This window comes from Pelobates fuscus, chromosome 3 (genome assembly GCF_036172605.1).
Source record: "Pelobates fuscus isolate aPelFus1 chromosome 3, aPelFus1.pri, whole genome shotgun sequence".
Taxonomy (NCBI): domain Eukaryota; kingdom Metazoa; phylum Chordata; class Amphibia; order Anura; family Pelobatidae; genus Pelobates; species Pelobates fuscus.
In genome coordinates this window covers 261,575,003-261,647,091 of record NC_086319.1, presented here as the reverse complement: position 1 = coordinate 261,647,091, position 72,089 = coordinate 261,575,003, and the positions used below count along the sequence as shown (strand labels likewise).

General features: G+C 41.3%; 2 protein-coding genes and 1 pseudogene across 3 annotated transcripts; 1 reads left to right on the top strand and 2 right to left on the bottom strand.

Moving 5' to 3' along the window:
• Positions 1-7,658: 7,658 nt before the first annotated feature.
• VDAC3 (voltage dependent anion channel 3) lies at positions 7,659-24,147 on the top strand. 2 transcript variants are annotated; one of them, XM_063448434.1, is made up of 9 exons: positions 7,659-7,746; positions 15,534-15,605; positions 16,351-16,400; positions 17,204-17,356; positions 17,445-17,497; positions 19,788-20,015; positions 20,399-20,549; positions 22,008-22,065; positions 23,152-24,147. In XM_063448434.1, exons 2-9 carry the CDS (start codon positions 15,539-15,541, stop codon positions 23,241-23,243), a joined length of 852 nt encoding a protein of 283 aa, XP_063304504.1. In that variant the 5' UTR covers positions 7,659-7,746; positions 15,534-15,538; the 3' UTR covers positions 23,244-24,147. The 2 variants fall into 2 exon arrangements, with proteins under 2 accessions (XP_063304504.1, XP_063304505.1); XM_063448435.1 differs by having other exon boundaries at positions 7,671-7,746; positions 15,537-15,605.
• Positions 24,148-37,343: 13,196 nt separating this feature from the next.
• POLB (DNA polymerase beta) lies at positions 37,344-54,786 on the bottom strand. The gene is made up of 14 exons (XM_063448433.1): positions 54,601-54,786; positions 53,184-53,241; positions 52,832-52,898; positions 51,525-51,599; positions 49,489-49,547; positions 48,718-48,767; positions 47,869-47,920; positions 47,623-47,677; positions 45,647-45,719; positions 44,245-44,315; positions 41,943-42,029; positions 41,780-41,841; positions 39,535-39,674; positions 37,344-38,987 (listed from the first exon to the last, which is right to left on the bottom strand). Exons 1-14 carry the CDS (start codon positions 54,659-54,661, stop codon positions 38,893-38,895), a joined length of 1,005 nt encoding a protein of 334 aa, XP_063304503.1. The 5' UTR covers positions 54,662-54,786; the 3' UTR covers positions 37,344-38,892.
• A 4,037-nt stretch (positions 54,787-58,823) lies between these two features.
• LOC134601746 (zinc finger protein 436-like) lies at positions 58,824-66,088 on the bottom strand (annotated as a pseudogene).
• Positions 66,089-72,089: the final 6,001 nt, after the last annotated feature.

Sequence of the window (72,089 nt, the reverse complement as noted above, 5' to 3'; positions counted from 1 at the left end):
ATTTAGAGACTGTAAACACCTTAAATCCAGCTACCCTTTTGCCACAACCTACTGAAAGTCAACATGATTGTTTGGAAGTAATGGATGAAGTATTTTCAAGTAGACCAGATCTTCGTGATTTTCCCATCCAGAACCCCGATGTTCAATATTACACCGACGGCAGTAGTTATGTGAAAGAAGGGATCCGCTATGCAGGATATGCAGTAACAACAATTGACAAGGTGATAGAAGCTCGGCCACTGGCGAAAGGAACATCAGCACAAAAGGCAGAATTGATAGCACTGACACGAGCGTTACAATTGGCTGAAGGTTTAAGAGTGAACATCTACACGGACTCCAAGTATGCGTTTTTAACCACTCATGCCCACGGAGCTTTGTATAAAGAAAGAGGACTATTGAATTCATAAGGCAAAGAAATCAAGTATGCAGCTGAAATCCTACAACTATTGGAAGCAGTGTGGGAGCCGAAAGAAGTCGGTATCATACATTGTCGAGCGCATCTGAGAGGAGATGGTGATGTAACCAAGGGAAATCGGATGGCAGACAGTACAGCTAAGCGTGCCGCTGAATCGGGAAGACAGGAATATGTGGGGCATATAGCTGCTCTTATACCAACTCCACTGTCTCAATGGACTCCAGTTTATACAGCTCAAGAAGAGGAGTGGTTAAAGACTGAACCTGGAAAGTATTTGGAGAACAAATGGTATCAGTTAGAAGATGGAAGAATAGTCATTCCAGCATCACTAGCGGTAGAAATTGTCCAAAACTATCACAACGGGACACATTCTGGGAGAGACAGCACAGAAGAATCTCTCAGAAAACATTTCTACATACCAAGATTGTCCAACTTGACTCAGGCCATTGTACGAAGATGTGTAACGTGTGCTAAAAATAATGCAAGGCAAGGACCAGTAAAGCCACCAGGAGTCCAGTTTATGGGGGGACTCCCCATGTCCGATTTACAAATTGACTATACAGTGATGCCTAAATCGGGTGGACATCGTTACCTGCTGGTAATTGTGTGCACCTATTCAGGCTGGGTAGAAGCATGTCCTACTCGTACAGAGAAAGCAGGAGAAGTTGTGAGATTCCTGCTACGAGAAATAATACCCCGATATGGACTACCCTGCTCTATAGGATCGGACAATGGTCCAGCTTTTGTTCATCAGTGCCTACAACAACTGACTCATATGCTTGGTATAAAGTGGAGGCTTCATACGGCATATAGACCCCAGAGTTCTGGTAAGGTAGAGAGAATGAATAGAACTATTAAGAATCAGTTGGCTAAAATGTGTCAGGAAACCCAACTTAAGTGGAACGTTCTCTTACCCATAGCTCTATTGCGAATCCGCAGTACCCCTACCAGAAGGATGGGCCTCTCTCCTTTTGAAATCATGTATGGGCGACCACCTCCCGTACTTGGTAACTTAAGGGGGGATTTGAGTCAGTTGGGAGAAGGAATTACCCGGCAGCAGGTTGTAGAGTTGGGAAGACTATGGAGGAGGTACAGAAATGGGTACAAGATAAATTACCTGTGAATATTTATCCCCCAGTTCATAGTTACCACCCAGGAGATCAAGTGTGGATTAAAGAGTGGAATAATGTACCGTTAGGGCCCAAGTGGAGAGGTCCTTATGTTGTTCTTTTGTCTACCCCTACAGCGATAAAAGTAGCCGAAGTGACTCCGTGGATACATCACTCCAGGGTTAAACTAGCAGCAGTCGATTCTTGGCAAGTTACAGCAGATCCAGAGAATCCCTGCAAGATCCGGTTAAAACGCACGACTCAGTCGGAGTAACGAGGAACTTTGTGGATTACAAATTTTATTGTTACAGAGATTTGGTGAAGTGAGTGTTTAGACGGCCATAATAAAGCCTGTCCGCTCACCGACGTATAGTGTATAAGCCAGGGAAAGTCTCGAAGGGACTCCTGTGAAGACGAGCAGAACTCCATTCCCTGCAGCCCTTACATCCTGGAAGCTGAGGTGCCTTCGCACGGACGAAGACTGAGGATGACGACGAAAGAAGTGCTTATAATAATGTTTATTTATGTGTATTTTTATATTCAGGAAGGTAGAGGTACCGACACTCCTAGCTGTGAGGTATGCATTAAGACTACAAGAACAGGTAACCATATTTCCCAAACCCTAATTTGGCATTCACAATACGAGTGTAAAGGAGATGTATCAAGATGTAGATACCTAAATATAGAATATAGTGTGTGCCATTTAGGAGTAGGAGAACCTAAGTGCTTCAGTCCGGAGTATCAACCTCGTACAGTTTGGTTGACTCTCAGGAATGGAGATCCTCAGGGGACCCTAATTAACAAGACGGTGTTAGAATCCGTACATTCTTCGGGTGTTCTGCTATTTGATGCATGTAAGGCGATATCAAGTGGTAGAAAGCCATGGAATGTATGTGGGGATCTTAGATGGGAGAGGACGTATGGGTCTAATGATAAATATATTTGTCCCAGTAGTAAAAATAAATATGTGAGTCCTAGATGCCCAAATAGAGATTATAACTTTTGCCCATATTGGTCTTGTGTGGGGTGGGCAACTTGGGGACAGACAGTAGACAAGGACATAATAGTGACTAAGTTGCCTACCAGCCCATATTGTAAGTCTATGGAATGCAACCCAGTCCATATACTTATAAATAACCCCGACAAGTTCTTAGACAAGTATGGTCATTTATTTGGGTTTCAAATATATGGGACGGGTTTAGATCCTGGGACAGTATTGCTTATAGGGATAGAGACTGATACGGTATCCTCCCAAACTCATCAAGTATACCATTCCTTTTATGAAGAGATGAGTATAGATAATAAGATCCCCCATAATGCTAAAAACCTGTTCATTGATTTAGCCGAAAGTATTGCCGGTAGTCTTAATGTTACCAACTGCTATGTGTGTGGAGGTACTAACATGGGAGACCAATGGCCTTGGGAAGCAAAGGAGGTAATGTCCGGTTCTGAGGCAGTTGACCAATTAATATCTACACAAGCCGATTATCATATGAGTGTTAGAGGTAAATCTGAGTGGAGATTAAAGACCTCCATCATAGGTTATGTTTGCATAGCAAGGAAAGGAATGATGTATAATACTTCTGTAGGAGAATTAACTTGTCTAGGGCAAAAAGCTTATGATGATGATACAAAGAATACAACTTGGTGGTCGGCTTCAAATGTCTCAGAACCATCTAACCCGTTTGCTAGATACGCCAATTTAAAGGATGTGTGGTTTGACCTATCCATCACATCTACCTGGAGAGCCCCAGCAAATTTGTACTGGATCTGTGGTAAGAAAGCCTATTCGGAGTTGCCACAGGACTGGGAAGGGGCATGTGTGTTGGGTATGCTCAAACCATCCTTCTTCTTGTTACCTATTGAAACAGGTGAGACTTTAGGTGTTAAAGTGTATGATGTGAATCATAGGAAGAAAAGGGGACCCATAGAGATAGGCGCCTGGGAAGATAATGAATGGCCTCCCCAGCGTATTATAGATTATTATGGGCCAGCCACGTGGGCAGAAGATGGTACCTTTGGTTATAGAACCCCTATTTATATGCTCAACCGTATTATAAGATTACAGGCGGTGGTTGAGATCATTACTAACGAGACATCACAAGCGCTCAATCTTCTAGCGAAGCATAATACCAGGATGAGGACAGCAGTCTACCAGAATAGATTAACCTTGGATTACCTTTTGGCAGTAGAGGGAGGTGTATGTGGGAAGTTTAACCTGAGCAATTGCTGTCTTCAAATAGATGACGAAGGGCAAGCAATAGCTGAGCTTACTAGCCATATGGTTAAACTAGCGCATGTGCCTACTCAGGTATGGAAAGGGTATAATCCAAGTAGTTGGTTTGGTAGCTGGTATGAGTGGTTTGGAGGGCTTAAGGCAGTGGTAGGTGGAGTCCTACTGATTTTAATGTTGTGTCTACTCCTGCCGTGTCTTATACCCTTAGTAGTTAGGTCTGTGCAAAGCCTGATAGAAAATATAGCAGAGAGGAAGGCTGCTGCACAGATAATGGCAATTTATAAATATGAGGCTCTAGATCAGGGAGAACCAATGCAGGAAGATGAGTGTTGAAGATTCACATCATAAGATAAGTCTGGTCTGGTTCAAGGTAACTTGCGGTGTATGCAAACTAAGGTTAAGTGATGCCTCAAGTAATTGTGAAATATCAAGAGGCATCAAAGGGGGGAATGTGGTGGAATCTTGGTAAAAATAAATTTAGTAGGCCGAGATTACCACGTGGCATGTGTACGTGCATATGCTGACGTATCGATCAGTTGGTTGCACGAGGCAAGATACGATCAGTAGTGTACGGAGCATGTGCAAGAATACAGGATATAGTATTCCCCTCCTCCATTGTGCTGGACAAGCCATGCGGTCAAGCAGGAAGTTAATTCTTATTTGTGTTGATTGGTTAAGAGAATGTGCGGGTGGAGCTTAATATGGGAGGAGTTATATGCCTATATAAGGAGCCTGCACTATTGTCCGGGGCTCAGAACTTATTGTATTTTTGGTGACGTTAGTCCCTCTGAGTCCCGATCGGTGATCCAATAAAGAATCTCTTCCTTCCTGAAGAAACCTGTGTCCATCTCTCTGTGCTTCGCTTCCGTCAGTTTCTCCGGTATCACTAACTCTGCCCATAGTGTGTTGTTATTATCAGTACTTCCTGTGATATATGCAGCTGCCTCCCTGGGAGGCTTACCTTTTTTTTTTTTTCCTTGCATAGCAACCTCTCACCTAGATACTCATGCACCACTGGCATACGCTCCCAGAGGCTGCCAGTGATATATTTTTTGTTTTTTATTTAAGTTTAGTTTACTTGGTTTACTTTTTATTTTTTCACATCGAAAATGCAGACATAAGATTCCAGCAAATATGCTTTATTATGAAGGTTAATCAAAATATGCTATCACTTACTAACTTAGCGTACTAAAGCATTAACTGGTACCATCAGATTGTATAAGCATTAACATTACTTTATTAAACCGGACACATAGAGCCTTTATAACTAATACTTAGGCGTATTTAGGCTTAGCTCAAGAATGATGGTAATTGCTACCTGCCCTTAATATTATTGCAGAAACCGGAAAAGTGTCCCTGCACACACATAATTAGTTTTCTTATTATAACCACCATCTTAGACACAGGCACATGCCTCATCTGTGAGAATACCATGTAGAATGTTAGTTATGTATTACGATTATCTTGTCCCACTGTACTTAACTGTAAGCACCTATCATTGACCATTCCTTATTGTCTGTGGACATGTCTGAATTGCGCCTTATGAGACTACATACACCATGTTCTGAATAACGTATTGTAACATTCCTGTTATTGAAAAAAAAACAAAAAAAAACGCTTGAATGAAGAAAAAAAAAAAAAAGAACTGAGTCTTGAGGCTGGAGGATGCAAGTGTGCTGACTGTGGAGTTCCAAATCGCAGGGTCAGACTGGGTAACTGAAATACATACTAAGATTCTAGAACGGTTTAACCCCTAAATTTCCTCCAGCGCAGTTCTCAGCTCCCCAGAGCTCTGCATCTGGCTTCTAAAAAAAATTTTCAGGAAGTGTGGAGTGCCGCCGGACAGGGGCGCTGATGATTGGCTTATCGTGGCTAGCTGACGTTCTCAGCCAATCAGTGACTCCACATTGACAAAACTGGCTTGAATAAGGTTTCTTTGCAAGCCAATTTTGTGAATGGGGAGTCACTGATTGGCTGAGAGCGTCGGCTGACCACTCTCAGACAATTATCACCACCCCTGCCTGGCGGCACGCTTTGCTTTCTGTAACGGACCGTTTCAGCATAAAAGGGGAAAAAATCCGTTTAGGCGATAATCCCCTTTTCTAGAGACAGGCACAGCTACTGCAGAACACCAAACTCCCGATCTGGATACGAAATAACACTCCGAACTGGAACAGCTGAACAAGAAAAGCATACAATCCGCTTACACTCTTGGCAGTCAGCTTACAATCCAATTCCCCCCAAGAACGAGACGACACTTCATTTTGAGGGTTAAGCAGGAACTCAGGACTGGGACGCCCAGTCTGGCTTTTATTACAAACAGGTACATACAGGACACTCCCAGGGGGAGGATGAAATTAACCAATCACAGGGATGTACCTCCCACACATTTCCTCCCCTTAGATTAGCACTTAATATATTTATACCGTACACCCTTTTCCCCTATTCCTGGATGTACCCCAAATACATGTGCTACACCTCCAAAACAGGTATCCCCTGATAGCCCTTATTCAGGGGGACAACATATGCAAGAATCAGGTCATTCGGATGAATGGTTCGGGAGATATGAGGTTCCAAAGATTTGACCGACCGCATGGGTAAAGTATCCGAAAACAGTTCCATGCATTTTGGCCCTGCGGTCGGTCACAAACAAGTGAATGAAACAGACGAATTACTGGTGTTATAGAGACTAAGGGGGATTCGCATGAATCCCCTAGTTCGTACGTTTCTTTCTACCGAACGGCGGGCCGTTCGGTAGTTTCCCCACGAAATCCTGGAAGTCTGGAGGTCTCAGCGGTGTTTGCCTAGTCGAGTGTCCGATTTCAGTTCCAGACACTCGACGGCAAAACACCGCTGTTCGGTAGTTTAAGATGGCCGCCGCCACGTGTTTGTTTCCCGAATGGCGGCCACCCAGAGGACAAAGACCACACTACACTGATTGCCAATTACCCGTTTGCAACATTGTTGCAAACGGTAATTGGAGGCACACTTAGTCCTGGGTGGTCTGGTTGTTCGGTAGTTTCCTCAATACAATGAATGGAGTGATTCTACCGAACAATCAGATGAATGCTGCATATATATATAACCCAGGTTAACTGCATACAAAAATACATACATGACATTAAAGTATTAAAGGCAGGATTACTGTACTACGCTCCACAGTCTTAAAGGTACAGTATCCCAAAAGTCCCCATAGATCCACGGATGGCCCTTAAAGGCCCAGTAGCAGTAATATACATTATTACATGCCCCAATATAGTTTTTCCAGTACAATATGTCCAGGGGCCATAGTCGCAGGGCAGGAGGCTAGCAACCAGGCTTCTCCAGTTCACAGTGGCGAAGTTGGTTTCGCCACACTTTCTAAAACTAAAATTTCAGTTGTCGAATTCTGCGCTGCGGGGAGCTGAGATCGGCACTGGGGCAACCTCACAGATAAACCGGTTTAACCCCTTCAGGAAATAGTGCGCACTGGGCCTCCTGGCACCATAACAACTTCATTATTACCAAAGTAGCAAATTGGGAAACATTCCCCAACTCTGTTACAGCCTAAATTCTGACATTCTGCTAGGAATTCTCCACAATTCAGAGTTTAGTGAATGAACCCCAGCTTTTTTTTTTCCCGCTGTTCTTATGTAATAAAGTTGTGGATATTTAAAAAAAAAAAAAAAGGACCCACAAACGGACATTCCCGTGTAAAGGCAGGATTTACGCGCACCATAGAGATTACGTTGAAGAGCCGCTCTAGGAGACCAGTGACTCTATGGTACAGTCTGATGTATATGTCAGACTAGGACGCGACCCTTCAGTAAAGAATGAGCCAATCGGAAGAGAGAACACATTCCTGAATCGGAGAGGTGGTCGGGGATTGGTCGTGAGAAGGCAATAGGCTGCGCGTGACGGGATGGTGACATGAAGTAGGCGGCTTAGTGGAGCAGCTGCGCATGCGCGGAGTGGTGTGAGACGCAGAGACCTTCAGCTGGGGACAGGTGATAAAGGGGCAAATGGATCGGGGGTCCGGGGATTGCTGGCAGTGCATGGGGGACACACTGGGCAATGATACTGCGCTAGGTGCATGCTGGGAGTAACTATATCGCTATCAGTATACACACACACCTTGTATTTTATGGTTAATGTTATTAATGGGGAGTGCATGATCCAGGGCTTCATTATTAATGTATGTCTGCCAATACCCGGCTACCGTGTATACAGTAATACAGCTACAGCGCTCCCCGGGTACTCTGTGCTATTCAGTGATATCAGTATGGGTGTGGTGGGCATTTATAAATTATCATCTATTCACTAAAAATCGAATTACAGCGACCAGAAAGGAGACCTTCAATATTTAGGCTAAAATAGCCCAGCTGTGACTGCAGCTGACAGAGAGAGAGTTGTTCCAGGTTTGCAATTCTGATTTTTAATTCACTACAATTTTTAGAATGCAGGGAATACATTCTCTAATTTTAGCATTTTTCCTTTGATTTGAGAGAATAGTGTTCTGACACCATAACTAATAGCCTGAATCCTAACTAAAAATAAACAGAGATTGACGAATCTACATATCTTACATGCCTGTTAACAAAGAATATGTTAATATGTACTGTAATTGTTTCAAATACCTTTTTGTTAGAGGTTAGACTTGCATAGCATAGTGACCATAAGATAGTGGTGTGATCCTTATTTATGAGAATCGGTAGGGGGTGATGTTTTACTGTTTGATATGCCATAGGGTTGTGTTACATTAAAGGCAATCAGAGGGGGGTAGTTATGTGGTGTCAGCTGTAGCATTCTGTTTCCAACAATACATGTTTTAGTATATAAACCCCTCTGTCTCAAGTGCAAAGCATTGTGGTTCCAATCACAATCAGTTCCTTTTGATTATCCCTGGAACCAGATTTTTGGTTATGGTAGAATTCCTTTTAAGAATGTGACTCCAACAGGAGTTGGTACGTGCAAGTTTGACTTTTAATAAATAGACACAGTAACCCATTACCTACCAAGATGCAGTTGTAAAGAAGCATGACTAGTTGCATGTCAAAAGTCTAGCAAGGGCCAAAAAAAACAAGGTTTAAAGGGACACTATAGTCACCTGAACAACTTTAGCTTAATGAAGCAGTTTTGGTGTATAGAACATGCCCCTGCAGTCTCACTGCTCAATCCTATGCCATTTAGGAGTTAAATCCCTTTATTTATGAACCCTAGTCACACCTCCCTGCATGTGACTTGCAAAGCCTTCCATAAACACTTCCTGCCCTATTTAGGCTTTCTTTATTGAAAGTTCTGTTTAATTAAGATTTTTTTTTATCCCCTGCTATGTTAATAGCTTGCTAGACCCTGCAAGAGCCTCTTGTGTGTGATTAAAGTTCAATTTAGAGATTGAGATACAATTATTTAAGGTAAATTACATCTGTTTGAAAGTGAAACCAGTTTTATTTTTCATGCAGGCTCTGTCAATCATAGCCAGGGGAGGTGTGGCTAGGGCTGCATAAACAGAAACAAAGTGATTTAACTCCTAAATGACAGTGAATTGAGCAGTGAAATTGTAGGGGAATGGTCTATACACTAAAACTGCTTTATTTAGCTAAAGTAATTTAGGTGACTATAGTGTTCCTTTAAGTTTATGTGGGCCACAAAAATACAAAAATTTTCATAGAAACGTAGGTTTATTTTGAAAAGTACAGTATAAAAAAAAAAACAGCACCCCCCCTCTACTATATCCCAGTCCCCCCCCCCCCCATATACTAAATCCCAGAACCCCCTCTAGCCAACAAGCAGACTCTACTCACATTACTGCTGCCAATATGTGACTCCGGAGTCTGGCCTCAGGTATACCCCCAAATGGCGCCGTCCGCACCCTGTGCCAAAGTGGATCCAACCGCTACTTCTTGAACCCCTGTGAAGGTGGAGCACGTCAACATCACGTTGGAATGTGACGTGACAGAGCGTTGCGTGCCTCCGTGCACCTCCAGGTCCTTCACTGTCCAGCTGCGGCCATCGCAACACTGGAAAAATACTTCCCTATTATCTGCTTCTTACTTGCACTTTCCATGCCCATTTCTAGGGTGACACTGATCTAGCCAGTCAGTGTCCTCCTTCTAGCAATCGTGGGAAAACTGCACAATTGAAACATCTTGCACTAATAACATTCTGGTACATGCACCAGACGTGGATGCGAGTTATGTGTTCACAGATTTCACTTCCGTTGCCATCAGCTTACCTGCTTTATCACTGTGCTACTTCTCGGCAAGACACTGTAGCAGCATATTTCTTATTGGAAATGCAACAGCACATGTAGCTGTTTTACAATGTATTGTTGACATGTAAGAGCATGTCTGACTTAACCCTTTAAGACCGGAGGGCGTACTATTACGCCCTGTTTTAAGCGGCTCTAAACGGCGCCGGGCGTAATAGTACGCCCTCTGGTCTTTTGTTACTTACCCGGTTGCCGGCGATCGCGGTTGGGGGGACTCCCAGGGAGCCCCCCGCAGCACGTCCATCCTCCTTCAACCCCCCCGGGGCCTTGCGAGGACCTCACAATCACATGGCCGGGTTAGCTGCCTGCTGCACTGCCAGCAGGAGGACTAACTGTAATGACAGTTAGTCCCCTTGTTGGCTGGAAATAAAATAAAATAAAATTAATAATTGAAAAAAAAAAATACTCAGAAGACTTCGCTGAACACAAATATTAGTGTTTCAAAACAGTAAAATGGATTACAACGATATCGCCAGTAAAAGTGATGTTTTTTGCATTTTTCACGCACAAACAGCACTTGCACGGACGATATTATTGCTGCAATACTTTTTACTGTTTTGAAACACAAATATTTGTGTTCAGCAAAGTCTCCCGAGTACAACAGTACCCCTCATGTACAGGTTTTATGGTGTTTTCAAAAGTTACAGCGTCAAATATAAGGCTTGTGTTTCATTTTTTCCACATTAAAATTCCCCAGATTGGTTACGTTGCCTTTGAGACCCTATGGTAGCCCAAGAATGAAAATTACCCCTATGATGGCATACCATTTGCAATAGTAGACAACCCAAGGTATTGCAAATGGGGTATGTCCAGTCTTTTTTAGTAGCCACTTAGTCACAAACACTAGGCAAAATTGGCGTTTTTTTGCATTTTTCACACACAAACAAATACTAACGCTAACTTTGGCCAGTGTTTGTGACCAAATGGCTACTAAAAAAGACTGGACATACCCTATTTGCAATACCTTGGGTTGTCTACTATTACAAATGGTATGCCATTATGGGTGTAAATTTTATTCCTGGGCTACTATACAGTCTCAAAGGCAACGTAACCAATCTGGCGAATTTCAATTCCAAATGTAACGTGCTATATTTGACCCTGTAACTTCCCAAAACACCATAAAACCTGTACATAGGGGGTACTGTTTTACACGTGAGACTTTGCTGAATACAAATATGTGTGTTTTATTGCAGTAAAAGCAAACAGTATTATGACATTGACAGTTAAAATGTCATGTAGAACGAAAAAAATGTCAATTTCTTATTTTCTGCCATTTTTTCCATATTAAATGATGTTCCATAGCTAAATATTTGATATTAAATGTAAGCCCTGTTTCCCCTGAATAAAATGATATATAATAAGGGGGGTGCATTTAATATGAAAGGTGAATTACGGTTGGACAGACATATAGCGCAAATGCCAGGTTTTGTTTACGTTTGGTTTTGTTCACAACGTGTACATTTGGCTCAGTCCTTAAGGGGTTATATGTAATATTCACTGAAATGATATACATTCCCAATAGTTGTCGTCATGTAGGTAGTGACTGTAAAGGAATGGTTTCTGTGCAAACAAACCTCATATGTATTTAAATTTACAACCGTTGATCATCCTCTCCTTATGGCTTTGGGGTTGATTCATGTCAATGATGAGAATGTTAGACAGACCAGTGGGCTGATGTCTTAAATGTCTGTCAGTCTAGTGTGCAGTTACCAGGTTTGTAAGAGTTGGCTAACTACAACCTGTAGCAGGTGGATTGTAACATATTTGCTTTGCAAGATACCCTAATTTGGTAAACAGGAGCATTTACCACAGTGCTGTCCAACTTGTTTAGTGTTTGCTTATCAGAGTGGGGATGATATGTTAGGACCAAAATACTGGAGGAAGGGTCTGATAATAAAGTCCTAAATATTTATGATTATTTTTTCAGCTTCTGTCCTCTTTCTAAAATTACTTGTGAGCTTTGATTTCATTACCCTTCATATTCCACCTCCCATTCAATTCCTCCTCTGGCATTCCTGGTATCTGGTTGGGCAGTACCATGGTCTGTATCCATGATGCCTATCACTGCTCCGTCATGCCTTCTGACAGGGAGCTGCAACACAACTACTGAAAAACTGTAACGATGACACTAAAACATTGTGGATTACTCTGGGCTGCACATAGGAGTTTTCATGCAGCTGCCAATTGGGAAGAGCTGGAATACCAACTTACTTTAACTGATCAATGCAGTGTTGCTACAGTACACAGTACATTGTTGACAGTTGCTTGGGGCTAGATTAAAGGGAACTGATATTTCCAAAAGTAACAATAGGTATCCTTCTAAGAGATTATTTACCTCCTTTCCTGCACCAGTACTCCTCTGCAGCAGCCACCAGCTCTGGTGATGTTAGCATCCAAGCTGACATCACCTGCGATATCCTCGAATCCATTGCTTCTTATAGAGATGCGTGTAGCGGCTGGAGTAGGAAGCATCTTTAGCGCTTGTCAGGCAGACATCCACTAAAGGTGTATTTAACCCTGCAATGTAAACATAGCCGTTTCTAAAACAAACAAAAACAGACAAAAGTAAAGTGACAGAATCACTGCACCCAGACCACTTAATTGCAATGAAGTGGTCTCAGTGAGTTTAGTGATGTACATGATCTTATGGGTTTGACAATCAATCACATTACCTCCATTACTTGCAGATTTGTTGTGCTTGAGAATCCATCAGGATTATTTACCAATATCTGAGTTGACAAAATTAACAAAGTATTGTAAATTGTAGGAAAAAACAGACAGAATGGAAATATTATTCCTCTCTCTCTCTCTCTCTCTCTCTCTCTCTCTCTCTCTCTCTCTCTCTCTCTCTCTCTCTCTCTCTCTCTCTCTCTCTCTCTCTCTCTCTCTCTCTCTCTCTCTCTCTCTCTCTCTCTCTCTCTCTCTCTCTCTCTCTCTCTCTCTCTCTCTCTCTCTCTCTCTCTCTCTCTCTCTCTCTCTCTCTCTCCTCTTGTTATTTTGCCTAAAATACAGTCAGTTCTCAGTATAGTGAATACCATTGTATGCGTTCCAATTAATGTCCTCTCCATTATCCTATTAATGTATTTCCGTCCAACTATTACTTACTTGCAGTCACATGTTCTATTCTATGTACCGTGTTCAGCAATTAAGAGGAGAGAGGAACAGATGGACTGATCACAAACTGAATACAATGTTTTCATGTTATTAATGACTATTTCAAGAAAAAAAGCATCCAGTGTAATGTACTGCATTCTAAATGCATGAAGCTTTTTTTTTTTTTTTTTTTTAAATCAATTTATCTCTGCAATACAACACCGAATGCAGAGAATTAAATAGGTTCACAAGAGGGTTTTATGGAGCAATATAAAGATGTTATATTGTGCTATAATGTATATTACTCCTGTAACTACACACATAAACATGTTATATGGAGCAGACTGCTCTGAGCAGGAGTAAAAGTTACAGATAACATGGATCTGTAGTTTTGAACTATAGGAGGTTATATAGGACTGTTGTAAAAGGTCAAGGCGTGTATGGGGCAGTTATTTAGAATATAAAAAAAAATTACCGGTGTGTATATACAAGCAAAAAGAAGGCGCTATATACTATCAGTGACCGTGAACATAAAATATATTACCATTTATAAGTGAAGCAATATTATAGATACTAAAGCTGCACCTTAGAGTGTAGAATAGCTCAAAACACCACTAAGTATACAGTAGGTGCGCTACAACTTTAAAATACTTATGTGTCAAGCAAAAAATATAATAATTAATAATATATTATAAAGTGCATGTGCAATGTGCAATACGTGAAAATCCAAAAGGGAGAAGTGTACACTCACAATTTATAACTGGAATATGCAACAATGGCGTTGGTTACCCCTCAGGGTGACATAAATATGTAAAACAAACACAAAAAAAAGGATCATAGGATAGTATGACTAAATATAGAAAAAAAAAAAAAAGGGGAATGAATCTCACTCACAATGGAAGAGCAGTAAAAGTCTGCTCTAACTGTATAGGCAGAAGTCCTCTTTCCTCAGGAAAAAAAAAAGAGTGCACATCCTCTCAGATACAGGCTCAATCTGTAAGCCGGCGGATTTCAGCTTTATTTATTGCGACCGTTGTTTGTATGGAGATATCTTCTGGACGGGTGACAAGAGCTTTATCACTTTTTAAATGTGTATTTACGAATAAAGTGTCTTAGAAGGATCCAGCTGCTGTCCTGATTTCTAAAGGTCTCTAAGACACTTTATTCGTAAATACACATTTAAAAAGTGATAAAGCTCTTGTCACCCGTCCAGAAGATATCTCCATACAAACAACGGTCGCAATAAATAAAGCTGAAATCCGCCGGCTTACAGATTGAGCCTGTATCTGAGAGGATGTGCACTCTTTTTTTTTTTCCCTGAGGAAAGAGGACTTCTGCCTATACAGTTAGAGCAGACTTTTACTGCTCTTCCATTGTGAGTGAAATTCATTCCCCTTTTTTTTTTTTTCTATATTTAGTCATACTATCCTATGATCCTTTTTTTGTGTTTGTTTTACATATTTATGTCACCCTGAGGGGTAACCAACACCATTGTTGCATATTCCAGTTATAAATTGTGAGTGTACACTTCTCCCTTTTGGATTTTCACGTATTGCACATTGCACATGCACTTTATAATATATTATTAATTATTATATTTTATGCTTGACATATAAGTATTTTAAAGTTGTAGCGCACCTTATTCTTTTGGACAGTTATTTAGAATGTATATTGATCAGCAGTAGGACTTAACGGGATGGTTTATTATTATTATTATTATTGCTGCCATTTATTTCATGGGGTTACATGGGGAGTGATAACAGATGGAAATGTGTGTAAGGTTATAGATGGTAATCTGGAGGGGTTTTAGGAAAACCTATTTAGTTTAGAAAAACGTCGCCTGAGAGGGGATATGATAACATTATACAAATATATTCGGGGCCAATACAAACCATTGTGTGGAAATCTATTCACAAACCGGACTTTACATAGGACACGAGGCCATGCGTTTAGACTGGAAGAAAGAAGATTTCGTCTAAGGCAAAGGAAAGGTTTTTTTACTGTAAGAACAATCAGGATGTGGAATTCTCTGCCTGAAGAAGTGGTTTTATCAGAGTCCATACAGATGTTCAAACAGCTACTAGATGCATACTTGCAAAGACAGAATATTCAAGGATATAATCTTTCAATGTAGGGTAATAACTGCTTGATTCAAGGATAAATCTGACTGCCATTCTGGGGTCAATAAGGAATTTTTTGTCCTAGCTTGTTGCAAAATTGTGCTTCAAACTGGGGTTTTTTTTTTTTGTTTTTTTTTCTCTTTTGGATCAACAGCAAAAAACAGGTGTGAGGAAGGCTGAACTTGATGGACGCAAGTCTCTTTTCAGCTATCTAACTATGTAACTATGTAACTATGTGAAGTGGATAAGTTAGCTTTGGATGACAAGCTCTGTTTTTCCATAATTTATTTTATTAACTTTTTTCCTTCAGTAGTCATGGCCGTGCCACCTTCCTATGCAGATCTGGGAAAGAGTGCCCGTGATGTCTTTAATAAAGGATTTGGTAAGTAGACTGCTCTTAATTACACATGGCACTTCATTTCATAATTGTTATACACTGTATATTGCACTCCATTTATATATAGGAGCTTGCCTAGTGCCAAGTTTCCAGTTTGGCTTTTATAGTATCCACTCATTGCACAATGATAAAACACTGATCTGCTGTTGTTCAGTCCAATGAAGCTCATTTTCTTATCGTGATGCTATACAGACTAATCTTGGTGCAATCAGGCGTGGAACTTTAGTAAATGGCCTGTAACATCCATTAAATGGGATTGTAACCAGTACAGATTAGTTTCAAGCATGCTGTAGGGCAAGATAGAACTCTGCATTACTAATATCCATTCATTTAAATCTGAATGTCATTCATTGGCTGACTGAGTTTGCTACTACGCTTGGCCAATTAATACATCCAGATATGGATGGGATTGATTTCATAATTTGAAGAGTGAGGGACTGAGCAGACAGTACCCAGGGGATTATCGGTCTGTGTCAAAGTACTTGTAAACAGTGTGATACTGAACTCAAGGGTGGCACTCAGACTTTTTTTAACCATACCAACTACAGTGGGCAGTACTGAGTATTATTCTTACAGTGCTCCTTCTTTTAAAACCTATTTTATCCGGGTCTCTTTAGGAGGTTTTATAATGAAATTTATTATTGCCAAAGAAATGTCCTCTTATAGGAATCCGGTGCATTTTTTGAAATAGCAACCCTACATTAAGGAGATTTCTGTTTTATGGTCTCAGGGTTTGGACTTGTGAAGCTGGAGTTGAAGACCAAGTCCTCCAGTGGGGTGGTAAGTAATTGCCTTGTACCTCGAGTTTTTGACTTCCATTGTATATGTTCTGCCTTGTTAACTGGTTCTTTTCTGTTTGCACGCTCTCCTGGAAATCCTGAAGATGGTAAGATCACAAAATTCTTCAAGGGGATTAGAGCATCAATAGCTTGTTGTGAATCTCACTGTTTGCATAGACTTTAGAAGATACACACATTTCCTTGTTCTGTACATTTGCTTACGTTTTCTTAAAAACAAACAAAAATGTATAGCTTATTAAAGCATGTATAAAATGATTTAGTTTAATTAGCTAGTTGGGAACGATCATAGGATTTTCGCAAAACTCATTTTTTCCAAGTGTGCCCAGGGATTAAGAATGTATCTAGTAAGGATGAATAATGTGAGACTTTACTTTTAGCGAAAAATGTTATTACAAATATCTCTGTCTGGGCAACATTTCAAGCAGAAGCACGTACATACAGACTCCTACGCACATGACCACTTCTAAAAGCAGAAATAGTCATGGTGGTTGGAGTAACCCTTTAGATGAGTGGGACTGTCTGATCTATCTCTCTCTCCACTGGGAGATTCTCGACTCCCTATGTACCATATATCCCTTTAATTATGTGTTCATTTTTATATGTCCATGTTCATTTTGCTTGATTTCTAAAATACTCTTCATAAAGGCTGATTTGTTAGGATAGCATTATTCTGTTGTCGTTCCTTAAGGAGTTGTGTTTATATGTTACTGCTCTAAGTACTTTGTCATGTTTATTGAAATATAAGGTGCTACAAAAAATATCTTTTTGAATCTGCATATTTAGGAATTCACTAGCAGTGGTTCATCCAACACTGACACAGGGAAGGCAACAGGCAGCCTTGAAACAAAATACAAATTGAGTGAGGCAGGCATCACTTTCACCCAGAAATGGAACACGGACAACACCCTGGGGACTGAAGTTGCCTTGGAAGACAAGGTAAGCTGTGTCTTGTGGTTTTTGGATGGGTGAAATACATCATTTGGAGGCTGAGAGGTGCAATGTGATGTCTCTTCTCTCCACACAGCTGGCTAAGGGTTTGAAGCTATCTCTTGACACTACATTTGTTCCCAATACTGGGTAAGTCATTCCCTGTACACGTCTCCTTGTTTTGAGCTATGTTGGTAATCCTCTTGCATGTAAATTTCTCACTTCCTTTATGTTTATGCTGGATTGGTTAAATGTTATTCTGTTTTGTATAACTGTTGGATTACATGATCTCTTGTTACATAACCTTTCCTGTCATTAGTGTTTTTTCCTGTCATTAGTGTTTAATTGTGTTTAGTTATCATCTCTTCTATCCTCGTATTATTAATTACTATTACTGCATTGTGCTGCACAACACCAGGTGGGCTTGCTCTGTTTATGCATGATCTAAATTCATATATATAGAGGTAGGTAACTGTTGTCTAGCTAATTAGCTGATTGCTTAGTTCTGTTGATCAAAAATATTTAATTTGGGTAAGGTGCACACACATATTAATCCGTATGTGGTGCCATTAAGGGCAAACCATTAATTCTCTGTTAGTTATGCCATTTGAATAAAGCCTTTTTCATGTAATTCCATAGTTTTCCTTTAGCATTGCATTGGATAAGTGGGAAATAGAAGCACTGTATAACATTTCTATGCTGCCTACTGATGCAAAAGACAGAACCTATACCAGTGACACACAGTGAGCCAAGATGGAGGCACCCAGTTGCAGTAGAGTTATGTATTTGAAAATATTAAATATACAAATTAAAATTTGTTTAATGGGGGGCGGGGCCGGGCCGCCATGCTGAGCGGACGCACAGAGGAAGAGCTCCTGGAAGTTTACCTGATTTGAGCCCCTAAAACCCGACAAAACACTTACCCGACAACGGGGAACTATACACCGGTGCGAGAAGCAACCCTGGTCCCGAGGAGAGGCTTGCCATGAGGTTCTAGTCCCTCGGCGGGGCGATCCCCTTAACGTAAAATGGGGACCGCTTGGGCGGTGAGCGGGGTGGACGGCCGCTGCCCAGCTATCCTGCCCACCAGCGGTACGGCAGAACCGTGAAGATGGGGGGCCCGGCCCTGTTCCCCCCCCCTCCCCCGGGCCGGCGGGGGTGATCCCGGCCCCCACCTTGTGACCCACCGGAGTGCCACGAAGCCAGCTAAGGCCCACTCCCAAAATGGCGGAGACCGCATGGAGAACTAACCTGGCGCGCTCAGAACAAACATGAGCAGTCGGAAGCACCCTCCTCTCCTGATACTGCAGGACACGAGGATCAAGTGCCAAAACCCCGTACACGAGGGAAGAGCAACACCAACGCCCATAAAGCCAGAGGGTAGCGACCCCAAAACAGAATAAAGCACTCAGGCCTTGGAATACCCTACCATGACGCTCAGCCTCCCACGGAGGGCAGAAACTAAAGGACTGACGCCTTAAAGCCACCATGCTGGGACTTTCCCCTCGTCCGAAACGGGCACCAGGGAGGACAGCAAACCCCATTGCCTCACTATAAGGACACCCACCGGGACTTTAACTAGTACCAGAGTCATCTAACCTTTCGTCCCGTTGAGGCAAGCAGACCTACACACAGACGGACCGCCCGACATGCCGCCATGGACCATCGCCCGGTGCATATGGGACATTATGGAGTGGAAATTTTAAACAAGTTAAGCATGATACCAATGTTGACACTACTGTTCAGCTCTGCTCTACACGCTCAAACTACCCACACTTTATAGCTAACACGATATCGATATGTATAACGATATAGTATAACTTAGCCTATCTTCACACAGTGTAAGAAGCATGCTATTGTATTTCATGTCTAATCGCTAACACTTTTGGTTCTCTTAGCAATCTTGCATCTGAAATTGTGTGGTTTTAATCTCATGCTGTAATACACTTATACAAAAATTTATGCTCATCTAAACTACTATACTGTCAAGATGTTCATAGACATGTTAAGCTACGTTTAAACTAATTAACTAAAAATGTGCAAGCAACCCTGTATACCCCATTGTTATAACTGGTGACAAACAGCATGAGGAATGCCGTCGGGGTACCTCGTGCATATTGTGATATCTCTTTGCACAATAAAATAAAGAATTAAAAAAAAAAAAAAAATTTGTTTAATAATGAGGATATAGAACCCTAATGTTAAACCTTCTGGGAACTGACAACCCACATATAAAATACATTTTCGAAGTCCGAAAAATTGTGACATTACAAAAAATGTATTTTGCAAATGGAGCCTTCTCATGAATGATCAATTTACTGGGAAAGATAACTGATTGAAAACCAATTTGTGCAAAGACGACCACTCAAAAATGCACTAGGATGATCGCTCACACTCTTATTTCTTTTATTACCATCAACTCCTCTTTGTTCTCTTACAGGAAAAAAAGTGCTAAACTTCGAACCTCCTACAAGAGAGACTATGCCAACCTGGGCAGTGACATTGACCTGGACTTGGCTGGCCCCACCATCTATGGCTGGGGAGTTCTGGGATACCAAGGATGGCTGGCTGGCTACCAGATGGCCTTTGACACAGCCAAGTCTAGACTGGCACAGAACAACTTTGCACTGGGCTACACAGCAGGAGACTTCCAACTGCACACTAATGTGTAAGTGAGTTGTAAACAACATCTGTATATATGTTTAATGATCCCAAAATCAGTTTGTATAACAGAGGAGGACAGGAAACCTGTAAGTTTGTTCCATGCTGTGTAATGGAGTGTATTTTAAATGTATTACACTGTTATTGCACATTTATTATGAGAGAGCTGCTGAAGTATTTTTATTCACTGATGGCATTTTTCTCTTTATAATAGTCTACCAGTATCGGTACCTACAATTATGAGGTGTCTCTAAGTAGGTGCCAGGAATATGAATGTCTTCTACTGTCTAGCTAGCACACTGTATTTTCAGATAATGGCATCATTATACTTTTGTAGCAGTTTGTTAAATATTTTCATGGTTTTCAGTATTTGCTAACTCTTTTTTTCAGAAATGATGGCACTGAATTTGGAGGTTCAATCTACCAGAAGGTCAACAAAGATGTGGAGACTTCAGTTAACTTGGCATGGAGTGCAGGCAGTAACAACACTCGCTTTGGTATTGCTGCTAAATACCAACTGGATTCCAAAACGTCTGTCTCAGTGAGTGGGGGCTATGCTTTGGTCTGTGCTCCTTTTAGTGACAAGAATGTTACTCAAACTACTTCAGGCTATTTGAGTTGCTTACAGCAAGGAAACTACCTTTTGACATTTTATAAGCATATTTATGTGTGGTACTTTAGCCTTCCTCTGCTTTTGTGTTTTATGTTTAAGTTTTTCTCTCCCTCTCTTTCTTCCATTCTAAGGCAGTATATTACAGATGATTTTATATGCTTCTAGACAGTGTTGGTTTTTTTATTTAGTTTTTTAAACAAAAGCATGCAGTTTGGTACTTGATTTGGTACATGTACTTATACAATATTTTTTTAGTGTCCCTAAAAGTCCCATAAAAAATGTTTTTATCTAGTTATTTTTATTAATAAAAATAACCACCTCCTGTCCGTTCGCACCCGTACGGCCAACTCACGGATGGCTCCCTTCATATGGAATAACCTGCCTACCACCATCAGACTCTCCCCTAGTCTTGCATCTTTTAGGAAGTGCCTTAAAACCCATCTCTTTAGGAAAGCTTATGGCCTCCCATAGTAACCTCTACCTCACATACCTGTCTCTTACTCTCTCCTCTCTCCTCCAGCTCTACCTCACTCCCACCTTATTTGATTGTGAATTCCTGTCCTATTGTGTTTTATACCCCATCTCCTATAGAATGTAAGCTTGTTTGAGCAGGGTCCTCTTCAACCTATTGTTCCTGTAAGTTTTCTTGTAATTGTCCTATTTATAATTAAATCCCCCCGTCTAATAATATTGTAAAGCGCTACGGAATCTGGTGACGCTATATAAATGGCAATAATAATAAATATTATTAATAGTTTTTTTTTTTAAAAATTCAATTATTTTTGTAAAATTATTATAAATTATATACTTGCTCAACACATATTTTTGTTTGGGGAAAAAAAAAAAAAAGAATGGCAACCTGAGTATATTTGGTTACATTCTGATGGATTGATCTGATTGCATCAGGCCCCAGGGTTATTCATTAAATTGTCTATTTATGTGGAATTCTGCAGGTTACATATTAAAATGTGGCTATTTTGACCTTGAAGCCTGCGATTCCCATAATTTCAAGTTAAGTGAGTAATGCTGACTTTCTGCAATCACATTTTTAAACAATAATTGAAATTCAATTTACAATGTTGCTAATTGCTCTGGCACTTCTGAAGGTCCTGTATATTGTGTGTATGGGGATACGTTATATCAGTCTCAATCTATTGCTTCATTTTGCCTTAGATATGTTTGGAATACTGTCCTCAGTTCCTTAACTATACCTCAATTGCGTTTTCATCTCGATAAGCTTTTCTCTCCACATTTTTGTTTTTCTAAAGTATGATACATTATATTTAATAATTTTGTTTAGGAAACGTTTAAAAATGTGTGCACGTTTTTGTTGTTTTGTTTAATGTATTTTTATATATATTAAATGTATTTTCTCTTTCTCTGCAGGCTAAAGTTAATAATGCCAGTCTGATCGGCGTGGGCTACACACAGACCCTGAGACCTGGTGAGTACTCTGTGAAAACAGATATGTTTCTGATTCATAACATAATGTGTGTTATGTCAGTATTTAATGTATGTTTCCTGATCAATCATGGCAGCATTTACTCCTGGGTTAGCTCCTGCCCTCACAGCAGAAAGGACAGGAAATAGACCTCTGAAACTGGTATAAATAGATCCTCCCCCTTCCCAGCACTTGTGTGTTATGTCAGTATTGGTGTATGTTTACTAGCTCTCTATTACATGCATTTTTTTGGTAAGATAAAGGGTAGTTCTGACCAAGGTGACGAGAGAGAGAGAGAGAGAGAGAGACACACACAGACACACACACACACACACACACGTATATTTTATTTTGTCCACCGTGTTTGTCCTGAGGAACTGAAACGTTAACTGAATGTGACACGTTTTGATGACTTACTATACTGTATACAATTTAGTGCCATCAAGCACCGGGTGCTAAAAACCGAGTAGGAGTGCAAGGTCTAGATATAGAGAATATATATATATATATTTGCATCATTGCATTTTATTAGATTCTACCTTACTAATAGGAGTGCTCACACTACAATTGTATATTTCAGGTTTTTTTCTTTACCAAGTCGCTCTTCTATGTGTGAAGCTGCCTGCAATTACTTATTATATTCAGTTTATTATATTGTTGTGTTTTGTGGCCCACTGTATATTTCATAAAACAATACATGTACTCTATTTTAAATGACCGTTTTTAATATTCAAATCCTAACCTGGTTGACAGACTTCCATGCCAAAAACTTGCATAGTGTTCTACATAGTTCAAAAATAAAAACCGGATCCAGCTGAGTATCTCACTTTGTTGTTGGATACCTTTTAATAATTTTGTAAAATGAGACTTAATATGCACAAAGTATTGTAGCGAATTAAACACTGGTCACTAGAGTCCTATCTCTTGCCTTTGTCTGATACTACTTTGTCTACCTTTTGAACTCTCTGGTGGTAGATCCTGGATAATGAGTTTTTACAGATAAGTTCCCAAAATCAACACTAACATACCCTTCTCAAAATGAAGTCATGAATATAATTTGTCATAGCATTTTTTAATTTTTCTCTTCAGGTGTCAAGCTGACTCTTTCTGCCCTAATCAATGGGAAAAACTTTAGCTCTGGTGGCCACAAGGTGGGTCTTGGCTTTGAGCTGGAGGCATAACTGGAAGAGATTCTTATGGAAGATTGTTTGGACCCCCGTCTAACCTCCCTCATGAGTTGACCACAAAACCAGCCACACAGAACATAATGAGAAAATACACAAGCAGTGCCAACATTACTCTGTAGCACCAGGAACAGCGTGTGGATGTTCAGGAGTAGGTGTTACCTTTTACTTGTGTAGACGATGTGTAAAATGCAGATATTTGGTGACCAACTTGGCCTCCTTTCTAGGAACTCCAAAGACCCCAAAACTTTGAAGAACTCCCCAAATATCCCTATGACTTTATCATTTCTGTTTAAACATGTGTAAAATCACTCTACCCTGCAAAATACTACAAATTATCCAGCTAGCCCCTCTTAGGCATCACTACAGTCAGCTATTTTATTTATTTCATTAGGCTCTATGACCTTTTGAGCTCTAGAGAGCAGTTTTCTTTTTAAAGCTTCCATCTCTGTAATCAACACTGGGGATTTTTCTTGATTGCTCTATAATAAAAAATTGGCTTAGATCATAAACATAATTGCTACAAATCATGTTTGTTTAGGTCTCCCTTAAACAATTTGCTATAATGATAAGTAGTTGTTTGGACAAAACTCTTTAAATGCTTTTGTTACTTTGAAGAGAACTCCCCTTTTCTTGAATCAAGTTTTTTTTCACATGTGTTATATAGTCATGATATCCTGCTTGCCCCATTCTGCATAAATGTAGATGGTAGGGGCTGGAGTTGTTAGTCTCAGGCCACTGGGGTATACATATTTTGCTGTCTCTTTGAAGTGATGAAGATGCTGCTCACCCATTCTGAATGAAAAACAATAATGCACGGCTCATCATCCCAAGTGTTGTCATGAAATAATGTAATGTTTAGATATCACAATAAAAATGGCCACCTGCACATTGGAATGTCCTTTGTACTCACTACTTTTTATTTTGTATAACTAAAGTGAATTTCAAAAGAATAATACATTAAATATAGTGGGAAATAAAGAAAAAAAGTAAAAGCTGCAAAGGGACAAAGCTTCTTTAAACAACGTTCAAATGCTCAACCAGGAAACCACAGGTCTGTAAACTTGAAAAATGTGATGGTTGGAAAATTATTTAAAGAGCTGTTAAGGGTTAATGTAGACAAATTAATTCAGAACAATAATATTGGTAGGAATAAACATGGTTTTATGAAAGACAGGTCATGGAAACTAATTTAATTTTATGAATAAGTTGAAATCTAGATCAGGCTGTTCAGATGTGCTCAACGCAGCAATTTATTCTGTTTAGTAAAACAACTCCAATCTTCATTCATCAATAATTAAAAAAATCCATCAAATAGCAGTATAACCTGCTCCCACCGTGTAGCTGCTAGTAGAAATCCGGAAGTCTACGCGTTTTGAGGTAACACAGCAGTTTATCAAGACCCACAAACAAAGTGTGCGGCTCCCACAGCTGCGTGTCCGTATAAAACCACCCACTTAGGCACATCGGAGGAGTAAAACTGAAAGCCTGGTGCTCGACCATAAGGCACCAGATCCTTATAAACAATACTTCTTGCATTGATATACCCTACATATAGCAATACAGAGGTGCCACTACTGAATGTTCATAAAAATGTGGAGAAATATAAATGGGGCCTTTTGTACCCGCAACAAAGTTTTGTGTTTTTTCAGCCTAGAATACTATGTAACTAATACTTTAAAATCTCACGTACACCTGTTTAACTCAATTCCTAATCAAGCTGACAGCAAGAAAATGTGTTGTGAGAATACTCACGTAGGCACAATCTTCCCCTCCAAAACTGGTAATTCAAGTCTCACTTAGTTCAGAGCGACCAAAGTTCAAACAGGCCATCACAGGTCACACATACTCTAAAATTCAAGATGTGCTCAGTTACCTTCATTGAGATTACCTTTTTATTTTATTTTTTATTCCTTATATTTGTTGTGCTCAACTGCTTCAGAACGGAACAACAGTGATGCCAAGGTATTCAGAAATACATGTTCAGACAAAATGTGACATTTTGACTTTTCAGCACAATTTTTAAGGTCGTATAAAACCGTGATAAAGCAGGTAAGGCACAAAAGTATAACTAAAACTTAAAGACAAGGGAAAAAACATACTTAGTGCCTGTTATAAGAGATGTGGGAATGTCATCACAGCCGAACAAATCCAACCCAGACTCCGCACCAGTAACCACAGCGGTCCTAAAACAACTCCTCGCGGATTTACCAAAAAAATATACTAAATGATGTCACTGTGCTACGGGGCGACCTAAAGGGGTTGACAGCCTGCCTGAGCACACTCGAAAGCGCATCCATAACCAACACCCGAGACATTGGAGAACTTCAACAGGCCGTAAGCGACGTGTAGCTGCAACAACGGAAACCGCACCGCTTTGCGGAACAAGAAGACGTCAGAATGCGAAACAACCTGAAGGTTAGAGGGGTCACTGAAGCGATACCCAAGGCAGAATTACCACAAGTCATCAAAAACTTGCTCACAACTATACTGCCACCCACACAAGCCAAAGGCATTAACCCTGACTTCCTTTTCAGGATCCCCAAACCACCAACGGTGCCAACTACAGCTACAAGGGACGTAATAGTCACAGACAGGACAAAACAGTAGTCCTTAATGCCCTGTGGGAAAAAATGACCCTCCAATTCCAAAATATGGCGCTGACCTTCTTTGCCGACCTTTCGAGCGACACCCTGGCATGGAGACGATCCCTCCAACCACTCACCGAACTTCTCTGAAGGCACAACGTCAAATACCGCTGGCGGCCTTCCCACACACTCGCCATCCAACAAGGGCCGGACTCTCACCAGATCCGGGACCTGAGGGACGCAGCAATGCTACTGCAGGCCTTGGGCCTACCATGGGACTCACTCACCCAGACAGGGCAGCAGAGCACAACCTCCCCAAAGCACACTTGGGACCCGACAAGAACTGTCCCATTCGTACCACAGGGTCTAACACCTGACCCCTACGTAGCAGTCACTACCTGAGCAGAGACAGGTGACAAAATACATGTAATATGATGCACTGTTTGTTCCCAATTCGATAAGTTACTCACATAATATATGTTGCTAGCATGTTAGACACTTAAACCTCAACTATAAGCCCAACAGAGTCTTAATGTCTGTATTGTGTTTCCTTAATCATGGCTACCTTACTAGACTGATGTACGCATCTTTCAATGGCTTTGAATTTATAAATGTATATTACTACATGACACTACACGTACAGCATAGTACACCTTCAACTATCATGGCATGGCAGCGGTTGCACACACAGACTCATACCTGGAATAGACAGTCCACCTAAAACCTGGTACCTAAACCCCCCCCCCCCCCCCCCCCCCCCGCAACTCCCTTGGTCAGGAGTAATTACACTCAAGGTATAACCGCACAAACACCACCCATGTAGCTACACTGCAGAGCAACCACGACCAAACACCATATCATTATGGGACTATTTCAGTGCGGATGAAACACACGTAATTTCAGCACAGGCAATTCATCTTTTATAACAAAATTACATAATGTCACAGACACTTCCACAGAGGGACTTTGCAGTAGCACGCAGAATTGTTGGGACCTTACCGATGCTGAGCACATCTGGTGACGTAATCCATACAACATGAGCAACACTTAGTTTTTTGGGTACTACAGCATATCACTCACCTTACTCTGTTTCATTTTAACCAGCAACTCTGATCTCCCACGGGCATTGTATCCTACTGTGCTATTTTCCCCATTGCATGCACCAATGCACATTCCTGTTCCTGTTCCCTTAGTTTATCCCTTGTTTTATTTGGTTTTTACACCTAAGTCACCCCTACTAACACTGCAGCTCAGGAGACTATCCAGAATCCATTACCACTCTAGGGTGCTTCTACTAAATGTGAGCCCGCTAAACACTACAATGCATAAATCACTATATGGTTAGACAACCTGGGCGGTTTGGGATTTCAGGTGGGCGGTGGTGGGTTCTGCAGAAAACGCCCAGTGGGCCTCGATGGCCGTGGACCAAGGCCGGGAGGGGAGATCCTTTAATCTCCCCTGCCGGTCCATGCAGAGTCAGCCTTGCTGTAAGCCCTCTCGGGCTGGTGCGGAGATCAAAGATCTCCCTCACCGGCCCGCTGGCACTTAGTTCAGCAGAGGGTGGGAAGGGCCGGGGGGGGGCTCTGTGTTCCTCCTGCGAGCAGGCTGGTCAGAGCATTGCGGTGTGCTGCGCACGCAGGAGGACAGGAGTGTCAGCCTGCAGCCAGAGGAGCTGCAGGCTAAAGTGAACATGCCACCACTGGACCACCAGGGCTTGCAGTATTATGTCCCCTGCCCTGGTAAAAGGTAAGAAGAAAGGAGGGGGAGACATTAACAGATTTTTCCCTTCGTATAGTGCAGTACTTACAAGTGGGATGTTCCTTCTGGTTCTGGACAAGAAGCTCCCCCTTCTTTTGAAGATAATTGTTGTGCTCCGCCTGCTGCCTCCATAGAACCTGTGAGCCAGAGTACCACTCCAGTTCTTCTTGTCCCGGCAACGGGACGGACAAGTTCCCCACAGTACAGGTGGAGAATGGTGCGGTCAGCACAGGCCGGGGAGGTGAGTGCCCGATAGCTCCCCGGGCGGGAACTGAACGGCAACAGTACTTCCGGTTTCGCGTTATGGAACGCAACCGGGTAAATCACTATTTGGGGCATCTCTGAGAGTTCCTGGGCGGACCTCCATCGTGGAGCATTACGCATGCGCACAGCGGTGGAACGCATGCCCGGGAGGTGTTGCGTTCCACCGAGCACAGAATCACGCTACTGCGCATGCACGAAACTGTGTTTTTGGCGCCAAATTAAAAATTTAGGCATATAAAGCTGTGCAGAACCTTTATGACCCCAAGGGTGGGTGTACAGTCCTGGTTCTCCGTGTCACCAGCCCTCCTACACGGTTCTTAGGTGGTTTGAAATATGTCCAGTCCTATATCTCCGGATAAGGCAGATAAAGACAAGATGTCAGCATCTGTTCCTAAAAAAAGACACAAGCAAATCTAAGCACTTATGTTGTCTGGAATGTGCTGTACCTCTACCTGACGGATGTCGCAAAAAGACATGCAATCAGTGCTCTACGGAATTGCTAGAAAAAGCCAAGCAGACTGATATGGCATCCGTCCTGGGCTGGTTTCAGGAAAATTTGTCCCAGACATTTGAAGCTTTTAAAGATGCTGTGAAGAAAGAACCGGCTATTCAAGAGAAGCTGCCTAAGAAACATAGGAGAAATAGATCTCATTCTCTGTCTGATATTTCTTCAGGAGAATGCTCTTTTTCTTCACCTTCTGATATTTCCAGCCTAGCTTCAAGTGTGGAAGAGGGGTTTCCACCAGAAGAGCTTAAAAAATGTATTAAAGAAGTGATGACAACTGTACGAGAACCAGAATCTACCAAGGGTAAGGTTAAAGGTTTCCCGATGCCACCTAAGATAATGGATCTCCTTCATAGAGAATGGTGATGTCCCAAACGGTTCGCTGGTGAATAGTTCCCGGTGAACATAGCATGTTCGCGTTCGCCACGGCGGGCGAACACATGCGATGTTCGGTCCGCCCCCTATTCTTTATCATTGAGTAAACTTTGACCCTGTACCTCACAGTCAGCAGACACATTCTAGCCAATCAGCAGCACACCCTCCCTACCGGCCCCTTCCACCTACTGGACAGCATCCATTTTCGGATTCATTCGGAAGCTGCAACCATTTTATTTTATTTATTTATTTTTATAAAATTCAGTGCATATAAATGTTACAAGCAGATACTCCCCCCAGATACTCTGTATTACTGCAGATACTCCCCCCAGACACACTGTGTTACTGCAGATACTCCCTCCAGACACTCTGTGTTACTGCAGATACTCCCTCCAGACACCCTGTGTTACTGCAGATACTCCCTCCAGACACTCTGTATTACTGCAGATATTCCCCCCCAGACACTGATACAGAGCAGAATAGGGACTGTTCCCCCTACATAGGGTCACTTGGCAGATATGGATTGACACCTGTCCTCAGGGACCCTGATACACAATGGGGGGGGACCTACTGTCCTCCCCCCGCGTGGTGGGTGGGGGCCATAAAAATAATGAGGGGGGGAACTACTGTCCTCCCCCCTGGCCCCCACCCCTGCACGGTGAGTGGGGGCCATAAATCACAATGGGGGGAGGACCTACTGTCCTCCCCCCGCCCCCACCCCTGCGCGGTGGGTGGGGGCCATAAAAATAATGAGGGGGGGGACCTACTGTCCTCCCCCCCGGCCCCCACCCCTGCGCGGTGGGTGGGGGCCATAAATCACAATGGGGGGAGGACCTACTGTCCTCTCCCCGCCCCCACCCCTGCGCGGTGGGTGGGGGCCATAAAAATAATGAGGGGGGGACCTACTGTCCTCCCCCCTGGCCCCCACCCCTGAGTGGTGGGTGGGGGCCCTAAAAAAAAACAATAAGGGAGGGACCTACTGTCCCCCCCCAGCCCCCAATTCCAAAGAACTTTCCCACGCTGTGTAAAATGACACAGAGCACTGTGATTGGTGGGCTTGGAATCTAACCAATCAGAGTGCTCTGTGTCATTTTACACAGCGTGGGAAAGTTCTTTGGAATTTTCCCACGCTGTGTAAAATGACAAAGAGCACTCTGATTGGCTTAAACCAGCCAATCAGAGTGTTCTTAGCCTAATTGCAGGGCGTGGCAAGGCTTTATAAGCCTTCCCCCGCCTTGCAGAGCTCAGTCTGCGCGGAGCCCTCCATGGGTGAAGATGGATTATTTTTTTTGCGCTCGTTTTTTTTTTTTTTTTATTGCGTCGGTTCTTATGGCTTTTTATTTGGCCTTTTTTGGGGCTGAAAAAAGAAGATGTCAAATGGTAAGCTGAATTTTTCTTTACAGGTTAGTTATTTTATTCCCCCTTCACTATTTTTTAGGGTGAGGGGGGTAGGTAGGGGGTAACTTTTTTGGGGTAGGAGGGTGGGTGACTAGGGGCTTGGGGACCCCTAGTCACCTTTGATTGGGGGGGGGGGAATTTTTATTTAGGGCCCGTGCAGGGGTGGGGGCCGGGGGAAGGACAGTAGGTCCCCCCTCATTATTTTTATGGCCCCCACCCACCGCGCAGGGGTGGGGGCCGGGGGGGAGGACAGTAGGTCCCCCACTCATTATTTTTATGGCCCCCACCCACCACGCAGGGGTGGGGGCAGGGGGAGGACAGTAGGTCCCCCCCCCAGTGTGTATCAGGGTCCCTGAGGACAGGTGTCAATCCATATCTGCCAAGTGACCCTATGTAGGGGGAATAGTCCCTATTCTGCTCTGTGTCAGTGTGTGTCAGGGTCTCTGAGGACAGGTGTCAATCCATATGTCAGGTGTCAATCCATACCCATTGTGATTTAGGAATGTTAGGTGATTTATGCCCTTTATGGATTAAAACCAGACTCTGCATCAACTGTGTAATTTTCCATGGGAGTTTTGCCATGGATCCCCCTCCGGCATGCCACAGTCCAGGTGTTAGTCCCCTTGAAACAACTTTTCCATCACTTTTGTGGCCAGAAAGAGTCCCTGTGGGTTTTAAAATTCGCCTGCCTATTGAAGTCAATAGCAGTTCGCCCGGTTCGCGAACGTTTGCGGAAGTTACCGTTCGCGAACCGAAAATGTCATGTTCGCGACATCACTAATAGAGAATGGAAGAATCCTGAAAGATGTGCATTTATTTCTAAACATTTTAAACTGCTGTTCAAACTACAGTCTGAAGAGAAATGGTAAGATCTTCCTAAGGTAGATATTCAGATAGCCCAGCTGTCAAAGAAGACCACTATACCCATTGGCGAAGTCTCAGGACTTAAAGACCCAATGGACAAACGAGCCGAAACTTAGTGTAGAAGAATCTTCCAAGCCGCAGCTACCAGTGCAGAGCCGAAATAGCCGGTTCAGCGGTTCTCAGGATATAAAAGATTTCAGTACAAGGGTCAGCGTTCCTTTCGTTACCAAGGGCGGTTTCGCAGGTTTCAAAAACATGGTGGAAACAGCAGCCAGTGGTCTAGACAGGAATCCAACAGGCAAGACAAAAAGAAAAAATGAGGACGCCAAAAGAGTTGGAGGACGCCTTCGGTTCTTCACCCACGAATGGGTAAAGAGTACATCAAACGGGTGGATTATCAGAACAGTTTCAAGCTATCAAGCTATTCTTCAAGGAAGAAAACAGAGGAAGCCCTTATCCTTCTAAGGAAAGATGCTGTAGAGAAGGTACCCAAACATTGGTAATTTCAGGGAGTTTACTCCCACCTGTTCCTGGTTCAAAAACCAGAAGGATCCTTTTGGCCTATCCTAGACCTAAAACAGGTCAACGCCTGCATACCGTACTGAAAGTTCCGTATGGAAAATATTCTGTCTGTCACACACATTTTACAAAAAGGGGATTGCATGGCAAAGTTAGATCTAAGAGATGCTTACCTCCATGTTCCGGTTTCAGAATCTTCCCGGAAGTTTCTCAGATTTGCAGTCTTAACAGGAAGGCGAAGAATTCTCCATTTCCAATTCAAGGCTCTACCCTTTGGCCTGTCCTCGGGTTTTTACGAAAATCCTGGCACCCATAGCAGCAGCTATACGTCTGAAAGGTATCTTGATAGTTCTGTACCTGGACGATTGGTTCTTGAAAGCCCAATCAAAACAACTTCTAAAATATCATCTCGAGATCACTATGAAGGTTTTAAAAGAACACGGTTGGCTAATGAACCTAAAAAAATCCAAGTTGATTCCTTCACTGAGTCTGGAATTCTTGGGTCTTCAGGTAGAGTCACAGTCCCTGTCTCTTTTTCTACCAAAAGAGAAACAAAGGAAGATTTTCAAAGCGGTGTCAAAGCTGCAGAAAAAACCAAGCTCCATCAGGGATGCTACGAGGTTACTGGGCCTCCTCACTTCTGAAATCCCGGCAGTGGCGTGGGCAAAGGCGGAATCACAATGGACACGAAGACAGGAAGATCTAGACTCTGCCTTTCACCTATCCAAGGCAAAAAAACAACTAAACTGGTGGAAAGACAGAAGCAACATTTCAAAAGGCCTCTCGTTTGCACAAAAACAGTGGATTACGATAACCACAGATGCTTCCCAGTCTGGTTGGGGCGCCCATCTAGGTTCTCAGTTCCATCAAGGTCTTTGGAACAGGGAAGAGGCATGCGCTTCCTCAAATTTCAGGGAGTTAAAAGCGGTATGGAAGGCACTGAAATCCTTCAGTTCAGTCATCACCAATCAGGCAGTGAGGATTCAGTCGGACAACGCCACTACAGTGGCTTTTTTAAATCACCAAGCAGGCACAAGGGCGAAAGCTCTACAAGATCTCTGCTATTGTATAATGTCTTGGGCCCAAGCGAATCTTCTCGCAATCTCAGCTACCCATATCAGAGGGTCTCTAAACGTTATTGCAGACGACCTCAGCAGGAGTCATTGGTCTCAGGCAGACTGGGCACTATCAAACCAAGTTTTCTTGGAGCTGGTTACCCGCTTCGGCAGGCCAGATATAGACTTGATGGCCACACGGAGAAACAGAAAAGTGCAGAGATTTGCTTCTCTCCAAGCACGAGATTACCCAGATGTTCTAGACGGTCTATCGATCACTTGGAACTTCGACATGGCTTATGTTTTCCCTCCTTATTCCACAAATTGTTCAGAAGATAAGATGGGAGAAGGCAAGAATTCTAGCAGTCCTGCCCTTCTGGCCGAACAGGAGTTGGTTTTCAGAAGTGGAAAACATGACCATCTCACATTGGTCTCTCCCAATCTCTGCCAACGTGTTAGAGCATGTGACTCTTCCCGTAGAAACGCTGGAAATGTTCCACCTGACGGCATGGTTGCTGCAAGGTTGATCCTCCAAGGACATGGTCTTTCAGACCACTTATGTGACGTTTTGCTTTCTTCTGTCCTCTTGTCCACTTCAAAGATCTATTTCAGGGTTTGGATGAAGTTCAGAACCTGGCGTTCCATTCGAGGTTTGGATCCTGACAAAGCATCAGTCCCGGAAATTCTTTCCTTTTTGCAGGATGGGTTTGAAGCCAGCCTAGGGGTCTCTACACTTAAAGGCCAGATTTTAGCTCTTAGTCACTTCCTGGTTCGTGACATTGCCTCAGACCTGCTTGTCCGAAGGTTTGTTAAGTCCATACGGCTGAAGAGGCCTCCCAAGTTAGTACCTTTCCCTACCTGGGATTTGTCTTTGGTGCTTCAAGCCCTTTGTGAACCACCGTTTAAACCATTACTGGAGGTCCCCATCAAGCTGCTTACCTTCAAGACAGCTTTCCTGTTGGCTACCACCTCAGCTAGGAGAATAGGTAAGATCCAAGCTCTATCTTCCTCACCGGAGTTCACCATTTTTCATCAAGATAAAGTGTCCCTGCACCCCAGGCCTTCTTTTTTGCCTAAGGTTATCTCAAGTGCTGCTATGAACCAACCTATTATTCTGCCGGTCTTTTGCCAGTCTCCTGCATCGGATCTGGAAAGAAAGTGGCATCTCCTTGATGTTAGAAGATCCCTGAAGATCTACCTTCAGAAGACTCAGGGGTTTAGGTCCTCAGATCATCTCTTTGTCTCCTTTCAGGGCACTAACAAGGGTTGACAAATACCATCAGGTTGGCTTATCAATCCAAAGGGATTCCTCTTAGATTCCCGTTAAAGGCTCATTCCACTAGGGCTATGGCAACCTCCTGGGCTGAAAGAGCAGCCGCCTCACCCGAAGACATCTGCAAAGCGGCTACTTGGTCTTCCTTACATACCTTTATTAAACATTATAGGCTGGACATATTCTCATCATCCGAAGCTGCTTTTGGGTGTAAGGTGCTACAAGCAGTGGCCTGCTGAGTCCCCACCCTTTGTTTTGTTTGCAGGGATCTTGCTATATCCCACTTGTAAGTACTGCCACTATACGAAGGGAAAAACAGTAATTTTACTTACCATAAATTCCTTTTTTCTTAGTATAGTGGCAGTACTGGCTTTCCCCACACTTTCCACTCACCCGCACCTGGCAATACCTTAATGGTTCAAGTCCTGCTTGGAAGCTCCTTGATTCACAGCCTGCGTCCAGTTAAAGATATATGTTTTATAATACTGAAGCACTCTCAGTCATACTTGTTTTCCTGGCACTATAGTGGCTCCCACTTCCGTGGCGCTGAAGGGGAAGGGGTTAATCTCTTACCTTTTTTCCAGCGCCGGAGACTCTGCTCCCTCTTCTGACGTCCCTGGCTGAATGCGCATGCTCGGCAAGAGCCGTGCGCGCATTCAGCCAGTCCATAGGAAAGCATTCTCAATGCTTTCCTATGGACGCTGGTGTATTCTCACTATGAAAATCACAGTGAGAAGTGCGTAAGCGTCTCTAGCGGCTGTCAACGAGACAGCTACTAGAGGCTGGATTAACCCTAATGTAAACATAGCAGTTTCTCTGAAACTGCTATGTTTACAGCAAAAAGGGTGAAACCTAGCTGGACCTGGCACCCAGACCACTTCGTTAAGCTGAAGTGTTCTGGGTGCCTATAGTGGTCCTTTAGTGTAAACAGACTGCCGTTACATGACTCCATACTGATATATTTACCACTCTGTTTGTTGTTCGGCTTGATTTTACTTTTATATAACAATTGTGCAGTTACTTCATATACCATGTCAAAGCTATATCTAACCTATAACATGAATTGCTTGCTAATACTGTTGTGGTATCGCAAGTCTATATGTAACCACATGCACAACAAAAATAACGAAAAAAATAAAATGCTTCCAAGAGGCTGTCCAGCCCGCCTAACAATCCAGACCTCTCATTTTGGTGTAGCTGGGAGCATGCGGCGGCGGCTGCCATTTTGGGTACGCCGTTCGTGACTGTAGCTTGTGTCTCAGCAGTACTGTGGAGATGAGGAGCCACCCCCACCGATTCAAAGGGGAGGGGGGGGGGGGGGCGGGGCAGCAGAGAGGGTTTTCATCTTGAGGCTGCTCTGCAAAGAACAGGAGAGCAGCCGCTTCTCCCGTCCAGAGGTTCCACTAGGTCTCACCCGGCTCCTTGGGACAAACAGGCAGTAGTCGCCTCATGGACCCTTTCCAGGGCGCACAACGTGTGACAGCAGTCAGGTAAGTCCCAGAGGGTGCTTGGGGACAGCGCCTGAAGACAGTAGTTTTGTAGGGTTTAGCAATTAGCAGAGGAGCACGAGATGCGTCCGATCGCCATGATCGTCAGGCCCCGTCCCCCTGAGTTACCTTCTTAAGCTGTTTTAATAAATAAAAAGTTATTGTATTTTCACTGTTTTAATTAAACAAATATTACAGGGTCAGGAGCATAAGCATGTATTGCTGACCCTACAGTGTTAAAAACACTATCTAATGTGTCAGTAGAGGACACTGTGCAGCACTACCCCATAAAGCACCTCTAGTGGTTTTCTAAGGAGTGGCCACATGAGGTGTTCCTAGGCTGTAATGTAAAAAGCCTGCAGGGTCATGCTATACTCACCAAAACAACTATAATTAAGCTATAGCTGTTCTAGTAATTATAGTGTCCCTTTAACAAAGTAAAACATAACTTAATAGTTTTGTAACCGTTCTGTAGTACACCTTACAGACTACAATCTATGAATAAAAATTAAACAGAATCCATTTTACAATATATGCATGATAAACAGCATGGAATTAAATGTACTTGTGGTATACCACTTAGATGAAAAAGGAGGCTATTGCAGGCACCTTATTAGAATACTTTTAAAGAAACACTCCTGCATTATACATTTAAAACTTTACAGGACCACTAAAGACACTGAGAACCGTTAAAGGGAAACTATAGTGTCAGGAAAGCAAACTAGGTTTCCTGGCACTATAGCTTCCCCCCCCCCCTGTCAAGGCCCCTCCTCCTCCATAGTGCAGAAGGGGTTAATAACCCCTTCTGTCTCTTACCTGGGTCTAGCGTCGATGCACACGATCCTCCTCCGGCAGAGTAGACCTGCCGTGCTCGTATTATGATTTCCCCACAGGAAAGCATTATTAAATGTTTTCCTATGGGGATTCCAGTGGTGCTGGAAGTCCTCATACATGGCGTGAAGACCTCCAGCGCCATTTAGGCGCCCAAAAGTCGCTTATCCACCCAGAAGTCCCTCTTGTGGGTGTCTGGTAGACAGCCACTGGAAGACTAGTTAACCCTAGCAGGTAATTATTGCAGTTTATAAAAATCCGGGTTAAGGGTGATGGAGTTTGCACCCAGACCACTTCTATGAGCTGAAGTGGTCTGGTTGCCTACAGTGTCTCTTTTATCTTAATGAAATTGTCCTTTAGTTTTAACCCTGCAATTGAAAACATTGCCATATTTAGTGGGTGATATGGAGTTAAAACACACCTCTAATGGCTGCCTTCTTTAAAATTCAAAGGGACACTATAGTCACTAGAACAACTACAGCTTACTGTAGTTGTTCTGGTGAGTATAGTTAGTCCCTGCAAGCATTTTAATGTAAACACTGCCTTTACATTACTACCTAGGGACACCTCAAGATGCTGTACGTTACCCATAGATATTCATTGATTCAATGCATCTCTATGAGGAGATGCTGATTGGTGAACTGTTTTGCCACGCATGTGCAATAGCCTCTCAATGCTTTTCTTTTGGCAAAAAATTGATCTCAGCTACGATGGTGGAGCAGGACAGAGCCAGTCGCTACAAGACTAGCACTGGAAATAAGGCGAGTAATGTTTGTAATCCTGACACTATAGTGTTCCTTTAACCCCTTAAGGACCAAACTTCTGGAATAAAAGGGAATCATGACATGTCACACGTCATGTGTCCTTAAGGGGTTAAGGTCAAATAAGTGAATTGGAAAAATTCTCTAAGTCAGCCATAAATTTTCAATGCACTTTGAATCCTCACTTTAGTAAAAACAAAAAACAAAACTCAATATAAAGACCTTTGAAAATCAAATGAAGGAAGTGGCTCTATTGACTGTGTGACAGTTGCTTGAAGTTTTCTTCTACAAAAGGAACAGCATGTACACACCAAGACAACTACATTGAGATGCAGAGGTTTTGGTGGTGAGTGTAGCCACCCCCCACTTTATCCCCTTGTTTAGGAAAATGCATAAAAAGAAAAACAAGACACAAGGACTAAAAGGGGGATACATTTAATAGCAATCTCATGGTTTTAATAAGAAATTCACCAACCCAGCACCCGTACTAACAGGAAAATATTTAGCAATATTGTAAAAAATTACACCATGTGCGTGAACATTTTCCTGTAGCAATATTGAGCCTCATGTTACAGTAATTTAGATTACATTAACAAAGCACATATAAATAGGAAGGTTCTGGGCCTTTGAAATCTAAAAGCAAGACAAATAAGAGCATGCCTTTTAAAAAGCCATAAAGCCATCATAAATATGACCTCTATTAACATCACACAAGAAATGTAGAAAGTCTCAGTCATAATGAGAGTTTTGTTTAGCAGCTACATTCCCTTAGCTTACTGGCTACCATAAGATAAAAATATCTTAAAATACAATGAGCTTCAAATGTAAACAAAAAGCTTTGTGGCTATCCTAAAATAATACCCACGTGAAAAATGACAGGCATTCAAATCCTCTCTCTGAATAAATATGTCCATATGGGTGGGACTGATCACAACGAAAAAAAACCCAAAACCTCATATTTGAAGTTGCTGCACCTGTAATTAATTCACAGTCTTTAAACTTTCAACAGTGATCATTGCCCAGACAAGGAAATGATCAGCCAATCATAATGATGCAATATCTTTACAGCAGACCTTTGAGTATTTCTCTAGTATTTCTAGAAAATGGAGTTCATTTTTCCAGCTTTCAAAGGGACACACTGGGTGCTATAACCATTTATTTTATTGAATTGGTTCTAGTGTCTGGAATCCTTCGGTGCTAAGAAATGGTCACCCACAGCCCAGCCCCCACTGGACATATTATTAAATGGCCACTATAGTTACCAGAACCAGTAAAGATTAATGTAGTGATTCAGAGTATATGTTGATTGGCACAGCGTGGCATTTGGTTCGCATGAACACTTGCCTCCTAATGCTTCCCTATAAGGAAAAATTGGATTGGCTAATATCATCAAGACTGATGGTCTCAGCCGGAGAGGTTGTGGAGCTGCACTGAGATTGGTTCAAGTAAAACTACCTTTTTAATTCATTCATTGAGGAAGCTAAATCTAAACAGGTAGGCTAAAAGTTGTGTTGGTGCCTTAAGTGTTCCTTTAAGCTTACATTTAAAACATATGAAGTTATCAGCACCTGCCTCTTCTATGAGAGCATCACAAGAACATTACTCCTAGAATAACAACTGGTTATATCTCTGCTGATTATCAGATGTGGCGAACACTGTCTTTGGAGATAATATCATTGCATGATTCCTATTAACGAGACCTCTCGTTTAAAAACAAACAAACACCCTCTCCCCATGAGGGAAACCATCCCCCCAAACAATATGGTCACTTAAAATGTAAAACAACCGTATATAGTCCATTAAGGATTAAATGGAGTCAGACATACACACTCAAATAAATCATTGTTTCTGTAAGATACCTATAACTCGTGAATGCATACAACTAATGTATTTTTCCCCACTGGAGGGTTACATATGGAGAACAGTAACAATCAGGAAATGAAATGTATTGGAGCAGAGATTTTCAATTCATTCGCTCCGCTCATGTGGCTCACGGTATCTATACTGGATGTAGTCAAAGATGTCTTTCTCGCTATCTATAGGGAGAGCCTCTCCAGCTATCCCTGCAATGAGAGAAGAAAACGTAATCAGTGACCGTCAAATTAACCACAAGAGAATAGCAGAGAAGGAGAATGTTTCCATTTAAGCTAATTGGCCAAGCCTGCATATACAGAATATTATGGGTAAACAATTTCTGGACTGAAAGATCTAATGGTAATAACACAATTCAGGTAGTAGAAATAGATATATACCAACATTAATTGTGTCACATTAAAATTCCAAAAAACATTATTTATTTTTTGAATTTACAAAGGGAAATACTCAAAATGTTTCCAAAGGAAGTGGACAGGGTAGATTACTTTGTTTCACGTGCAATTGGTATAAGAACTATATGTCTCACTGTAGGAACAGCCGGAGAGCACTGCTTGACAGCATCTGACACTACACATAGTATTAGGAGCATTACAGGTGCCAGGATACATGCAGGGGCACTGTATTACCCTAAAAACCACATCTGATTCACCTTACTAAGGGCATGCAGAAATAATTTACTAGCATTTCTAAGACAAACTGGAGAGTACCACGGTCTCCTAATATTCCTAAACAAACCTGTGACTCCAAGCGGACGAAGAGTGTATTCATTCAAAGTAAAGCCTTGATCTAGAGCGTGGGAACGCATATTCTTGTTGAAAATATCACTGCCAGTGAAATAGAGAACCCCACAGTAATACTGGTCTTTTGGAATCAATCTAACAGGAAACAGAAAAAAAAAGTTGCATGTTGTAATATGGAAGAAAGAGCAGCAACTCTGTAAATAAGATATTCCTAGTCTCTTTAGTCCACAAAGAACACGGTTATAACAGAAGATAGTTAAAGGCTTTCCAAAGTGTTTTGTGTGTCTGGAGTCTCAATTTTTATTTCAACAGTTTGTAAAATGTGTTAATTTCAACAGAAACTGGGGACAGAAATACATCCCCAGCTGTCACTCAGACAGCCATGTTCTTCCACTTCTGTTAGTTCTGTGTTGCAAGCATGCTTGGCCAGAGTGTGTCTGCCTTCCACTCTTCACTAAGAGCTTTACTACGGCTCACGGGTACCAAAATACCAACAATACCCCCCACATGTTTCGGCCTAAGGCCTTTCTCAAGGGAGGAGAACAGGATATTTACAGTGAGCACCTCTTTAAATTGTAATCCATATATGTCTACTTTTGAGTGCCCTCCATTGTATTGATTGTTAATTTATAAAAGTGCCAATGAAAAATAGAACGACACACTCTTCACTCATAAAGCACTACAGCAAGCTAAAGTGCTTTAGGTGTGTGGAGCAATGATATTTGCCCTTCTAGTGCAAAGTGTCAAGTAGAAAACAATGACTGTTACAATGCTAAGCCCCAATAAAACATCCTCAAATGCCCTAACAGTTAAAATCACTAACAGTTATTCACTAAAGTGAGATTTCGAAAGTGTAAGGTCAAAACAGCTGAACCAGAATTTCTTTCTAATTCAGTTATGCTTTAATATCAGCTACTTTGGCCTTAAACATGAAATGCAATTGGAATTCTCACTTGTAAAACTCTGTAAAACATTCAAAATTAACAATCATCAGAAAGAGGCAAACACACGAGTGCATGTTCTTTTATAGTGGACTAGTTTTAGTTTGTTTTATGAGGGCTGCCTCCGATATACGAGTTTGTCAAACACAAACCAAGGAGATAGCCTTGACTTCTACTGATTTATGTTCCTCGATCGTAAAAATTGTATACTTTATACAAGATGCATCATGAGTATATTATTATAAAGAGCAGTATTGATTACTCCTCCTGCCTTGATTAACCCCATATTAATATTTATCAAAGGAACACTATAGTGTTAAGAATACAAAACTGTATTCCTAACATTAAAGTTTCCCACTGCCTCCGCAGCCATCAAAGGGTTAAATAACCCTTTAAACATTTTCCTGATTCTATTATGAAATCATAATAGACGCTGCATTGGGCTCCACCTTCTATGACATTAGCTGATGGGTGAAAACCTAATGCACATGGGTGGCAAGTGCCTTAGGCCTTCCCAATAGGAAAATAACTGACTCAATGCTTTCCTTTGGTGACTTAGATGATGCTGGACGTCCTAATGCAAGAGGAAGTTCAGCATCGTTTCACAGATGTGAACAGCAGGCACTTCCTGCAGTTTCAGTGAAACAAAAGAAGGTCCCTAAATTCAGCGTTAACTCTGCAATATAAAGGTTTTACATTGCAGGGCTAAGAGGGCAGGGACAGTGCACCCAGATCACTCCAAGGAGATAAAGTGGTATGGGTGCCTATAGAATTCTCTTAAACACATGTATTTGTTTAAAATTCTATATTAAAAAAAAGACAATTGTCATTGTGTGACAAAGTCTTAAAACTAAACAAATCTAATTTGTATTAGTAGTGCATTAAATAATTTGCTTTATTTCACATAAGCTGCAGCAGATACCTGCAGCACTTGTAGTAGAGTTCAAGAATGCAAGTGATATGCATAAAGTGATCACTGGCACCAGACAGGTAAAGAAAATAGGGGCCCATTGTACCTTACCTATACAACATTTTCAATAGCGAGTGAACATTTCTTCAGGTTTCCTCAGCCTTTCCTGAATATTTACTCATATAATGGCAATTTGCTAATGTTCTACTCACTCGTCCTCTTACCACTGCCCTCCGTGGAGTGGTCCAAGGTTTTTAACAATATTGATGCTCAGGATAGGACCCAGCCCTGACCAACAAGTCCTTGTCTCTTCAATATCAAAATGAACAGGATGGACAAAACCTGAGCTCAACAGGAGAGATGGCCCCAGGAAGGAGAACTTCACTTACCTTATGTCAATTCTGCGGAAGGGATGTACTTTATCTCCATCAGATGGCAGCTGGCCAACACCCTGTAGGAAAAACCAATTGCAAATTTAATGCCTGATTAAAGCAGGCCCTTAGCTTCAAAAAGATAAATTCAGTTTCTAGCTGCCTTGGTTAGCAGACTTACCATGAATTTAGTGTCTCCCTTCACCAATGTGTCTGTAATGAATCCACACTCCTCCAAGCACTGCACTACCTGGTGCAATAGGTGAGGCTGGGGAGCAGAGAGTATATAAATATAGTTTGTTTAGAAATAACAGAATCCTCATATTGTTTAATTTTCTAAGATTACCTGCATAACAACAACGTACGTAGCTTTTTTATAAAGCAGAACTCGGTACAGTTTTATTTGGTTCTCTCATTACTGTTTAGTCAAACTACAGAACATGTGGAACAGTGGTGCACTGTGTAAAAGGCATGTGCTATTTTGTTTTGTTATATTACCCATAGAAACATAGAATGTGACGGCAGATAAGAACCATTCGGCCCATCTAGTCTGCCCAATTTTATAAATACTTTCATTAGTCCCTGGCCTTATCTTATAGTTAGGATAGCCTTATGCCTATCCCACACATGCTTAAACTAATTTACTGTGTTAACCTCTACCACTTCAGCTGGAAGGCTATTCCATGCATCCACTACCCTCTCAGTAAAGTAATACTTCTTGATATTATTTTTAAGACTATGTCCTCTTGTTGTGGTAGTTTTTCTTCTTTTAAATAGTCTCCTCTTTTACCCATTTTTTTATCCATGATATTTCTTGGTAAATTCCATTTATGGACAACCTATGGTTAACCACGAATGTGTTAGTCAAAGTATTCATGTGATTGAAAAATATACTGCATTTTCATTTAAAGCAAAAGCTACAATTTACTTAATGCAAACTTCAACAAATTACTTTATACAAGCTTCAAAAATATAGATTCTGTAGTGGCAACAAGGTGTACAATTATACAGTCAGTTGTCAAGGTTTTAGGTTAAAAGTTTAAAGATTAAAACATTAAAGTGCAGGTAGGGACTTCAATGGGGGGACATGGATACCAAATTAGTAATTTGGGTATTCCTGAGGACACTTGACATAATCATTATGCATACCCACGATAATCCATTCAGACATGATGAGAAATTTACCAAACTTTAAATAAATGGTAAGTATAATAATGATCCACACATTACACATTTTTGTACCAATTTATGGTCAAAATATGTAAGCTTTCCTCCAACAGCAAGGAAAAACCTCTTAACTCTTTCACTACCAAGCAGTTTGCAGAAAACCCACCTCACTCACTGAATATGCAGGTAAAGGTGAGATTTACTTATCTGAAGCTGTCCCTCATGGGCACAGCCATCTTGCCCCTGTGGGTCCTTTTCAGAGCGGACGTCATGATTGTATGGAGGAACCCTGCAGTCGTTACTGATGGCGGCTGTCGGGATTGACACTTAACTCACTAGTAGTCCCTACAGTGCCACTTTACCATTTTACATTTGGCCATGTTACATATTCACTGTAGTTCCATGCATTCAGCCTATGTTCGGCCATGCTACATATACACTTGTGGTTCAGTACATTCAGCCTAAACTGCTCTACATATTGTCAAGATAAAAACAACACACAGTGCCTAAGTAGTGACTAAAGATAAAATAAACGCTGATAAAAAATACATATTACTGGGCCTTAGAGTGGCCGGACTTAATGCCAAAATAGAATAGTCAAGGTCAGAGATACAGAATGAGACAGGCCAAAAGGTCAAGGATAGTAGAAAGAAGAATAGTCAATAATAAGCCACGGTCTAAAAAGCTATGGAGTAATTCAAGATTAACGTGCTCTCTGATAATAAGTAAATGGTGTCAGAAGGAAAGCCAAAACAAGTTTAAATAGCCATAAGATGTCAGTACCGCCCCGTGATGCCAAAACATGTGTGTGCACCGTTGACACAAGCACGTTTGTGTCACTAACTTTATCAGAGGGTATAAACGGCTCAGTCGAGAAGCAGTTAGCGTATACTAGAATGCCACAAAGAGAAGGGGCCACATGGGAGGCAGACCTGAGCGGCATCCACGACATGGTAAGAAGCCACGTGACACATATACACATTGCCACACTACATATTCATGATGGTTTAGTACATCTGGTCTACGTTCAGCCACACTACCTATTCACTATGATTTCAGTACATTCGGCTTGGCTGTGCTACATATTAACTTGGTTCAGTACATTCGGCCACGCTACATATTCACTGTCGGTCAGAACATGTGGCCTACATTTGGCCATGCTACATATTCACTTTGGTTCAGTACATTCGGTCTTTACAGCCATGCTAAATTTTCACTTTTAGATTTAATACATTAGGCCACTTTTGGACGCGCTACATTTTTTTATTTCTTTATGCTCCAAGATCAACTTTTAAAAAATAAAATAGACTACGGACCTGTTTGGTAGACTGTGACGTGAAATTTGGATGCGTTAGAAGAATATCCATATCCCCACTGGATTCTGCACCTGATGAGTAAAACGTAAGGAATATAAACATTTGTAGAATATGAAATATCTTTATAGAAAGAAATTAGAAAACATGTTCATGTCTGTTTATAAGGACCAGTACTGGATTCTGAAGTCACATCCACATGCTCATATGAGGTAAAGCAGACTGGGACAAAAATTGTACTACAGAGTCCAAATTTAGTTATGTGTAAAATACATAAATAAAACTGTTGAACACTATGAAAGTGTACTGCACTTCTGACAGGGAACCCATAACTGTGTACTTCATATTATAGCAAACATTACCAAGGGACACTGTAGAGTTAGGAATACATATCTGTATTCCTAATGCTGCAGCTCTGATGCCCCTTATAAATTACTCACCTTGTCTCTAGCTGCCACGACCTCCTCCTCGAGTTGCATCATTCTGGAAGCGTGCTGCCAGGATGATGGGCAAATCTAATGCTCCTATTAGAGATGCTCCTTGGGAGAGAATACATTTCTGCCATAGAGAATCATTAAATACAGCGATTCTCTATGGCAGACATTTTTTTGTAATCTTTTATTTTCCATATATTGCATTAGTAAGTTATTTGCACCATAATCAATACAATCATCTTTTTTTGTGGTGCTCAAAAGGATACTTTAAGCACCAAAAACAACTTTAGCTTAATGAAGCAGTTTTGGTGTATAGATCATGCCCCTGCAGTTTGGTTCAATTCTCTGCCACTTAGGTGTGAAATCACTGTCTTTTTCAGGAACTTTGTGGAGATGTGGCTAGGACTTTCTTAGAGCAAGGGTAGGCAGTCTTTGGCACTCCATATGTTGTGGACTACGTCCCCCATAATGCTGGCAAAGCATCAAAGGAGATGTAGTCCAAAACATCTGCAGTGCCGAAGGTTGCCTATGCCTGGCTTAGAGTATCCCTTTAACTTCTACCATATACTAATCACATAGGGACTTTAAATGAGCTGTAACTACTCAAGCAATGGGGGTTTTAGTGGTACACATTACACAGGTAGTTCTTCTACTCTGTCACACGCACTCTCTACCTCCCGCCATCGCTAACATGACTGAGCTGAGGGTTGGTGTCATGTTAGCGTAGAACCGAGAAAGGCAGTGTGATGGCACCATTCTCAGAGCTTGACAGGAGGTACATTTTAACCTAATATGTTATTGGGCAACGTGATATATACTTGACCATTATGATCAATGATATAGGCTTTGCATCATGAGGTATTCATAATCAAATATCAATACAGTTCAGGAGTCCAAATGCACAATACTTTAATGATACAAATGTGCAATAGCAATATTTGGGATTTAGACAAAGAAAGATATAAGCTCACCCCGCCTGAAGCTTCCACACACTGTGGCAATGTACTTTGTATCCAGCTCATTCACCTCTTTTAAAACAATATCCTACACAGAAAGAAATATATATAATTAGAAAGACATGCATGCATCTTAGGTTTTTACATAAGAAAAGCAGCAAATTCTGTAAGACAGAGGTTTATTTAAAAAAAAAAATGTTTTTGTATATTAATATGTGAATACAGAAGTACGTTTATGCATATGTGCTCATATAAATACAATGGAAAAGAAACAAAACTATATGATGAATACATTCTCATTTAAAACTTAACAAGATGATGATTACTAGAATAGAATCCAAGATGATCACAGGCATATGTCCATGGTACAGGGTAAATATCAGTAAAAGATAATAGTGCTGCTCAATGCATTCGACTCGATCCACTTCAACAATCATTAAAGCAACACTAGGGTGTTGGGAATACAAATATATTCCTAATAGTGTAGTGCTAGGCTACCTATTTAGGTATCTCCCCTAAAATTGACTAGGTTGCATTGCTTCTAAATTTTAAAATGTACTTTATTTGTATTGTATTAGTGTTTATATACTTGGTATACAGCTTCGCCAATATCTTTGAATGTTAAAATCAAAATAAAGACATGTTATGGGAATAGAGAATATAAACATTAGACATGGATTAAAACTAAAGGAGATAGCTAACATTGCCTATGGTAAAGTGATGGGTAAAATTATATGCACACACAGATATTCCAAAACGCATGCTATAAAACTATCTATAGTCGCCTGGATGTTATTGGCCCACTAAGGCCTTGAAGATAGCCTGCATATGGTACCACTATCTAGTCCCTTAACAGGTCTAGAGCTGCCTTCTCCAGAATTATTGGCCCTTGGTGGAAATGCCTCCAGTGCTTCTTTTTCCTTTCTTGGTAGGGTCGTCAGGCCCAAAGTACGAAAGAGTGCTCCTGCGTCGTCAGTGGAAGTAAGAGTGAGTGTTTCTGCACTTTCAGCAGAAATCCCTCCGCTCTCCAGCGATATTTAATGGAATGGTCATATATAGACTCCTGGCAACCGGAGTCAACTTTCTCTTTACTGAAAGAATGGTGAATGGAAGGTCGTTGTAAAGCGTTGCAGAATGCCCCTCAAAGAGCAATGTGCCCATGTTTCTGGAGCGATTCATTATGGCAGATCTCACCGTTATGTCTCTGACTGCTCCTATAGGAGCGGTTGCGGGCTTGCGGATGCAGAAAGCTGATGTGATATATGGCAGATTAGAATTCTCTCTGAGACCCAGAGAAGCGATCAACCTCTGCACAAACAAAAGCAATTCCTCCCCTCCCACCTCCTCGGCTATTCCCCGTATGCCTACATTTCGGCATCAGTGCTGGGTCTCCAGTAGGACCACCGCCTGATTTAGCTGTTGGACCTGGCCTTTGAGCTTTTCTAACTGACTCTTAGTCTCCTGGAGTTGACTGTGTCTAGAGATTTCCCTCTACTCCACTGCCTGTACTCTTTTTTTGGACTTCACCAGTCTCGGCCTGAGTCTTCTGGGGGTCTGCTTTCCACGCGTGCCTCAGATCAATTAGTAGCCTTTTGATGTCACCCTTAGTGGCGGGAGAGGAGTTATCGTCAGACCCTGAGGAGCAGTAAACACTGCCAGAACCAGGTGAGTAACTATGCTCCTCTTCCTCCAAGAGCTCTGGGCTGTGTTGGGCCTCGGACACGATTTTGGAAGACACCATCGGGGAAGGCCTCTCAAAAGGAGAGCCTGATGTCTGGCTGTGTGTTCGTCTCAAGGTGTGGGTGTCGTTTATGCTTGCGCCCCATGGTATTCTCTGTTTTGGGGATGCATGAGTATCGACTGAAATCGATTATTAGGGCTATATTCGTCTCTTGTAAGTAACAGTGCAGCAGACCGCTCAGTAGCTCGGCTAACCCTCCACATTTTCGTTTGGTTTTTTTTAAATGAGAGATCATAAAACAAAGCTGTACCTGCATCTGAACCATTTCGCTGCGAGGGATGCGCATTTCAAAATCTTCAAAGTACCTAGAACAAGAAAACATATAAACTCTTTTTAGCACCTCCTCAATATATTTGAAAACAAACATGGTCAGTGTCTGAATTATTATAAACTCTTCTCTCTCTACTATAGCTGTATCATTAATTAAATGTGCCTGTACTAGGTAGGTTGCACTTCCTATTCTTTGCATTAGACAGCACATTGGGCAAATACTCACTTTAAACCAATCTTTTGATGATGATTCAATTTGTGTTCATTGTTCCGGAGGTCTGAAAAAAATAGATGCTTTTAATGGAGCACAGGGAAATGTGACATTTAAATCAAAATCACCTAATAATTTATTTACTCCTAAAGCAAAAATCGTACATGAAAGAAAAGAAGAAAACAAAACAAAACACAATCTCTATGATATATGGTTCTCTGATATGGCTCTTGGTCTGTCAGCTTTATATCTCCTTCTGTTTCCTTATAGTAAAAATGTGTGAGTGTACACTTTACCTTTTTCAAATCATTAAAATCTGTCTGCCAATTACACAGCACAGTTTAGTCTGTTTTATAAAAGTACACACTGTCTTTAGTCCTTCCAACAGCTTCACCCTGTTCACAATGTTTAAAGTGTGCCTCTGAAGAGCCAAAGACTGTTACTATTAAGGGAAACAGCTTGGACAATCATTAAAGCGTCAAAGATCAGCATCATTTTTGCAATCCACGTTTATTTTGCCATTGTGCTAACAAAATAACCAACATATATATAATAAGTTATTTTACTTTACAATGATGGGCTTCCTATGCCATGCTGCCCAGCTCCTTAGTACTACAAACATGGCCATTCACTTAGGGATGTGTCCAAATACTGCAACCTGAATCATTGACAATAATCTGCAATATTTGGTGGCAGGTAGCTATGTGCATAACCAGTCACATCATTTTATAGTGGCTGTCTTGCAGAAGCAAATGCAGTCATCATTAAATATATTCTTTTATTTTACCAGCAACATGCAAAGATAACATGTGAATTGTATGAAGCCCAGTTATCATACAAGGGATAGAAACAATATCAAAATACCTTCCAATGTCTTGATTCCTTCTTCCACCAGTTTCCGAGCAGCAGCCGGCCTGTTAAATATAACACAAAATAGAATGTCAGAGTCAATTATTTAACATTAAATTCTCATTCTTTTTCCTTCGTAAAGAATGGCCATATGGTTAAACATTCCAATACTTAGAACGACTATTCAAAGGTAAACAAACATTTGACAGCCTGCGACTGGCTTTTAGTAGAGTTAAGGAGATATAAAATGCCACTTCACCAAGTTTATTACATAAAAATAACTAATGACAATGTACTCAACTCTTCAAAGTTTAAACAGACAGATCCTGTAAGTGGGTGTGGGATGCATCAGAGGTTGGTGACTTTAACTAACCTCAGGCTGTCCCTTGCAAATGCCATCTTCAGCTCAAGGCACTTCAGTTGTCTGGAGCCACAGCAGTGCGCATTCGCAAAACTACAACACTGAGGTCTATGGAGAACTGTAAGAGACCCTCAATAAACAAAGCCTGAATCCCACAGCCATCATTTGCGACTGCTGTTAGGATTTAACCAAAATTGACAGTGGTCGGAATTGACAAAGAACACATTTATTTTTGTAATATAATACAAACCTAAAATATGTTCAATGTGCAGTGTTTGGCAAAACATTGTGTGTAGACTTTCACAGCTTCCCAAACTAAGTTAGGAGCCAAAGTGACTTATTTTTATTTATTTTAGTAGCCAGGTAAGTGATCCTGGAAACAGATAAATTTGTGCAGATGTGAAAAGTTTGAAATGGTTACTTACCCTATACCACTGACCCTTGTTAGGAAATTAATTGAGGAGCTTGTATCATCTTGTCGAATCTAGAGTGAAAATGGAGAAATTAAAAGTATTCGGAATAAAGGATATAGCACAACATTAGACATGCTAACCTATATATGAAAGCAGCTACCGTATATACTCGAGTATAAGCCGAGTTTTTCAGCACATTTTTTGTGCTGAAAAACCCCAACTCGGCTTATACTCGAGTCAATTGTCTGTATTATGGCAATTTGCATTGCCATAATACAGACTGGGGCTGCAGAGCTGTAACTTACCTGTCCTGCAGCTCCTGTCAGCTCTCTCCTCCTCCGCGCCGTCCGTTCAGCACCTCGGTCAGCTCCCAGTGTAAGTCTCGCGAGAGCCGCAGCTCTCGCGAGATTTACAGTGTGAGCTGACAGAAGAGCTGACCGGACGGCGCGGAGGAGGAGAGAGCTGACAGGAGCTGCAGGACAGGTAAGTTACAACTCTGCCAGCCCCCCTCTCCCCCCCACTGAACTACCAATGCTGGACCACCAGGGAAGGAGAGCCCCCCTCCCTGCCATATATCAAGCAGGGAGGGGGGACGAAGAAAACATATAGTAATAATAAAAAAATAAAAAAAATTAAATGAAATAATAAATAATACAAAAATTAATAATAATTAAACTTAATAAAAAAAAAAATAATAAATAATAATAAAAAAAAATTTAAATAATAAAAACAAATTTAAAAAAAATTGCCCACCCCCCACCAAGGCTCTGCAACACACACACGCTGCACTCGTACACACACACGCTGCACTCATACACACACACGCTGCACTCATACACACACACGCTGCACTCATACACACACACGCTGCACTCATACACACACACGCTGCACTCATACACACACACGCTGCACTCATACACACACACGCTGCACTCATACACACACACGCTGCACTCATACACACACACGCTGCACTCATACACACACGCTGCACTCATACACACACGCTGCACTCATACACACACGCTGCACTCATACACACACGCTGCACTCATACACACACGCTGCATTCATACACTCACACTGCATTCATTATACACACACTGTAAATAAATATTCAATTAATATATATTTTTTAGGATCTAATTTTATTTGGAAATTTACCAGTAGCTGCGGCATTTCCCACCCTAGTCTTATACTCGAGTCAATAAGTTTGCCCAGTTTTTTGGGGTAAAATTAGGGGCCTCGGCTTATATTCGGGTCGGCTTATACTCGAGTATATACGGTAATTATATTACAATCCTTAATTCACATTGCTCTGTTCAATGCTTAACCCAGTCATTGTTAGCAGATTATTTAGTTAGGTGTTGAAAACACTAACACTACTCATCATCATACACTACTCATATCATACTTAAGTACATTTTTTCTATCAAAGTCCCAGCAAGCGAGTTATTTTTAAAATGAAGCGATTATTTCAAATATGAAACAATCAAACTATTTGGTTCCAAACAAAGCGTATGCCTCCTTGAGCATAGGAAAAGAGACAGCCTTGGTTGTGTCCCCAGAAAGAGGCATAGAGAATGTATGTTAGTATTGACCACATAAAGTAGCATAGTACAACACTCTCTAGAGGACAGGCCTGATCAGTTGTCAAGCAAAGTGAGTGGTGGTCATACCATACACTGTATCTTAAAAGTGACAGTTAAGCTAGGAATGCTCTGTATCTACAAGGGTAAGTGGTCATTTTACTGATCATGTGCAGCAAAAGCATTTAAATGCATATTTTGAAGAAGCAAAAATGTAAATGGAAGATTAATAAAACAGAATGCTGTGCCACTGAGAATATAACATATACCAAATATATTTATATTGTAGGAAGATATATATATATATATAGATAGATAGATATATAGATAGATAGATAGATAGAACTGTTATACTAGCAGATATATTTTGGGTAGGGTCAGAGGTAGGTAGTATAAAAACCATTATCTAAATTAGCCATCACTGAAATACTAAATAATGCTGATTGAATATTTTACCTTTTCAAGTTTGCGTAGTTTTCCGGTGGCCAGGAACTCATCAATCTTCTCTGCTATTTTGGCTCCGACACCATCCTACAAAATAAAAGTAAATCTTAAAGATCTCTTGTCCTCAAGATTTCCACGAAAAACAAACAGGGCTATTCTTGTTTCTAAATCCCCTTTCTTAAAAAACAGATTCCTGTGTATATTCCATCTAAAAAAAATAATAATAAAAAAATACATGTTTGTTTCTTTTACTTGTGCACTATCCCAAATCCCTATGCACATTTAAATAACTGGAGTTTCTTTTAGTAATTTTAACATGAAAAAAAAAAAGTTATTTAAATATACATAGGGATTAGGGTAAGTAACTTTTTTTCTTTGGCTTTTATTGTATGTATTGAAGCTGATGTGTACTATAGTCATTGCTGCCGCCCAGGAGTAGTGGGAGTTTGAGTGAAGGGCTTAATTTTGTATATTTGTTTCATTTCCGGTTTATAGTTTTTTTTATTCTTTTAGGCTTTTACATCAGGCAAAATGCATTTGTGATGCTATAGGTAAAAACTCTATAGCTGTGAAGTCTCCTAGGCTGTAGCTACCAACCAACACCAGAGCTGACAAGTATACTCAACCATAATATTATGAAAATCACTTGGCAATTCTCTTAAACACATTGTGTATGTAAGAACGATTTTACATTACATATAATCGTGTACTCATTCATACTAGTCATATACGTTATAGATACAGACAGTCTACTGTCACAAGAGTTGAGACTTACATATATATGACCTGTGTCTTGCTTTAGATTACTGGTAACCTATGTGCAACTAAGGCTAGCTGGATGCTGTTAGAAATGTAGCCAACAAATAGCTGCATGTGAGCCACATTGCTATAGAGTGTGAGCTCAGTCAAGAAGGGAATTCCAAATTTTAGTTGCCATATTTCCTCATTAGTAAAGTTGCCAACATGTAAAGGGCTGCAGGTGGCATTAGCACTTTTATTAAAGAATAGAATGCTAATATTCTTGATATCAAAGGTTATAAAGTTGATTTAATGATGTTTGTTGTACATCTGATCGAAATATCCAAAGTGGGATGGGTGCCATATATAGCAGTGACTAGGTTCAACAGCATTAGTACCAGTGACTGATTGCAGTCATCCATATAACAGACATGGACTGGCAACACTAGTAACTGATCTAACTCTGTTCACGGTTAGCGTATTTTCGATTCATACTGCCACTCCAAGTTTATAGTCAATGGTTTCATATAGAATGTCACAAATTCTTTAGGGGTATTGGAGGGGTTAGTGCCAGTACTCACCAGTTTTTTTGCTTCTGTACCACTCTTTATTTTTGTGGGGTATTTAGAAATAACAGATGCGGCCTTTCTGTAGAAACAAACAAAAAAGTTATAAAATCACAAGACACTAATAAGAAGACTGCATTGAACAACACATTTCATGATGAACCGGGAAAATATGCTCTGTTAACTGTTTGAGTCCCTTTAACTCCTTATCAGGTGACGTGCCAGGGAACTCATAATATCATCAATGGGCTATGTAATTTGATATGATCAATCCAAAACACAGAAACTACCACTACATTTGTAGATCTGAGACATTAGTAACGAATTTACATGGAATCTGTGCATCAAACCATATACACACACATACCTGTATGCATTGTACTTATGGATGGCTCTGTTTACATTTCGTTCATAATTAGCCAGCTCTGGAAAGACACAAAAAGTTAAAGTAAGCTCAAGCCTTTATTTTGTAATTTAAACCCGCAAGCACTCTATAGAAAGTGGTGGTGGTTTGGTTCAAAAATATTCAAACATTATGGAATACCAAAAGTGACTGATGTTTTCATACAATGGTGCTCTGGGCAATGAATATGGAAGCAAAGATATATGCAGAAAGATGAGTGTTATGAGTATATAACTTTACCATGCAGTCAGCTATGATTATTACTTATAAGGCACTGCTAATTTAGCAGCGCTGTACAATAGGTGGACGAACAAACAAGTAGTTGCAACAAGGCAGATTGGATGTACAGGGACAGAAGATGCTCAGGCGATTGCTCAATTGCAAACTATATGATAAAAGGCAGAGCTAAAACTAAGCAGACATCTCCTATGAAAATTACCTAAATAAAAAAGCATGCAGTAAAAATAAAAATTATGCCATCAAATGTAGCAAGAAAAATATCAGAACATGCATTAAATAAAATCGGCAGTATGTAATTCCTAAACACAGCATCAATGTTGAAGTGCAGAAAAGAAGGGAAAGCACACAATTTATTATAAAAGAATTTGATACTTTCCAGAAAAATAAGGGTTGCACTACAATGCAACAAACATGATCTGGCAAGCCTAATGCATTGAATTGTGAGTTACATTGTTTCTAATATAAGCAACTGCCTTTATACATTTTATCTGTGTGTGTACTGCCATCCAGTGGCATATTTATTGTGCATTTTGCTATTTTTACACAAGTATAAGCTCCTTATACGTATTACTGCAAACATTTTTCATCGAGATGATTTTAGAAAGATGTCCTCTTTTTATTTATTAATATGCTGATTAAGTATGTATTTTCTTTTTTATAGTCCTCAAGCAGTCTACCATGCAAACAAGAAAGGCCATTATGTATCACAAATATATATATATATATATATATATATATATATATATATATATATAAAACACAATTTAAAAACAAACAAACAAACAAACGAGAAGTGAAGGTTTCCCTTTAGGGCTATAGAAACCTGAAAATTGTTTGATAAAATCCTGAGGCACTACACCCAGAGTCTTTGCATCATAACCACTACAATAGTCTGCAGTGGTTATGGTGTGTGTAGTGTGACGCAGATGATGCATGCTGTGCTGGGGATGGGATGTGATGTGATGGATGATATATTGTGCAGTGCGGTGCTCGGTGATGAGAATGGCAGGATAGATTGCGGTGTGAGTGAGGGTGGAGGTGGCATGGCTTGGTGTCCAGCTCATGGTGCTCCATGCAGGGCTCACACAGACACAATGTACAATGCCAGGCCCAGCTCGCTGGATCCCCACACCCATCTCACCAGTCAGGAAGTCTGTAATCCCATCGTTCGGTGACTCTTGCGGGGCCTTCCTTTTACTCATAACGAATCCGGGTGTGATGCCTCTAAGACCGGCTCCGTTCTACACTCGAGCTCCCGGATTCAGCTCTCCGTACAGGCCGAAGCTGGACTGCGTGCTACGTCATCGCGTTCGCTGACACGCACACGCCAACGTGCATGGGGGTCTTGTGACAGCCATGTTGGATTAGGGAACATGGCCATCCAGTGCTGGAATGTGTATTGTAAACAGATACAGTGAATGCAGTGTGCAATACAATGCTCAGCTTTATTAGAGCACTGGCTGTCACAGCCACACCAGGGGATTCTCACAACGAAATATGAAGAGCAATGTTCACTTTGTTCCTATATAAAACTACCAGGGAGCCATTATCAACTGATAAATCAGCTAAATAACCCAGTATTCAAAATAATGAACACTAGCCTTCATTTGTGAAACCTCTTATTAAACATTTCCCAGTAATAAAAGGATCTCCACTGCACTTGCAAAGTTATTTTACATAAACAACTTAGGGTATTTTCCTGGACCGTAATTAATCTCATCCTACCAATGGTGGTGATTGACCCACTAAATGATATGGAAAATAATTTGGGGTACAAAGTCGGAACCCATAAACAACTGTGTGCCATACCACCCGACATTTTAAACAGACAAAGAGGGACATTTTAATAGGGTGCAAATGGGGGGGTGGCCAGGGCTGTTTTGAGAAATTTTAGGTGACTTACTTATAACAAGTTATACAACTAAAATGTTGTTTAGAAGAAGAACAATGTATCTCATTTACACAGACTCACTGCTAAAAAAAAAAATGATCGTAGTTTTATAGTTGCTAACATTTGAAAAACATTTCCAAAGACCCTTCAGGTTTAGCCAACACTTTCGAAAGCTAATTTTCTGTGAATGTTTGGCATTATGTATTCATTTTGTCTGCTTATTTTATCTGTTGTTTCTTTATTGTTTATATCTCAATGTTGCAACATTTCAACGGTTTTTTCTGCTTAGTAACTTAGTACAGTTGCTCCACTTTTTTGTGAGTACATTTATTCTACTCACTACAACCACCTTGAAATCAACAGGTGATTGGGATTTATATAACACTTGCCTCAACCTTGGTTTCATTTCGAATTTATAAGCAGCCTCCATTGCTCTATAACCATTCCACCCCATTGTTATATTATTTTTTTGTGTGTTCATATCTTTCTGTTTTATGCTACTGTGTTTTTGCCATGTTCCTTTTTAATCATATTCCATTAATTGTGTGTATTAAATTGAATTGCATTCTTAAGGGGCTTTACTGTGTCCTTCTGGGTGGTGGCAGGGGTTTGTAAAGACGGGCAGAGGTTTTTAGAGATGGGCAGAGGTTTGTAGAGGAGCCAGGGGTTTGTAGGGGGAGCAGGGATTTGTAATGGGTGGCAGGGGTTTGTAAAGATGGACAGAGGTTTGTAGAGGAGCCAGGGGTTTTCTGGGGGGTGGCAGGGGTTGGAAAGATTGTTAGGGGTTTGCAGAGATGGGCAGGGGTTTTGTACGGGGGTGTCAGGGGTTTTTACAGGGGAGCAAGGATTTGTAGAGATGGGCAGGGGTTTGTAGGAGGAGCAGGGATTTGTAGGCGGTGGCAGGGATTTGTAGAGGGTGGCAGGGGTTTTGAGGGGGAGCAGGGATTTGGAGAGGGTGGTAGGGAATTTCTGGTGGCAGGCAGGAGTTTTGTGGGGGCAATAGGGGTTTGTAGAGAGTGGGGACAGGGGTTTGTAGAGAGTGGGGAGCAGGGGTTTGGAAGGGGTGAGCGTTTAAAAGGGGGGCAAGTGTTTTTTTAGAGAGGGGGCAGGGTTTATTGAAGGGGGACAGGGGGGTTGGTAGAAGAGGGGGTGGGATGCAGCAGATTGTGAATGTGCCTAGTATCAGTCTTAAAGGGACTCTCCAGCCAAGCCTGTTTACTCACCTGGTTCCAGTGCCGGGAGCCTCGTGAAGCCGCGCCCCCTATTTCGTCAAAATGATGAAATAGGCGGGCGCGAGCAGGGTGCAATCAGACGCTTCCATTTGGAAGCGTCATTGCTCCCTTGTGCGAATGCGCGGCTTCGCCACACATGCGCACATACTTCATAGGGCGGCATTCATGCCGCCCTATGAAGTCCTGAGCGCACTACCGTCTGACGTGTACAGGGCCTTTTTAGGGCCCTACATGATAGGAAGTCCCTCTGGTGGCCATCTGAGTGAATCAATGTTCTCTGAAAATACAGTGTTTACATTAGATTGCCTGAAGGGAGCTATAGATCTCACCTGAACAAATACATTAAGCTGTAGTAGTTCAGGTGACTATAGTGTCCCTTTAATTAGAACTAAATAAATAAATATACTTATATATTTTCATTCTTGATGTATTTTGATATAAATATATAATATAACAGGCTGATTTTTTTAAAGAAAGGCAGTCATGCTAATATTTGGGTGTTAATGGTGGATTTTCACTATAGAGTCAGGAATACATGTTTGTGTTCCTGACCCTGTAGTGTTCCTTTAAGAAAATCACTAATCAGTGAGGCTAATTGGAAAAAAAAAGTGTAAAGTGTAAAGATTGGACTCTGGAGCAATGGAAGAAGGTCATGTGGTCTGATGAGTCCAGATTTAATCTTTTCCAGAGTGATGGGCACATCAGGGTAAGAAGAGAGGAAGATGAAGTGATGCATCCATCATGCCTAGTGCCTACTGTACAAGCCTGTGGGGGCTGTGCTATGATCTGGGGTTGCTGCAGTTGGTCAGGTCTAGGAACAGCAACACTATATGCCCAAAGAATGAGGTCAGCTGACTACCTGAATATACTGAATGACCAGGTTATTCCATCAATGGATTATTTCTTCCCTGATGGCACGGGCATATTCCGAGATGACAATACCAGGCTTCATCGGGCTCAAATAGTGAAAGAGTGGTTCAGGGAGCATGAGACATAATTTTCACACATGGATTGGCCACCACAGAGTCCTGACTTTAACCCCACTGAGAATGCTTTGCGCAGTGGTCCGACTCTCCCATCATCAATACAAGATCTTGGTGAAAAATGTATGCAGCACTGGACGGAAATATATCTTGTGACATTGCAGAAGCTTATCGAAACAATGCCACAGCGAATGCGTGCTGTAATCAAAAGCTTTCCAATGAAATATTATAGTGTGTGACCTTTTTTTTTTTGTGGCAACTTTATTTTGGCCTGGAAGTGTATATCAACATGTTAAGTTAATTTGAATGACTTGATGACAAAAACTATTTGTTTACCGAGTGAAATCCAAAACTTCTACACAAAGGTATCAACTCTTTTGAAAATAGACACACCAGGGTATTTACCTGTGTCATTCTGACACTTTTGATATAATCATTTGATCACCAATCTCTGTCATAATTATTCTGTCTCCACATATAAAATAGGGTTAATAAGGATGGGAATATCATATATTATGCTAACTTCTCTGTACCTGCACATGTCATAAAGAGATATGTAGAACCAGATTTCCATTTATATAGCGAGCCCCCTATGGCAGGGCCACTAGAAAACAGCCTCTACCTGCAAATAAGTGTAAAAACATTTATTCAGCTCTAAAATAAAACATGTTGTGGGCAACAGCAGGGGCCTATCTTCATCTTGAGATAGGCAGGCTTGATTGCTTTCTTTGGTTTATTTGGTTGACTGTGAAATTCAGTCCTCCAGTTTACCTTTTATAAGGAGAACATTATGCTACAGTTTTCTTGACTATAGGGTGCTCCAGACACACAATCTTTATATTTTTTTTAGCATCAATCATATATTATATGATTATTGCTATTCAGTCCCTGTTTATTTACCTTTTATATTCCATGCATTCTCCTGACATATGCATAACTTACATTTTCAACAAATGTAGAAAATGTGGCTCAATCTGCCTAGTCTTCTCTGACAGTCTCAGCCGAGAGCCACAGCAGCACAGTTCAAATAGAGACAAGGGAACAAGAAATTGAGTTTATATGTCTCTATAAATGTTGTTTCTGCTCTTGCTCAAGATTCACAGAGGAGACCAGACAAGAAGAGCAGAAAGGAAGTGCAGAGATGCCTGAGCCGCAGAAGAAGCACAGGGCCGGCGGCACTGTAGAAACTTAAATAAAATGTAATAATTAGACACATGCAAAATACATTTAATTTCATCTCATACTGTATATAAACATCTTATGTACACAATTTTTATTTTTTATGAATCCGCTGGTGTTTAACAAGAACAGAACTGTATGTAAAGCTTTTGCCACACTCAGTGCAGGTGTACAGTCTCTCCCCTGTGTGAGTCCGTAGGTGTTTGACCAATGAAGATGTCTGTGTGAAACATTTCCCACAGTCTGTGCAAGCAAATGGTTTCTCTCCTGTGTGTGTTCTCTGATGGTTAATAAGCGCAGAAGTTTGAGAAAAGCATTTTTCACACCTGCTACAAGAGTAGGGTTTTTCTCCAGTGTGAATGCGCTGATGCTTCACCAATGCCGAACTGTGAGAAATTTTCTTCCCACAGTAGCTACAGGGATAAGGTCTCTCTCCTGTGTGAGTTCTCTGGTGGTTGGCAAGAGCAGATTTATCAACAAAGCTTTTTGGACACCAGGTACAGGCATAAGGTTTCTCACCTGTGTGTGTTCGCTGATGCTTAAGTAGTGCTGAGCTTTCAGTGAAACTTTTACCACATTCAGTGCAAATGTAAGGCCCTTCCCCCATGTGTAACCGCTGATGCCTTACCACATGAGATCTGCGGATAAAACGTTTTCCGCACTGAGTGCAAGAATATGGCTTCTCGTCTGTGTGTGTTCTCAGGTGGGTTAGCAGGTTTGAGCTCTGGGCAAATCGTTTCCCACATTTACTGCAAGCATATGGTCTCTCCCCAGAGTGGGATCGCTGGTGCCTTGCTAGATGTAATTTGCATATAAAGCTCGTCTCACAATTGATGCACACATAGGGTTTTTCTCCAGTGTGTGTCCTCTTGTGCATAGCAAGCTGGGAACTATCAATAAAACTCTTGCCACATTTACCACAGTAACATGGTCTCTCGCCCATGTGAATTATTTTGTGCCGTAACAAATGTGAGCTACGATTAAAACTCTTTCCACATTCAGTCAACATTTTTTGAGAACATAAGAGGGGAAGAAAAAAGGGAAAAGGGAGGGATAAGTGGAAAAGAAAAAGTTTCTTTACTATAAGAAATTTATTTAGAATTTCAGTATTTGTTAACTTGCAAGTAGAAAATGAGGATCAGAATACAGTTGGTTGTATTTTTAAGAACATTTTAAACTTTTATTGTTGACATTGTCAATATTATATCATTTGTATGTGAAGATATCTACAATATATTTACATGTTCCTCTCTTTCATTTTTCTTGCCCCTTTTCCCCCTTATCTTTGAATATGTGCTGAGAATGGAGGTTCTCTATAAGGGAGTATGGGCAGGTTGTACTTTAAATTGCCAGTGAACCTGCTCGTTTTGGAGGTGACGAACGGATTCATTCCGTTCTTCCGCTCTCCATCTCAGGGTGTTTGCCCATAAGAAAAATGGCCGCGGTGAACACGGAAGTGACGCGGACTATGACACCACGCCACTCCCGATCACCCTAATGGATCACAGGTGAGGTATTCCACCTCACTACAAACAGGAACCCGATTGGACTATGCAATTAAAGGACCGCCCACCGGACGAAAAGACCGGCAGATTTAAAGACAGCAAGATACTGGATACATCAACCCGATTGAAAAAGCCCACATAGCGTGGGTGAAATGCGTCTTGGAGCTGAAGCCATTAACTGGGACTTTTTATTATTACAGGATTATTTTACTATCTTTGATTTTATATTTAAAATAAATTTCCTCTTTTATTACACCCCATTGGCTTTTTATCCTATCTTGCTGCTAAAGAAGGGTAGGTGCCCCCCTCCAGAGGCACCCAAGTCTACCATCTAGAGCCAGGTTCTCATTGGCTCAGAATAAGGTGAGCACAACTATAACTACTGCATGTGCAATTTATGTTGAAACATAGTACACTAGGAGGTTTCTCCTTTTTCTCTCCTCTCCCTGAGGAAACTCATTCCAGCTAAACGGTGCAGTGTCTCCATACGACACTACTGTGGAAGTGATTTGAGCCTGTCCTTTCTGAGGCTCTAATCCATGTGAGTTTGACTATTGAGAAATTATCACAATACTCTTTCACCTACAGACTTACACTATATTGTGTTGTATTTTTCTGTTCTATTTACATGTATCAACATATATCTGAGATTTAACCCTAATCCAGGGTAAGTGTAAACATATAGCGCTCCACTCATTTGACTAGTACGGTCTGGATTTTTATCCAGACTATACTAGACTCACTCTGGTTCATCTTTATATTTAGTGGGGGAAAGAGAGCACCCACTAGAGTGTGTAGCTGCTTCTTATCACTATTATATTTACAAGCGCACTTGACACAGTAATCACCATTGTTTGAAGTGCAAGAGTATCGTTTTTTCCATGCTATGCACTGTGTGGTCAGACGTAAATTCTGATTTATGGATGCTGATGTCATCCCTCACAATAGTTTCATATTGGCGGTTTGCTACAGCCTTATCTAAATGGACAGCTGCATTATCATCCTTGTAAAAGCACTGGCTATACAGTCTGGCAAACTTTAGACCCAGGTATTCACTTCCATGATAATCTCTTTCATCTTGTTTTTCTTCCAAGGTCCTCGTTGTGTCCCATTGCGGTCTGCAAGCATCATTCTCTGCATACCAGTATTGTGTATGGTCAGAGGTAAACAGATCTGTAGAACAAACATGCACACAACTGTTTTTCATCAGTTCTTGTGGTTTCAAGGCTGGCTGAAGAAACAGATTTTAAGAAAATATATGAGTCTGTCATTTGACTTCAATAACAACTGTCATTCATGAATTAAGACTCCTCTCAAAAAATATAGATTGTATTGGGATTTGATCATTGCTATTTTTTTAATTTTAATGTTATGTTGCTGCCAGAAGTGTAACCTCTGTGGCAGTGTCATCCACAAACTCGGAACAAGGGCTCCAGGATGACTAGTGTCAATTCTGTGCATATACTGTTTTCACGGAGGGTCATTCATTGTGTGAGAGCTCTCAACCAATGAATGACCAGCAGGATTGGCATCCAGCTTCTGCAACTCTACAGAAATCAGATGCACGTCACCTGGCATTAGAGGAGGCTTGAAATCTGGCGCCACCAAGATAAGACGCAAACCATTTCAAAACAGGGAATTTTATCATGGAGGGGTGACAATATAGTACTAGCATTATAGCAGGCTATAAAATAAAATAATACATTGATGATGTAATACATTTTCATTCATTTTGCTAAATTAAATTTCTATATTCATTTATACTCTAGCTATGATTACCAGCCTGTAGATGAACAGATTTCTGTGCATTAATATTTTTTCTTCTTCTTTGAAATAGCAGGAAATAAACTATAAAAACACTGCAATGTGATGGGCTTGGAGGTAGCTTCACACTTACAATAATAGATGTATAATGTTATACTATAATAAAGTAATGAAACATATAAATATAAAATGACTCATTTGTGCTACATGTGTTTTTACAGTAAATCATCTATCTCATATTATACGTTGAGCTACATTTACAATCCTAATGAAGCATTTTTTATTTTTGTACAATTCTTTTTATTAAGTTTTAAACATTCTATAAAAACGCATAGATGTAACATGAAAATTGACACATTGTAAATATATATATATATATATTGATATATATATCACATATATATATAACACATCTCTTGATTTTAACACATACATACAAATATTAAGCGATGAGTTTCTATTCAGTCCCCCCTTAGCTATTCACTTTGTGTAAATATAAAAAACAGTTGGAAAGATATAGTTATACTGTATATTATTTTAGGGGGTCAATTCGAGAGGGAAAGTGTTTAACATCGACAATTATTCAGAAACACCGTACACAACACCAAAGAGATATCTCAAACATTAGTGATCTTTTTTATCCATTGATCAATATCTTTCTTACTTTTATCCAATTGATTTATTAATCCTCTTTCCATTTTAAACCGGAATAATAATTGTTCATTAATTAGAACCCAATTAGGCATTATGTCTTGTTTCCAATATCTAGCTACAAGAATTTTTGCTGCTACCAATATATGAATAAGGAACATTTCTAAACTTCTATTGGCATTAATTAGCTCAAAATGTAATAGGACAATTTCAGGGTTAAATAGCAGATCTAAATCAGCGATCTGTTGAATCTGATAATGTACATTTTTTCCAATAATTTTGAATTAAATCGCAGTTCCACCAGATATGTATAAAATCTCCTCTTCCTGCTTTACATCTCTAATTCGCTGTAGTGGTTATGGTGCCACAAGTGCACTGGCACCGCCCCATTTGTAAGTAGTGAAACCATTTTAGAATGGTTTAAATTCTGACCCGGCAGCTCCCCATCTCCACTACTACCGACTAGGGGACCGACCGATTATCGGTCTGGCCGATATTATCGGCCGATGTTCTGTATTTTCGGCAATATCGGTATCGGCCAATACAGATACCGATATTGACGATAATACATACCAGGACCGTCTGGCTTATCATGGGCCCGGCTGTCCTGGTATGCATTATCGGCATCCTGGAGGGCCCGCAGCAAGCTCTTACTTAGCTTCCCAGCTCCCCTGTGTAAATCTTGCGAGTCCTGCGGCAGTCAGAGCGTTGCCACAGGTTACCATGGCAAAGCTCAGTGTGGCACGCAGGCCGCGAGATTTAGACAGGGGAGCTGAAGGGAGTTGCTAGGAAGGTAAGTAAGAGCTTCCTGCGGGCCCCCCCTGCACAGTCCATGCCACCAGACCAGCAGGGAATGCCATGGCCATGTAAGAAGCAAGAAGGGGGACCAACAAAAAAAATATTGGAAAAAAAAATTACAATAAAAAAATCCCCCCCTCATCACATACCTACAGAAACACACACACACACTGCATTCACTATACACACACTACACAAACACACTGCATTCACTATACACACTACACAAACTGCATTCACTATACACACACTACACACACTCTGCATTCATTATATACACACACTGCATTCACTACACAAACACACACAGTACACACACACTCTGCATTCACTATACACATACAAAACACACACTCTGCATTCATTATTTACACACTACACAAACACTCACTGCATTCACTATATACACTACACAAGCACACTCTGCATTCACTACACACTACACAAACACACTCTGCATTCACTACACACACTACACAAACTATACAAACACACAAAGCTCCCCTGTCTAAACACACTGCATCCACTACATGTGGCATGTATATTTTGTGCATTTACCTTTAGAATAGTGTACTTACTGTACAGCACTATTATTGTTATCTTTGTTTCCTTTGGGGTACAAAGGTGTACATTCTCCATACATATTTTCTGTAGATATATTACCTTATATATACACACACACACACTTTTGGGTGCGGTTTCTTTTCTCTCCTTTTTGTGTTCTATCATTTCTGGCTGAGAGTGATCAGCTGACGCTTTCAGTCAATGAGCTAGACCTGCACTGCATTTTTTTAGATCAGGAGCTTTTTGCTCTCAGGTAAGAAGTCAAACTACTTACAGTAGAGGGGAGGGGGCAACAGAGCACTTCTAGGATGCTGTAGTGGGTCTGGTGCTTGGCGTGTTCCTTTAATTTGTCCATACAATGGAACCTCTACATTTACATTAAAAAACAAACAAAATAACAAGGTAGGCATTTCTGCATCATAATTTTTTTTAATTATTAACACTGGCTTCAGCTATGTGATACTTGAACTTTTCTCTCTTGACTCAAATGAAATAAATCTAAATGTAAACTGTGAGGTTGATGATGGAATACTACTAACCTGTGTGTTTGACTAGCATCTTGACTATCACATCTGGTGTTTCATGGACACAGCCTATTTATGAAAATGGACACTCATTACAATTTATAGGAATAATATATATAGTTCCACTGCATTGCTAGATTTAATGGTGCATATCTAGCACCAATGGCCCTGCTTGCAAGATTATAAGTAACGGAGGACGGGTAAGACACAAAAATGGTGGATCAGAAAATCGGACCTGTAGGTGGAAAAGAACACAGTCTAGAAGCTAGACACAGATGGACTAGATTTTATTGGGTGTTGCATTCTCCAGATATTGTACAGCTTAAGACAGTTTGGTAAGATAAACAAAGAGCATTGATATGAAAAGTGGTCGATCATAAGAAGATAGGTTTAGGATAAATTTGTAACCAGCCGCAATAGATGTCTTAATTAAATAATCACTAAATACAACCAGAAAATCTAATCTCAATGAATGGTGCAGTGACCCTGCAGAGTTAAACACACCACACCTCTAGTTGTCATGTGACAAAATGTTGCTCATAGAAGAGCATGGAGTTATTTAGTATAAAAAATAAAGTGGTATAATAAAGTATATCTGACTTTTTAAAAATTACAAATAAAATAAACAATTGAAGCAATTTCATAATATAAAATTATTATAAAAGTTTACCCAAAAATATTGTATCATTTGAAACGCTTATCCTAAATATAAGGGCAGGCGAAAAACAGGTATCAGAAAACGTCATTAAAGGAACACTATAGTCACCTAAATTACTTAAGCTACATAAAGCAGTTTTAGTGTATAGATCATTCCCCTGCAATTTCACTGCCATTTAGGAGTTAAATCACTTTGTTTCTGTGTATGCAGCCCTAGCCACACCTCCCCTGGCTATGATTGACAGAGCCTGCATGAAAAAAAAACTGGTTTCACTTTCAAACAGATGTAATTTACCTTAAATAATTGTATCTCAATCTCTAAATTGAACTTTAATCACATACAGGTGGCTCTTGCAGGGTCTAGCAAGCTATTAACATAGCAGGGGATAAGAAAATCTTAATTAAACAGAACTTGCAAGAAAGAAAGCCTAAATAGGGCTCTCTTTACAGGAAGTGTTTATGGAAGGCTGTGCAAGTCACATGCAGGGAGGTGTGACTAGGGTTCATAAATAAAGGGATTTAACTCCTAAATGGCAGAGGATTGAGCAGTGAGGCTGCAGGGGCATGTTCTATACACCAAAATTGCTTCATTAAGCTAAAGTTGTTCAGGTGACTATAGTGTCCCTTTAAGTAACGTTTCGGTTGCACTGTTGTGACTTACCAAGAGAGCAGAGAGTATAGTAATTATCCAACATAACATCCATGTACAGTATTTTCTCTCTCACTCCTAAAAAGTCCCACTCCTCCTCAGAGAAATACACGGCCACATCATCAAATGATAGGGGAATATAAAACAAACAAAAAAACGGGAGTTGTAATTTGTATGGTGATAATGATGGAGGTAGAGGATAAAATGTATGTGGGTTTCTCTTTACATCCATACACCAAGCTTTCTTGCTTACCACCTTGTTATACTACCCTATGTCTGCCCAGAAACCCTGCTACTTTGTTATTCTGCTATTCTTACACTGAGCTGTACTGCATAATATTTTATTATACTGCGGTCTATCGACCCAAACATCAAGCAGTTCTTCATAGTATTTGATTAATGCTGCTCTGTATTCACCCGGACATTCTGCTATTCTCCACAATATTTTGTTATACTGTTCCCTATCCACCCGAATACCTGCTCGAAACCTTGAAATACTGCTACAGTTACACCCAGACAACCTCTTACCCCGTCACAGCCTTAAAATATTGGCTTGTTAGAGTAGTGATGTCACTGTCTTAGACCTGAGGTTTGAATCCTGGTCAGACCACCTCAAGAGTAAGTGCCCCTAGGCAAGACACATAATATATATCCACCTATCTCAAATCCTCATAGTTTGTAGGCTCATTTCAGCAGGACCTTCTTCACCTCTGAATAGCCCCTTTTTATAATTGGAAAGCACTGTTGCTGCTTTATAAATGCTAATAATAATGAAAGCACTAAAAATATCTATGACATACCTCTTGATAGAAGAAATGTGTTTGCATCTTCTGTTTTTTAATTCAGTCTATGAATTTAAAGGTGACATTTAGCTGTAAAAAAATAACAGAATAAAACCACAAATATCAACACTTTTCTAAAATGTCCAATTCGTAATACAACAATAAAAGGCTCAACTGAAACCAGGAAAGGTACTTCCTAATTAGCAGCAGAATGACCAGAACTTTCATTTGTTAGGTATTATGATGGGCCAACCTCCAAATTGTAGTGAAGTGAATATTGAAAGATAAAAAACGAGGTTAAAAGTGGTGCCTATGGGGCGTGGCTAGCCGTCGGGCAGAATGGACGTGTAAATCGCTGCTCCGGCACATGGGCTCCAAATAATTAACCATATCGGAACAGCATCGGCCCCAAACTACCCTTACCTGAATATATGCGATGTCTCAATCCAAGACAAAGAAGACTGGCGCGAAAGCGGACAAATCTAATTTTTTCGGCCAGAAAGGAGCGGCGACACATGAAACCACGCGGCTCTCCGCGCAAGATGGCGCCGAATATAACAGTGCGGACGGCGCTCAGCATACAATGGAGGAACCCCACTCCCCAGAGAGCCTCACGAAAGATTACTTCGAAAAGGCTATGGAGGCTATGGCGACCAAATTAATATCCACCTTCCAAGCCACCGCAGATCAAATCAAACAGGAGGTACGTGATCTCTCCTCCAGAACCTCGCATGTGGAGCAGACATGCCAAAACCTTGCCTCCCAGCAGCAGGAAACGACGGAGCAGCTGCACAGCCTACAGAAACAAATGGAGGGGATGGAGACACGCATGGCAGACTATGAGGACAGGGCAAGACGAAATAACCTGCGGCTGAGGGGAGTCCCAGAAACGGTACTTCCTGATGACCTCCAAGTTTATGTAAGGGGCCTTCTCCACTCATACGCCCCAAGCATACCGGCAGACATGCTCCTGGTAGATAGGGTACACCGAGTGCCGAAACCGCGGTACCTCCCAGATTCAATCCCTCGAGACGTCCTCCTCCGGGCACATTATTTCCATATAAAGGAAATAGTGCTCAAGACCTACCGCAGCAGGCCGGACCCGCACGAGGACTACCCCACGGTACGCATCATGGCAGACCTCTCCGCGGCTACGCTCAGAAAAAGGCGAGACTTCCACCAAATCACCGCAACGCTCCAAGAACAGGGAATTCGATACAGATGGGGCTATCCTACCAAGATTATTCTCACACGCAACGGAGAAACGAAATCCTTCGCCACCCCAGAGGACGGTCTGAAAGCGTTCAGAGAATGGGGAATACCCGCCTTAACAGACAAAAACCCACAACCTACTGCCAGGCAGATCCGTCGACCTCTAAAGACCTGAGAGAACTGTGTGTCTTACATCTACTGCGATCCCCTATAATGAACACTCTACCTTGATCTCATACGATAAGTACCCTGCAAAACCAATGTTTGCACATGTTTAATTATGTTTAATTATATGCTGGCGACTGCGCATGCTACAGGTTTAGACACCTGCCTATACCTGGTTCAACTATCACTTGTTTAGATGTTCCACAAGGGAATGATATCCCCCCAAATGAAAAAAAAACAAAAAAAACAAAAACAAAACGAAATTACTTATACTGTAACACTCACTCTAGTCTAACGGTGCCAGACGCTACTCACCTCCATATAACTGGGGTTAAAGGTTGATAATCTCTTTAATTAGCATCGATCCAAGGTTGTTGCACATTGTCGGCAACATCGCAGTGGAAAATGTGACACATGATCTTAGGCATCCCTTATGAAGCCTCTCTTCAACACAAGTTCATTCCATTATCTAACTGTATCACTTGCTATGCATTACCTGGAATGTAAGGTTTAAATGTTTACATGTTACTTAATATGTTATATGCCGATCTGTTCAATAGTTTTTCGTTCTCCACAGTGGAGCCCAAATAGCCAACGTTAGGAAGCTCAAGCTCCCACCCCCACAGGTGTGTCAGACGCACCGGACCTCTAAAGTCCTAGTTTTCCTCCTCTCCGCTCACCCGTTATTACCGCCCCCCCCCCTCCTCCACTACCCAACCCACAACGACAACAAGCCCAACCACAGCACCGAATACCGCTTAATACTCCTCCCTCCAAACTCTACAACCCACCAACATGAAAATATACACGCACAACGTCAAAGGGCTCAACACCCCTCACAAGAGACGCATATTACTGGAAGACCTGAAACGTGATAAAGCAGACATAGTCTGCATTCAAGAAACACATTTCGTAACGAACCGTATCCCCACCTTTGCGGCAAATGAATATCCCTTCCAGCTCCACGCGACCCATACCTCCAAATCAAGGGGAGTCTCATTGCTTCTCCATAAAACCCTTACAATAGAACCCCTTCACACCACAATTGATAGTCAAGGCCGATTCATAATACTCCATTGTCTGATTAACAATAACCCCCTCCTACTGGTCAGTCTCTACAGTCCGAATGACAATCAATACAACTTCCTGCACAGAGTGCTTACAAAATTGCCAACCGCCACTAACGGTGGCCAACCGCCTCCAATCCTAATCTGCGGTGATATGAACCACACAATGGACTCGCACATAGACTCCACGCTCTCCGACTCCTCAGACAGACATGCCACGCTTAAACGTAATAACAAAGCCCTTGCGAAACTACTACACACCCATGGTCTCTATGACCTCTGGAGAACACTCCACCCGACAGCCAGGGAATACACATTTTATTCTCACGTCCACAAAACATACTCCAGAATAGACCACATTCTTGCATCGGGACCAATACTCCAACTAACTCAGGACTGCTCGATAGGCAACATAGTGTGGTCAGACCACGCGCCCGTACTACTGGCGCTAGAGGACACTTACCAACATAGGGGCAGGCCACCTTGGCGCCTCAACGATACGCTTCTGAACGACCAAACCTTTGCACAAAAACTCACCCAACAATTGCAAGATTATTTTGATTTAAATGACACTAAAGAAGTTACCGCTACAACCCTCTGGCAAGCTCATAAAGCGGTAATGAGAGGGACATTGGTCAGCCGAGCGTCCTACCTGAAACGCAAACGTGATAGCGAACTATTACGCCTACTAAAAGCACTCCGGGACGCAACAACTGCACACCTTATGAACCCTACCGACGCACGCAGAGATGCCATCAAAACCATAACCGACCACATCGACCGACTAAATCTTGACAAAACGGCCTACATGCTTAACAAATTGAAAATGAAGACGTACACCCAAGGTAATAGAATGGGAAAATACCTAGCAACACTACTCAAACAGCGTCAAGCAAACTCCAAAATACCCTATTTAATAGCTACTACGGGAGGCAAAATACTAAACCCACAAACCATAAATGATACAATGGCCGACTATTACCAAAACCTGTATAACTTAAAAACTGACACCTCGGTACATCAACCCAATGACAAAGAAATAGACATGTTCCTCCGAGGAGCACAACTACCAACTCTGTCACCAAGTCAAGTGCACTCCGTACAAGATGAAATAACCATTCAGGAACTCGTGGAAGCCATACAAGCTCTCCCACCCGGGAAATCGCCAGGCCCGGATGGCCTAACCAACCTATATTATAAAAAATTTGCATCACAACTGGCCCCTCGCCTGAAAAATATGTTTACCCAAATACTAACTACTGGCACTATGCCACAGGAAATGCTGATGGCACATGTTGCCACACTCCCGAAACCAGGGAAACCACCGGATAGATGTCAAAATATGCGGCCAATATCCCTATTAAATACAGACGTGAAGCTCCTTGCAAAAATATTCTCAAACAGGCTTGCACCCATTATACCGACCTTAGTTAAAGGGGACCAGGTGGGATTTGTGGGAGGCAGACAGGGGGCTGATGGCACGCGTAAAATATTAAACATGCTGCACGGACTGCAAGGAGGGAGGGTCCCAGCTGTACTGCTCTCTTTGGATGCTGAAAAAGCTTTTGATAGGCTCCACTGGCCCTTTCTCCTTGCGGTCCTCCGGAAATTTAACTTCCCACCCCAATTCTTAAAACTAGTCGAAGCAATATACTCAGCCCCAACCGCCCGAGTAGTAAATGGGGGATTCATCTCCAAGCCGTTCACTATCTCTAACGGTTCTCGACAAGGATGTCCACTCTCGCCCCTACTTTACATCCTGGCACTGGAACCCCTAAATCAGATTATAAGAGACAACCCGGACATCCATGGAGTTAAGCTCAAGGGACGGGAATACAAACTGACAGTATTCGCTGACGACATCCTTCTCACTTTAGAACAACCCCACATATCCCTCCCGAACTTCCACAAACTTCTCACACAGTACAGTCACTGTTCATATTATAAATTGAATGTAGCTAAAACATTGGCCTTGAGTATCAATGTCCCGGCCCAAGACTTAGCACGACTGAAAGCCAACTACACATATGACTGGAGACGAGACCATGTAAAATTTTTAGGCATTAACTTTACCCCCACACCACACTCACTATTTAAAGCAAACTATACTAGACTACTTAGCGAACTTAGAACGCTTCTGCAAAGCTGGAAAGGGAAATTCATCTCTTGGGCGGGTAGAATTGCCTCGGTAAAGATGGTGGCTCTACCCAAAATCCAATATCTATTTAGGACGTTACCACTAAAACTCCCACAAAATTATATACGAAATCTACAAGACGCCATAAACAACTATGTATGGGAAGGCAAAAGGCCCAGAGTAGCAAAAACCACAATGCACAAAACACCTGCCAGAGGAGGGATGGGCTTACCGGATATACAGGGATACTACAAGGCGGCTCACATAGCTCCCCTGCTGGCGGCACCTCACCAACGTGAACCATTAGCGTGGACAGAAATAGAGGCTAACTATGCAAACAGCCTTCCCATCTCAGTACTGGCCTGGCTACCCAAACCACACAGACCAAAAACAGATGGCATGCTACCCACCACCAAGCTCACTTTAGCAGTATGGGACAAATACCGGGAACGCCTCGGGAACAAGACACTGCCCTCCCCTGCCCTCCCACTTGAAGCACTGAGACTCCTTATACCAGACTTCAATTACAAAATCTGGAACAGGCACGGAATAAAAACATTATCGCAATTGCTAGCAGACTCCCACCTGAAATCGTTCTTAGACCTTAAAACCGAATAAAATCTACCCGCCACGGCACTATTCTCCTATCGGCAAATGTTGTCTTGGCATGCCACACACCCGATGCCACAGCCAACTGATAAAACTGACACACGCTGGCAGAAAATAGAACAGATCTGCACATCAACCAAGCCAGTTAAGAAACTGATCTCTACAATCTACGCATCGATACTAACTTTATCCCAAAGGCACCCCCCTTCCTTCATGGAAGCGTGGGAGAAAGACATTGGCCACAAAATTTCCGAAGAACAA

What these genes read in the sequence shown, in the direction of transcription:
- POLB (XM_063448433.1), bottom strand. Translation starts at nt 54,661, where the DNA reads ATGAGTAAAAGGAAGGCCCCGCAAGAGTCACCGAACGATGGGATTACA. An exon ending in GATTACAGACTTCCTGACTG is followed by an intron (nt 53,242 to 54,600) that starts GTGAGATGGGTG and finishes GTGTCTTTCCAG; the next exon opens with AGCTGGCTAATTATGAACGA. An exon ending in AACTACGCAAACTTGAAAAG is followed by an intron (nt 49,548 to 51,524) that starts GTAAAATATTCA and finishes TTTTCACTCTAG; the next exon opens with ATTCGACAAGATGATACAAG.
- VDAC3 (XM_063448434.1), top strand. Translation starts at nt 15,539, where the DNA reads ATGGCCGTGCCACCTTCCTATGCAGATCTGGGAAAGAGTGCCCGTGAT. An exon ending in TGTCTTTAATAAAGGATTTG is followed by an intron (nt 15,606 to 16,350) that starts GTAAGTAGACTG and finishes TTATGGTCTCAG; the next exon opens with GGTTTGGACTTGTGAAGCTG. An exon ending in ATTCCAAAACGTCTGTCTCA is followed by an intron (nt 20,550 to 22,007) that starts GTGAGTGGGGGC and finishes CTTTCTCTGCAG; the next exon opens with GCTAAAGTTAATAATGCCAG.